The sequence below is a fragment of the Cyprinodon tularosa genome, unplaced genomic scaffold, assembly GCF_016077235.1.
Source record: "Cyprinodon tularosa strain WSP-4 unplaced genomic scaffold, ASM1607723v1 ctg773, whole genome shotgun sequence".
NCBI lineage: Eukaryota > Metazoa > Chordata > Actinopteri > Cyprinodontiformes > Cyprinodontidae > Cyprinodon > Cyprinodon tularosa.
This window is the reverse complement of record NW_024039533.1, coordinates 6,246-67,193: the sequence shown is the minus strand read 5'-3', so window position 1 is coordinate 67,193 and position 60,948 is coordinate 6,246. Positions and strand designations below refer to the sequence as shown.

Sequence of the window (60,948 nt, the reverse complement as noted above, 5' to 3'; positions counted from 1 at the left end):
ATTTTCACATTTCTATCTTGGTTACGACAATAATGGCACAAAATTCACTCCATATAAATCTTTTCTGTTGCAACAATAACTGCAAGCTTTCAGAAATCCATAAAAACTATTTAAAAAATTGTGGCTGCAGTTCAGTTTCAGATTTAAAAAATAATATAAGCCATAAATATATTTTCCTATTACAGGAAGAATCAGTCAGTGTTTATATCATGTCTGAAAGGCTGTTGAAATGAAGCTAAAAAGCTGTTTTTTTGTTTGGGTGACAGTGAAAACAGGCAGCAGTGAAACACAGAATAGGACATTTATTTCAGAATTTTAATGACAATATTTATCAGTTAATAGCATTATTTTACTTTATTTTCAGGGTTTTGAGGAGAATGACGTGACTGTACTGGGAAAACAGAAAAACAGAATTTCCAACTAAACTTCCATCACCTAGAAGCTTGAGATCTAATCTAGGTGTATAGCTCTAGCAGCCTACAGTCGGTTTTTGGGGGTAATGAAGCTAAATCGAAACCTTTGGCCTTAGAAGCAAAACAAAAACAGTCTTATTAACAGCTGGGTGTGAATGAATCAGAATACTGCAGCGTCAAAGATCACACATTCAGAAAATTAAAAAAATAAAACTTATGCTTGAACCTTTTGTATAAATAAGACAAAAGTCCACAGATGCTCCAGAGTCAGAGGTCATCAGCAGGAACGTCATGGATGTCTGCAGACTCACTACCGCGTGCATCTCATGAGGGAATGCGCGTGTCAGACTACGCAGCGGGAATCGCCACTGTTGGGTTTGGGGATGCTGATGGGAAAAGGTGAGCTATGGAGGCTTCCGTTGTTTCCTTCCTTTGTGGAGCATCAAGGCTTCGCCGGCTGGATGGACAGCAGGCTGCCGAATTTAAAATGCTGGATGACGGGGAACTTCTCCAAACACTGCAAACGGAACAAAGAGAGGAGAACGATCAACACCAGGGGTGGAGGACATGCTAAACCTGGAGAGATGGCGACATGCTACAGGCGGCAGCATTTTCCATAAGAACTTTGTTCCAGTGAAGTATTTCTCAGGAAAAGCCTAAAACTCATCCTGGGATTCTGGATCCCATGAAGGGTAGTAGCAGTTCTTCTATCCCCTTCTTCCCACCCAGATAATGCAGTTTTCCTGATCTACCAACCACTGAAAAAACGATATAGAAATAAGTATTTACCCTTAATTTGAGTAGGTAAATGAGTTAGTTTGCCAATGGAATGAGTATTTTTACTCTTAAAATAAGATAATTAGATAATATGCACTTGAAATAAGATGATGCAATTGTGTTTTTTTATTTTAAGTGTAAATGGTTTTGTTCCACTGGCAAAATGTCTCTTTTGCCTCCTCAATCCAATTTTAAGAACAAATGACTTATCTAGATTTCTATTTTTTCCAGTGTACCAGTTTCCCTCTGAGACATCTCAGCCTCCATCTCAATCCAAACTGGTTCCAAACCCAAAGTAAGGAACCACCAAGACAGCCAGACGCTTGTGCCAGACCCAACAGCCATCACAGTGACCATCCAACCGGAACATGGCCTGTCTGGGACTCTAAGGCCTCCCTTTCTGTTCCATCATGGTGGTTCTGGAGTTATAAGCTGATGGACCCTTCCCCTCCTCTCTGATGTTTATTCAGACGATATTTTTTGGATATACCTATGATGTCATAATCCTGCCAAAAGGACACACACATCATAAAAGATTCAAATGGGTAGTTTATTTTTAAACACAACCAGGTAAACTATTCTCCATGCTCATTTCGAACGGGATTCAATACCCTGTAACCCCTGAATATGTCACGAGCCTGAGTGTATGCCCCTTCTCTGGGCCCACGGCTAGCTTTCCTCTCGCCTGTAGCCACAGTCCTGCCTACCAGCTGAACTCCTTCTGGGCTCCTAAACGTTTGTGACTTTGATGGTGGAGCAAACTAGACTAGGAAACTGCTTGTTGGCTACTTTTTAGGAAATCCCACCTCTTGAGGCAGTTCTTTTTTCTTCCCATTTGGGAAGAAAAAGCACTGGCAAGAAGTGGTGGCCTAGTGGTTAGGGCATAGAGCTTGGATCCTGAGATTGTGAGTTCAAACCCCACTCCCATAGACTGCCACTTGGGGTCTCTGAGCAAGACCTTAACCCCACACTGCTCCCAGGAAACTGCTCCCCAAGGGGATCGGTTCAATGCAGATGTGAGATCAATTGATATTTGCAGATAACGTTAACAAAGCATCGTCAAGCTAACTGCCGTTCTCCTAAACAGTTCAAATTGGTTAAGTAGTGGTTTGGGTTATGGAGCATCTTTGCTTCTGACGATTGTTTATTCTCACTCCTGTTGACTCCATTCATTAGATATCTAGACAGTCTTTAACCCATTTCCAATACCCTTTCGAAACCGTGATTGTTCCAAGCACTGAGATAACTGTTGAGTGAAAATGGAACGCACAACTGAACTGGACCGCGCCAGACACAACCGAACCGCGCTAACATGGTACTAGTTCATCAATAGGGTTCAGCACTGTTCAGTTCTGTTTTAGTTCTCATAACTGAGAGCGCATGAGCCGACTGCGTTTCATTAAAATCCTACGTTGCCTACCGTGCCACACGACTTCCAGTGAGGATTCTGATTAGCAGTTAAGATTAATCACAACGTCTGTCGTATCCTGCGTCAGTAAACCCTGATTAGACGATCGTTATCGTATCCACTTCCCAAATGCCGACTCTGTCAAGTAAATTCACCAAAGGCTGCTTTCTTCCCCTGAATCTCCGCAAACTTCCAGAATATTAAAGGCACGGCCATGTTGGGTTTTCTTGTTTACCTCTATAGAGCAGTAGTACCGTAGTTTGCCACTAGGAGGAGAAGAATCGTGCTAGCTGGGTGTATAAATGGTCGTAAGGAACAGAGCTCGGCAAAGATCGGTTTTCAGATGGTCGTGTAAATGGGGCTTTTGTGTTATTATAAACGGATTTTTAATTATCTGGATCAGTTGCTCGTGGTAGTTTGTTAAATTTAACCCTTTCATCTTCCGCCTCGAATATTGCAAAGCCATATTAGCTTTTCTCCCAGCTTGTCTACGAAAATATTCTACCAAAGGTTTACGTCATGATTCAGTTTTTCTGGTAACAAAGGATTTGTCAGCACCTACACCATCAAGACAATCCAGACTCTTTTTTTGTTGTTTTTCAATGGTAGAGTGACCTACCTGGTACTGCTGGAATCAGAGCATCAGAGCTCTTCTGTCCCTTCCCTCCCTCTATGCCTGCTCTTTCTACACCTCCATTTCTGGCATAATAGAACCAGTTGTCTTCCTTGTAAGCAACTTTTTGTTAGCTTTGGTATGACCTACACTCTTTCCTCCATCTTTTTAATGCATGAACTGAAACAAAATTCAAAATTAAATGTTTCTTTTCCTGAGTTATCTAAAAAAAAAAAAAAGTCACAACCTTCGGAGAAAAAAAACAAACTAAACCACCAGATTCTTCCTTAACACTGTGATAAAGACATATCCAAGGAAGCTTATTTATCCCAAAGGCAGATTTTGAATAGAATTTGAGACTGATTAGTTTATGAGGTGGCCGTCCCATTTCCAGGCTTTAAACTCTTTAACATTCTGTGCTGGGAACAGGCCAGGATGGCAGCCGTAGCCCCTCCGTTCTCACTCAGGCCTTAGGAATGTGTTTGGAATGAGGTTTCAATTGTCTGCCTGAAAAAGGCATGGAGGTCCCAGGAAAAAATGTGGTCTTGTTGGCACCAAAATCCCTGCTAGAAATGACCTTTACCCAGAGAGCATGTAAAGGCCCATACCATGATAGAACCACTTACCATCACCGAGCCAGGTTACCATCACCGAGCAACTAAAATAAAAACATATGCTTAGTTGTCTTATTATGTAAATTTAAGTCATTTAGCTGGAATATATTAAAGATTAGGATTGGTTTCCTGTCGTCTACAATACAAGTTGAGATGTTCTTTGTCTACAAAAAAATAATAAATCACAAATTTATGAGCATAAAATCCTTAATCAAAACGATATAATGTGCATGTTGAAAACAAAAGTTCGGCAAAGACGCAACGACTGATCAATGATTCTGGTTTGCTTTTCATCCTCTTTTCTTGTTGACAAAAATTATTCTGGTGCAATACCGCCACCAAATGGTGTGGAGTGCAACAGCAACTTTAGGGGTTTAAGGTTCATACTCCTAATTTTTATTTTATTTTTTATTCATACCTGTTTTGCTGCAAAGTTGTAACTTCTAAAATGTTATTGTTAAATAAAACAGCCAAGGTCACATATATTTACTTTATTGGCTTAAAATTCCAAATTCAGTGTTTCAGGGCTGCAACTAATAATTATTAAGCAAACTGATTAATCTGTCGATAGTTTTTTTTTTATTAATCGATTAATAGTCTGAATGCCAAAGGTTCTTTATATAAGACTTTAACAAGGTGAAACTCAAACTTTTCTACTTGAGGAGTTCTGGATAGAGCATTTTTATCTTGAATGCAAAATCTTGCTATGATGGATCGCTCTGTCAGCTACAGGTACGGTTTAGATTGTCTATACTCCAGTTAGCGATTCATCGTTTACTAAATTATCTTGTAATTATTTAAATAATCAATTAATCACAATTATTCGGATTAATTGTTTAAACCCTAATGTATTCATGTCTGTCGATTGACTATGAACAGAAATACTTATTACATAAAAATCTACAACATATACATCTAACATGTATTTTTCTTTTAAACTGATCGGATCCACTTTTTTATATTTTAATCAACTGACTTTGGCTCTGCTTAAGATGAATGTGGATTTGGAGAAGTAAGCTGCAAAAATAGGACCGCTGGATTTTCACGGTACACGGCGTGGGACTGCTCTGACTGACTGGAGTTGCTGCCATTAGCACAGGCACGCCTACGTACGGCTTCCAATATGGTGGATCTGAGGGGTAAAGTCTGGGTCTTTAACTGTTCCATAGATCAGAGGAAAATTGGTTGGAAATATAAAGTCCGTTGATAATGTTTGTCTGCTTTTAGATCCATTAAGGCGGTTAAAGTCCAAAGAAAAACTTATAACTTCAGAAAGGTTAAAAAACTGTTATTTTACAAGATAAAAAGTCTACTTTAAAGAAGAAAAAAAAAGCAATGATGCCTAAATCAGGTGTTAACAAGACTGGATGGTGACAGGAAGCCTTCGGCCCCGAGTATCAACTCTGACCCGTGTCACTGGTCTCACTTGTCTTTCACATTGACCGTGTTCAAATGGTCTGCAGAGCAGCTCAGAGGAGACTCTTTGTGTGGACTGCCACAGACCCATTTTATTGGGGAGCCGCAGTGGGGGTCTGCGGTGCTGGGCGGCTGCAGTGGGGGCGGGGGAACACAGTCCAACTGAACAGTCTGTCGGTGAGGTGACGCTGTAGGTCATGATCATCGAGGCAGAACTGGGTGGAAAAGCACGCCTCAGAGACCCTCTGGCTGAGATGATATTAGATCAATGTTTGGAAATCAAAAGGTCAAAGGGTCACAGAGTAGGGAATAAATAATACCTTAAATGGTCAAATTGCCCATAATTTGTCATAACTATCAATTAATTAATCAAGTCACCCATAAAAAAATATATCTGCTAATACTCTTATCTAAAGAAAGAGTTACGACAAATATTAACCAAAGCTTTAATGTTTTGGCATCTGATACGGTTTAAGATCATTAATTTAAGCTAACTGCCAAGATTAATGACAAAAGTGAGTACAACTCAATAGAGAATGCTCGGTCTACCATAAACGGTGAATAAGTAAAAATGAAAATTAGTTCATCAATTAATTCTGGTTCCTATCAGGATTGTTTTTTAGATCTACTTTCAAAATAACTACATAATAACAAAAGGTCTAAACAACGGCTGATAAGATAACACGGCTAACCGCTACAATTCGGCTAGCTCCCCCTACTCGACAGCTTGAGCCGGGTGTACACTGCGATTTTTTTTTGCGTCAATTCTCCAGACGTCCGACAATTTTTTGATCGGGCGGAGTTTCAGCGTGATCGTGGTTCGAGCAGCGTGTTGTATAGAGGGGGTAAAGCCAGGCATACACTGTGCGATTTTTAAGCTACAGCTCACACTGTGCGGCCCGACGCTCTGATGCGATCTACCGGCTCACACTGTACGTCTAAAAACCACGTCGGACTCAGCTCCGCAGTGACATGGCGCTACTCGGACTCGTGTATCCAGAAGCCAAACGAGTAGAAGAAGAATGTGAAGCTCACTAGAGTGAAACGCGCTGCCTTGGCAATTTGTGCAATTTTGTGCTGAAAGCCCTAAAAAGAAAATGCGACGACGTATTTGGGGAAAAAAGACATGGCTGAGCAAACATGGCTACTACAGTCTGTCGATTTTACAGAAGATTTTTGTTTTCTTCTAAGAGGAAGAAGAGGAATCTTTGTTTGCGCACTGAGAGATTTGCCCACGACGGCCGACTGAAAATCAAACATGTTTGATTTTCTCCCGACCTCCCGATTCATGATGGGAAGGTGGTCGTGGAGGCCTATTGCCCCGCGTTACCCCCTGATAATATACCACGCAAGATCAGGCTAAAAGTTCTCGCACGACTGAAAAGGGCAAAAAAAAATTGCAGTGTATGCCTGACTTTAGCTTAATAATTTAGCTAACAGCTAATCCTAGATAGGGTAGGGCGAGTGTAGAATTGTTATACATCTTCTGCACTTTAAACCATTAATCTTGGTTGCGAGGTTATATAAATAATTCGCAAAGGCAAACAAGTTAAACAAAGTGAAGTTTATAGTAATTCTGACAATTACATTTTTAATTAGTGCTTTTTTCTAGCCTAGTTGTACTTAATTTGAAGCATTAGCTCCAAAAAAGTTTTTAAAAACTGTGTTTATAAATCAGAGACCTGCAGATCTTTAGATCTAGATGCTAATCACCATATTAAGCATCTATACTAGAGACTAACTGTTATCAGAGCTAAAAGCTCACTTCTTCTTAGCAGGTACAAAAAAATTAATGTTTTTGCCTTTTATTTTGGACCAATTAAACCCTCCCTCCATGTACGTTTAGGACACTTAGCACGGAACTAGCTTGTTTTGCTATAATCATTAGCATTTAAATGCAAAATATAAGGTTCAAACAGGCTTTTTTAGGATATATTTTTTCCCGAGCTTTTATGGTGATCACGCTGTCACAAGTACAGAGTAACAGAATGAACTCTCTACATTTAACCCATCCCCTTGGGGAGCAGTGGGCTGCCATTGTGCGGCACCCAGGGAGCAGTGAAGCGTTAAGGGTCTTTGCAAACAAGTTAATCAAAGTGAAGTTTATAGTAATTCTGACAATTACATTTTTAAGTAGTGCTTTTTTCTAGCCTAGTTGTACTTAATTTGAAGCATTAGCTCCAAAAAAGTTTTTTAAAACTGTGTTTATAAATCAGAGACCTGCAGATCTTTAGATCCAGATGCTAATCACCATATTAAGCATCTATACTAGAGCCTAACTGTTATCAGAGCTAAAAGCTCACTTCTTCTTAGCAGGTACAAAAAAATTAATGTTTTTGCCTTTTATTTTGGACCAATTAAACCCTCCCTCCATGTACGTTTAGCACACTTAGCACGGAACTAGCTTGTTTTGCTATAATCATTAGCATTTAAATGCAAAATATAAGGTTCAAACAGGCTTTTTTAGGATATATTTTTTCCCGAGCTTTTATGGTGATCACGCTGTCACAAGTACAGAGTAACGGAATGAACTCTCTACATTTAACCCATCCCCTTGGGGAGCAGTGGGCCGCCATTGTGCGGCACCATGGGAGCAGCGTGGGGTAAAGGGTCTTTGCAAACAAGTTAAACAAAGTGAAGTTTATAGTAATTCTGACAATTACATTTTTAAGTAGTGCTTTTTTCTAGCCTAGTTGTACTTAATTTGAAGCATTAGCTCCAAAAAAGTTTTTTAAAACTGTGTTTATAAATCAGAGACCTGCAGATCTTTAGATCCAGATGCTAATCACCATATTAAGCATCTATACTAGAGGCTAACTGTTATCAGAGCTAAAAGCTATAATCATTAGCATTTAAATGCAAAATATAAGGTTCAAATAGGCTTTTTTAAGATATCTTTTTTCCCAATCTTTTATTGTTATTACACTGTCACAAGTACAGAGTAACGGAATGAACTCTCTACATTTAACCCATCCACTTGGGGAGCAGTGGGCCGCCATTGTGCGGCACCCAGGGAGCAGTGAGGGGTTAAAGGTTTTTGCTCAGAGACCCAGAGTGGCAGTCTGTGGGAGTGGGGCTCAAACTCAGACCCTCAGGATTCCAAGCTCTATAACCTAAACACTAGGCCGCCACTCCCCTACAAAAAAAAAAAAAAAGATCTGCAGTGAACTAAAGCTGATTCAGCTCTGAATTACGATAAGCCTGCTGTAGATGTTGCTGCTGACTTTAGAGCTACCAGCTTACTTCATCTAACTAGCAACAAGAACAGATCTGTACTTGTCTATGATAGTCCTGCTCTGCTTCACTTTGAAAAGAGTTCAATAAGTGGCAACAATAGCAGCTGATCACATCAAGGCTTATCGTTGCCATTTACTTCTGGCTACTGATCAGTGAAGCTGCGAACCATCTAGGTAGCCAATAAGCAAGTTTGGTTTGCCATGTTGGGTTCAGTAATGTTATGTAGATATTATGTCTAAATAAACTTTAAAAAAAAGGAAAAAGAAAACGGTGAAGAAAGAAATGTTGACATAAACTGTTTCGTTTTCAGCCTAATTTCATTCAAAGTATGCAGGGTTGAGAAAAAAAACGCTGAAAACGATTTTGGTTTGATTAAAATATAAATACTTCGCTTAGCTTCCTAACCTCTTAGGAAACCATTAAACACCTCATCCATCAAGCTGAACACTGACCAAGGTGTAGCGGCCCGTTTCCACAAGCAGCACTTCCATCAGACTGGCTGTTTAAATTAGGTATAAACTCTTTGCTAGCTGTTTTTTTTATCTTAACCTTTATTTTTCATTTATAAATATAGAAATAAACTATTTGCTATGTTTTGGTTTTGAAGCTCTTCTTTGGTTAAAATGTGGCTTTTCTTAAAACTGAAAGACTAATTCATTTAGGTGATTTATAATTTTATACAATACAAAGAGAAACCGCTATATTGTTTTGTAACTTTAAGATTAGAAAAACAATTAAAAAAAAAAATAATCTTTCTACATCAGGACTTGGTCTGAACTCCAGTTAGACTGAGAACTTTGCTCTTGCTTGGTCTACAGCTCAGCCTGAAAACCTTGTGTGGGGCCAGGGAAAGGGAGAGAGGAATGCGAGTCTGCTGATGGTTGCTTCAGGCTGGGAGGAAGGTCGGGACAGAGGGAGGGAGGATTTAATGAAGGGAACGGGGGAGGGGGGAAGGGAAAGGCAGACAGCTTGGCCCCTCAGCTCTTTGGGAAGACTCACAGGCTGCTCTGGAAAACACAGGATGTGGGCATGCAGGCGGGGAGAACGGGTTTAGACATCCCCCCTATCCCACCCCCAACGCCCACACACACACACACACACACACACACACACACACACACACACACACACACACACACACACACACACACACACACACACACACACACACCATCCCATTCTCTCCATTCCTGCTTTAACCCTTTCCTGCCTCTCCCCTCCACAGCCAGAACCAGTCTGTCTGGGTGTTTCGCTTGCAGGGATCCTGCTCTCCGCCTGCTTTCAGGAACCTTTATGCTCAAACCTTTAATAATAAAGGATACAAAACAAACTTTTATTTTAAAAAAAGCAAATAATTTTTCCTTTTTGTTCTTAATTATTTGATCGGTTTACATTCATGTAAAAGAAAAAGAAGATTTTTTTAAAAAGTGGATATAAAAAAAGCAAACCAACATTTTTATCAGGTTATATAGGTTTTGAGTTATGAAACTTAATTTTACATACTTAAATTTAAAATAAAACAAATAAAAATTATATTAGAAAATTAAATTTAAGTAAAACTTGCCAAATATAAGAAATCGACTGTGCCTTGTTCACATATCTGGCTCCCTTCTCACAAACTATGAAAGATTTTATTCACATAATTTTACAAGCAAAACAAAATAACTTTTTCTGTTACTTATTTTTTTATTTAAATATAATCAACCTCATCTTTTAAAAAGTTTCCTCTACAGTTTTCCAAAATGCCGTCAGTAAATATATGATTGAAAGTTTCATTTAGACCAGGCTTAAAAACTTTGCAAAAGTCTAAAAAAATAAATAAAAGGTGTGGCCAGAGCCATAGAGATAGGAGAGTTCTACCAGTGGAAGACAAAGAAAGTTGGGTCGTTAGAGGATCCGATAAATAATTCAAAATACAGCCAGATCTGTGGAAAACAGCATACTTTTGGTAATTGGTTTACAAAATATACAAAGACAGGTAAAAAAACGTACCAAATGAGAGGTTGTACCCCATTTTATACTTATGTTGTAAGAAATTAGAAATATTTTCTTATTTATTTAGAGCCTGTTTTATTATCTTTAGTTGATTTATATGTAATTTTATAAAATTTTAACATTTTGTTTACATGATCAAAGGTGAGTAGAGAAACCTAAGTATAAGTTTCTACTAACATAATGGAGGTTAAAGAGGCCTTGTTTCTAATAATACTGCCACCTGTGGCCAAAACACAGAAGTGCAACACTCTTCTGCTGGCGCTCGTACTTTAAAAATTTTTTTATCTTTACTTTTTTCACCTTACTTGGAGCTGCTATTTATATCTGGATTCCAGTTATTTCTGAATATCTACAAAATCCAAGGTGAATATAAGGCTTTGATTGTTAGCTAGGCTGGACCAGTTTAACATGGACACGCTTGACATCACATCTGCAGAAACAAAGCTAGAACTTCCCAGCCTAAGTACATTTAGGGAAAATAGGCTACTGGCTTAAAGTTTGCTCATTAAACAATGTTTTAGTCATAAAGGGTTGAATACAACCCTTTTGTTTGATAAAAAGTAAAAAAAAAAAAAAAAAAGGTATCTAAGTACAAGTGGATGTAGTCTCACTAATATTTACCTCTTTATATTTGTATTTATTGTTTGCGTTGTACCACAACTGTACATGTAACAAATAGTTTTATGTTGCAAACATATTCTTTATTATTTTTAATTAAGTCTAGGTAGGATCAGAGAGCCTGATGTAATATTTAAGATCTGTTGTCCATTTTCTGTCGTTTATGATGGCCATGCTCTGCTAATGTCTATTAAAGTCGTAGGGAAATTATATTTAAATGTCAAATCATTCTGGCTTAAACGTGTATATAAATGTACTCTTTATTACATGATATTGTCCCAAAAGTTAGAAAATTTCTATTTAAAAAAACTCCTGTATTCAAAACTGTGTTTTTTTTTCTCGTTATCTTCTGCAGGCCAGTTAGTTCTACGTCAGCCTGAACACCTAAATTCAGCCAATTATATATCAATGTTCATCTGTCAATCACATTTTTTCGGTCATAGCATCTTGATTCATATGTCGCAGCTAATATACGCAACGGTTGAAATCAGAATCCTTTCCTTTCCCATTGAGTTCCGTCCCAGTGTTCACGGGGATGGACGTCTGTGTCTTCAGCAGGCGTAGAGCTAACAGAACTGGCAGCGTTGCGAGGCAAGGGCTCAAACATGTACGGCTGGAAGCCTTCTACACCAAACCAAGCTTCTGCCGCCCTGGCGTCCTCTTCCACAACATCTTCGTCCCCGCTTTCCTCCTCTAAATAAAAAATGGATGACGGAGGAGACTCAGCCACGACCTCCGACACTAAACTCTCCTCCTCTTGCATGTTTCCTCTGTCCATAGCGTTCCTTGACAGCGTCGTTTCTAAGTCACCAATTTAGTGCTACTTGGTCCCAATGGAATTTCCCATTGGGAACCTGCTAGCACTAAGTTGCTAACTGGTTAGCAAGATGCTTCCGACAAACCGGCCACAATCTAACTTACTTGCCCCCTTGATAAACGACCAATCACATTCACTTTATTCACTCGTGTAAAGTCGTGCACTCGGGAGAATTCGGAAATGCAAACGTTGGAACAGCCGTTTCCCTACGACTGTAAATGCTAGTGTGTGCAGCCAATTTTCCACGAACTATTTAAAATCTGTGCCTCGCCGTTGCTCTTTGACATGTTGTCCGTGAATTAAATTGTCAGAACTCACTCAGCGCTGAGCGTGGCCCATGTGACGCAGTAAAAATAAACCAGGCCAGAACACACAGAATCCGATTTTGCGTCCGATCCGACAGAAAAATCGTTTCGGATTAGGTTGTGGTGTCTAGAGCTCATTGAAAGTCAATGGGGCTGATCAGACCAGACACCATTTTACGTAAGAGGGCTGCGTAGCTCCGACTGAGATAGAGCACAGGTCTATTTTAGTCCAGCTACACAGGAAATCAGTGGAAATTTTATGGGTCTGACACGAAGAGAGACACAATTATAAAGTAAAACATATCCGCTTTGGGGGAAAATACAAAATAAAATCTGTTAATCTCATGGGGAAATAGTCTTTTTAGAGTTGCATATCGCATGTATAGTAAGCAGGGCAGGCTGGTGCAAAACAATGAATGTAACATAATAAAAAAAGAAAAATTTATCCGTCTTCTATCCTCCTGATCTTCTATAATAAATAAAGTAATGACCCTCTTTGAGCCTCACAAAAAAAACAAAAATAACGAGGGTCAGACAGAGCAGGTAAGCACGGCGTATCTCTCACCTTTTTATGGAAAAAAGAAAGAAAGACTTGGATAAACGTCCCAGATCTCTCTCTGAGAATCACATCTCTGCCTCAGTTAGCATAGAAACCGTCCTATGGCGTTTATTGCTGCGTTTTTCAGCAATCGTTAAGTGGAGCTTTGCTCTATAACACGTGTCGTGTTTATTTTTGAGTAACTTTTCATAATCTGTGCAAGTCAAATGTGGGAAATTGTTTTACGTTTTGTAGCACAGAGATAGAGGTAAAAGAATCTGCAGAGATCTGCTCACCCTGCCTAGTCGGAGCCTCTCTATACGCAGTCAGAGGGACATTGAAGGAGAAATCGGATCGGAGATTAAAAATTCATACGCAACTGATGGGTTCAAGCCTTTAAAGTCAAAATGAATCACAGCGCCACCTATTGGTGGACTCAGGTAATAAAAAAGAAAAATCGTGAGGCACCAACTAAGACGATATTTGAAAGTTTTTACACCTTGGGTAAAAGAAAGATTGCTGTATTTTAAGACAACTTAAAAAAACTGATTAAAACTAGCCTGTTTCAGTGACAGAGGCTAAATGAGAGGACTCGGAGCCTAAGTAGAAAAAAGAAAGAAACCCTGTAAACAACTTTTATGGACCTTCTCAGGTTATTGACTCATAGCTCACTTTTACTTTGAAGTTTAAAATAAAATTGAACAACTTTGAAGAAGAGAAATGAAATCTATTTCACCACAAGTTAGTCAGAAATACTTAGGAACCATAATTTCTTCTGTCACAAAACAAATTCTTGATATTTACCCTCCTGGAATACATTCCAGCATATTTCTATATTTTATAAACATTCATGTAATTTTTTCCCCTTTCATTCCTAATCAGTTTGGAGGAAAGGTTGAAGCGATGCACTTTTCCAGACTTTTCTCCCCGGTCGGAGCTGGAAGCTGGGCGTTTGCTTCAGAGCACTGCTTGTTGGTGGGTTGAGCAATTTCACCAAAAATAACCTTTTTTTTTGTGCTAAAGCTAAACTAACAGCCAAAACATTTCTGAGAAATCAGAGGACCAATGCAGAAAGCTTGGAGGTGTCTCGCAACAACTGGAATGTTGGATCGTTTGGGTCCTGATTTCCGTGGCGAAAACCTGCTCCAGCGTGAATTCCAGGTAATCCATCAGAACAGGATCTATGTGTATTAGATGTTAGGTCTTCACTCAACAACTTTCTGTCATGTTCTTTCGTAGTGATGCTTGTGTTAACAGGCCACTGCTTGCTGCAGCAGCAGCTTCTGGTGTGGCTATTATGTTAAGGCCCACTGCTAAATAATTATGTTTATTTATGCAGTGCAACACTTACATCTAAAGTAGACTCTGCATCCAGCAGACAGCAGGAAGCAGAGCTATTGCAATCCAGCGTTTTAACAGACAGAACCTTTTTTCAGTGTTCGAAGCTGATTTTTTTCTCCCCACTGGACCTTTTGTCAGCCCGATGAATCATTAAAGGCTCATCAGCATCAGTGGAAGTAAAAAAAAAAATGGAGATGGTTTATTTTACCTCTGCTTTGTACATCCTGATCAAGCCTTGGTTGACTTTGGACCAAGAAGGAACGGCACTGATGTTCCACAGCTGGTTGGAGTGCTCAGCAAATGGACCCGTCTTCATCTGCAGACCAAAGAGATGAAGATGAGCTGATAAAACATTGAAGACACGCAGCCGCTATAACTAATTCATACTGTAAAGATCCAAACGGCCATTAACGACGTTAGAAAATGAAAGTTTAAATGGAGAAATGACATAAGCACTGCTCAGTGGAGTGTATTAAAATTCAGTATATGTAACAAACCCATAGACATGATTAATTTAAAGCTTAAGTAAACATATCTATCTTCAGATAAATAACCTATAAGGATCTTATATGACAGAGTTAAAGAGATTTAAGTTGGAACAAACAAATAGGAAATATTTATATCATTTGACCTAAAATTCTTCATAATGAATTAAACGAATAGTCAAGTATTCTATAAGGAAATAATAGCCCAGGTGAACATTAGCATTCCCTCATTAACTTCTCATTAATTTCAGTCTGTTCTTCAAAGCGACACAGAACCATCTCTATATGTTTGCTCTATAATGGTTCTCTTATCCGATTCAGAAAAATACATTTTTCAAAGAGACAAAATGAAAACAGAAGCAGCTAGGCAGGATAGCATGTTGTTGCCAACTTAGCATGCTATATTAGCTCCAGCTACAGAGCCTTTTATTCTGACATACAGGTGCTGGTCATAAAATTAGAATATCATGAAAAAGTAGATTGATTTCAGTAATTCCATTTAAAAAGTGAAACTTGTATATTATATTCATACATTACATACAAACTCATATATTTCAGATGTTTATTTTGTTTAATTTTGATGATTACAAATGACAACAAATGAAAATCTCAAATTCATCATATCAGAAAATTAGAATATTACTGAAGACCAATAAAAACAAAGGATTTATAGAAATGTTGGCCAACTGAAAAGTATGAACATGAAAAGTATGAGCATGTACAGCACTCAGTATTTAGTTGGGCCTCCTTTGGCCTGTATTACTGCAGCAATGCGGCGTGGCATGGAGTCGATCAGTCTGTGGCACTGCTCAGGTGTTATGATAGCCCAGGTTGCTCTAATAGTGGCTTTTAGCTCTTCTGAATTGTTGGGTCTGGTGTATTGCATCTTCTTCTTCACAATACCCCATAGATTTTCTATGGGGTTAAGGTCAGGAGAGTTTGCTGGCCAATTAAGAACAGGGATACCATGGTCCTTCAACCAGGTACTGGTAGCTTTGGCACTGTGTGCAGGTGCCAAGTCCTGTTGGAAAATGAAATCTGCATCTCCAAAAAGTTGGTCAGCTGCAGGAAGCATGAAGTGCTCTAAAACTTCCTGGTATGTGGCTGCGTTGACCCTGGACCTCAGAAAACACAATGGACCAACACCAGCAGATGACATGGCACCCCAAACCATCACTGACTGTGGAAACTTTACACTGGACTTCAAGCAACGTGGATGAAGTGCCTCTCTTCTTTTCCTCCAGACTCTGGGACCTTGATTTCCAAAGGAAATGCAAAATTTACTTTCATCAGAGAACATGACTTTGGACCACTCACCAGCAGTCCAGTCCTGTTTCTCTTTAGCCCAGGCAAGACGCTTCTGACGCTGTCTGTGGTTCAAGAGTGGCTTGACACAAGGAATGCGACAGCAGAAACCCATGTCTTTCATACGTCTGTGTGTGGTGGTTCTTGAAGCACTCACTCCAGCTGCAGTCCACTCTTTGTGAATCTCCCCCACATTTTTGAATGGGTTTTGTTTCACAATCCTCTCCAGGGTGCGGTTATCTCTCTTGCTTGTACACTTTTTTCGACCACATCTTTTCCTTCCCTTCGCCTCTCTATTAATGTGCTTGGACACTGAGCTCTGTGAACAGCCAGCCTCTGACCTTTTGTGTCTTGCCCTCCTTGTGCAAGGTGTCGATGGTCGTCTTTTGGACAACTGTCAAGTCAGCAGTCTTCCCCATGATTGTGTAGCCTATAGAACTAGACTGAAAGACCATTTAAAGGCTTTTGCAGGTGGTTTGAGTTAATTAGCTGATTAGAGTGTGGCACCAGGGGCCATCAATTTTGAACCTTTTCACAATATTCTAATTTTCTGATATGATGAATTTGAGATTTTCATTTGTTGTCATTTGTAATCATCAAAATTAAACAAAATAAACATCTGAAATATATGAGTTTGTATGTAATGTATGAATATAATATACAAGTTTCACTTTTTAAATGGAATTACTGAAATCAATCTACTTTTTCATGATATTCTAATTTTATGACCAGCACCTGTAAGCACAATAGTTAGCTGTAGAATGAGGTTTACCTCCTCAGTTTTATACAAATTAGATTTTGTAAAATAATTGTTTTCTGAAATATAACAGAAAATCTTTTTAAAAAATGCTAATGGTTAGCATGTTAGCATTATCATGCTAATCTTAGTTTTTGCCCACTGAAGGCTGATTTGGGCAAAGTGTATTTTAGTTTAATAAAGTCCCTCCATTTAACTATGCATGTTTACACCGGCTCTATAGATCTGTATTTTATCACATTTAATCTCTTTCTTTGTTTTAGCTTTAGCATCCTTGATCAACTCAGCTGTTCTGTTTGATAAGCTGCATTAAAAATATATATTTTTTTTAAAGTCAGGGCTTGGATCTGGGAACCTGATTCTCCTGCAAAGTCAAAGAACCAGAGAAAATTTCAAATTAAAATATATTCTTCCCTGTGCTTTTTACATCTTTAAGCTAATTTTGATAGATTAAATTACGTAGCCTTAGCTCAGGTAAAATATTACTGAATGCTTAAAATTAGGGCTGAAACTATTTATCAGATTGATTCTGATTAATCAATTATTGAAATAATCGTTTACTTATTTAGTAATTGATTAATCGTTAAATGGAGTATAGACTCTAAAACACGCCTTTAAGCCTGGCAGAGACTGTACCATTTTTTTGCCCTTTTCGGGCAGATTCTCCAGTCGTGCGAGAATTTTTCGATCAGGCATATTGATTTTTTCGAAATTAAAGCAGATAAAAATCTTTTCCACTTAAACAGTTCTGGATAGATCATATTGACAAACAAAAAAGTTTGTGTTGATCTTAAATGCAAAATGTTTATACATTTTTTGTCTTAAAAAGATTACAGCTTTCAGTCGTAAAATTACTGCTCTAAGTGGGTCGCTCTGTCCGTACACTGTACGATATTTTCAATCGTTGCACGCAGCTACAGCTGAAACTGTACGAAGAAACCGTATGGTTTAAGGTTAACAGCTCATGATGCATGTTCTCACACCGTGCGACCCGACGCTCTGATGCAATCTACCTGCTCACACCGCACGTCTAAAAACCAGGTGGGACTCAGCTCTGCAGTGAGATGGCGCTACTGGGACTCGTCTATCCGCAAGACAAACGAGTAGAAGAGTATTTGGACAAAGACATGGCTGAGCAATCAAGGCTACTACGGTCTGTCAGTTTTACAGAAAGAACTCCATTTCACTCATTGCACCCCCTCGCCATGCTTCTGTGTTTTATCTGACAGGAAGATGAATCCTTGTTTGCGCACTGAGGGATTCACCCAAAACCACCTTACGACGGCCGACAGGCCTGAGCGACATTTTTCAATCTTGATAAGTTTATTTATCGTTGCGTTGTGTAGTATAGAGGGGGTAATGAGGGGAGATTAGCTTCTTACGACCACCTCCCATCGTATGAACAGATGAAAATCAAAGATGTTGAAATGTACAGATCAAGCTGTAGCTGATAGCATACGGCATATTCCCGCCATAACTTATTAAGTGTGCTATATTTGAAAATCGCTCTTTGCTCTTATTGTTCAGTCATCTATGGCTTTTTTTCATCTTTGTTTATATTATATTTAAAGCCTAACCAACCTGCAGGCTGTTTACTATCACTGTATTCCTGCTTACAGGGCTTTTCTGTCTTAAGAAACATATTAAATGTCCGTTTAGTCAAGTTAAATAAAGTTACATTTTAAAACACTGCCACAAATCAGCTGAAAGAGAGGAATATTAACTTAGTAGGTTATTTCGTAGTCAGCTTTGGTTTTAATAACACCTTTTTTCCATTACAAACTGCACTTCCATAGAATCATTTTGTTTATTTTTTTCCTTGTAATATTTTATTCACATGATGGACATTATATATGTTAAAATTTCTGAAACAAATCAGATTTTCTAGTTATATTTTTTTATGAAGCTATTGTCTGCTGGGAAGAGGAAAGATACATTAGAAACACGTCTGCCTGGAAAGTTTAAAACCGTTATTTCTATCAAAACTGTGTCAAACTAGATCACTCAGTCTAAAATGTACTGAAATATTGTTTTAATTTTTTTCTTTTGTTAAACTAATAAATCTTTACCTGCTGCTCTGTTATTCAGGACAGCTGTGATCTTCCAATAAACTTTAGAAAATCAACATATTAGAAAATAAATCACAGCTAAGAGGAACAGTTTCATATAAAGGCGCCAAAGTCTGAAGAAAAACTACATGATGGCGAAAATTTAAAAAAGCTGACCTCTTTATCAACATACATACAAGAACAAAGAACGACCTCAAGTTAACAGAACAATCCCTTTAAAGTAAGAGACAGATGGACAAATAAATGTTGAATTTATGAATGTCTGAATGAAGAACTGAGGACCGAGCTTGGTTTTCCCAGCAGATTCCCCGGAGAGGCTGAGCAACCCGAATCCAGACCCTGGGGCATCAATCTTACAAAAAAAAAAAACAAAAAACCTCCTTTTTCCATCCCGCCCCGGCTGAACGCTGCTGCAGACACTTTCCAGGGCCTCGCATCAGAAGACAGGGGGGAAGGGCAGGGAGGAGGGAGGAAAGCGAGGGGGAGGAGACAGCCCGTATTCCCTGGAGGAAGGAGTGATTCACAGCAGCATGTGGGGAAGGAAGTGACTCATGTTTGGGGCTCGCGCTCGCACACAAGCCCTGTGTCTGACGTTCAAAAAAAAAAAAAAAGAAATAAGAAATAAGAGCATGAGTTTAAAACGTCCACATGTGTGGATGGCAGGAAAGAAATCCTGGGCGTGCACGCAGAAAGGACGGCGTGTTTATGCTTCCCAAGGCCCGTCAGCACAACAGTAAACAAAGGACGGCAAACAAGCTGGAAGTCAGGTCCAAACAGGACCAGAAAAAGATCTGAGCAAAGAAAAAAAAAAAATACCGCTTTACGTGGGCTGCTTCCCGGCAAAACGGGCTTTTAAATTCTTTCAGCAGACAGCCTCACTTAAACAACAAACTCTGATGTTGCTATGGTAACCAGGGGTTTAATCAAAAAGGATAAATAGAGCAGAAGCTGAGAAGTAAAGTTCCAAGCAAAAGGCTACAAGAAGGGATATCAGTGATTAGTGAAAGTCTGAAACCAGAACTTATTTCCTTCTTTCCTCACTGAAACAGAAATTTAAATATCTATTTTTAAGTTTATTATCGGATTAGATGATGGAGATAAAAAAAAAAAAAAAAAAAACGCTTTACTAAAATACTACAAGAGAACAGTTAGATACTTTAGAAAAACTTGATTATCTTTAAACCTTTAGCAGATACTTCCATCCAAAGACAAACATGACATTTTAATAATATAGATACTATTAAAAGCAAAGCTCAACATTAGCATGTCTGTAGAGATGGAGGTATAAAGTACAGTACAGTAGAAGCGGGCTTCTGTCAAGTCAAGGTAAATCCTGGATGAAGGGAGTTTTTCCTCTCCACTGTCGCTACAAGCATGCTTAGTGTGAGGGATTGCTGAAGAGTCAATGAGTCGATTTAATCAACTGGTTTTCCTTATAGAGAAAACTTTAAATCAATCTGACTGAATGATCTGTTGAACTGGAAAGTGACCTGAGATGACATGATGTGAATTGGCGCTATGCAAAAAATATAAGATAACATGAATTTTCCCTTGATTTAGGGAGGTTAGACCATCACAGATTAAATAAAATGATTTATATTTAAAATAAGAAAAACCAACAAGTCCATTTATTATCTTATTGCAACGCCATAATATCTTGTATTTTCAGAAAATAAATATTCTTTCCATTGGTGGACCATTTTTTAATGGCTGCCGTTCAATCTTTCCATGAAAAGGAGGAACATTTAGTACAATAAATGAAGCTGATTGGGTGACATGCCAGCTAGTACCCGGCTTCCATGATGCGCTTTCAGCCAATCGTAGCAGCAGAGTAAGCTGAAAAATCTAACTTTTTAATAATCCTGTCAGAAGAAAATTACAGACATCTTTCCCCATCTATGAATTCACAAAGTGCTTCTCTTTGCTTCTTTTTTAGATGAGAAATTTTCGCAATTTAGCTAGACCGAGTCATTTGCGGTAGCCATGTTTGTAATGCCTCAGCAAGGCAAACTTTGGGCAAGTGACTTTCACATTTCATTTGCCCAGACACAATTTTTACTTGCCCAGTATAATGTTTGATAAATATAGTTCCTAATATTCATTTTTGTATATATATATATATCAATAAAACGTGTTTGTTTTTTTAAATGTTTTTTGTAATCCAGTGTTTTTTAAGTTTCTAGGTTCCTGGTGTGTATCTGCATGCGTCAGATAATGAACTCAAGCCTACATTACCGTGTTAACATGCTTTTCAATCCTTCCTGCACATTCTTTTCAAACTAAACTTTGCTATAAACTGTTGTGTGCTTGGAAAAATATAAATTGTAATGTTAAAAATCTAAAAGAAACAGGTTTAAAACTTACATTACTACTACTCACCAATTTAACATGTTTAGCTCTAAAACATTTAAATGCACCACTCCAATGTCTAAGAGAAAAAAATTCAATGAATATTGTTTAATGTATGACCACTGTACAGAAGACTGCCATATGATAGAAATACAAATACAAAAATGGCGCCGGCAACGCTTGTGGGTCGTTTTCAACGAATGTCGGTTTTAAAGTAATTTTGAGTGATAAATAATTTTTTTTTTGCGATCATTGCACTTGCCCGGCGGGCAAATGCAATGGAATTTGCACTCTCCCGACAATAAAAACTACTAGCCCCGGGTGATTGGGCAATGGTTGACATCGAGCCCTGAAGGCCCTTCTGATCATCATCATTCCTACATGCCCCGCCCCAAAAACACTGCCGGCATGTCATTGGTTCGACCCACTGGAGGTTACGGGACGGGCGTAGTAGCGGAAGTCTTTCATGATGAATTTGAAAACTCTGATCTTACGGTAATCCAGCTTGCAGCGCAAGGTTAGATCATCTTATCAACCTGCTGAAATTAAGGAGAAATCCACTTATCGAAATAAATTGGTAATTATTTTTAGTCCGTTTTTTTTTGGTGTAATAGTTGGACTTGAAGGTACATATTCGTACTTTTTTCAGATCCTGAGAGCTACATCCATGTTCCCCAGTAGTAAATGGCCTAAATGTGTAATCTTTAAAGACACGTTTAGTGTTTATTATTAAAAAAAAACAAACAACAAAGAGGGAAAACATTGTCAGAATATCAGTTGAAGCCAAGTTTAGCTGCAGCTGAAGATTTTAGAGCAAAACATTGTTTTGTGTCTAAGGTAAGGTAAGGTAAGGTAAGATAAGATCGACCTTATTGATCTCAAGGTGGAGAGAATAATCTTTAAGGTTAGTTTGATGTTGCATCGACCAAAGGAAGTTCCTCACTGACCCTGTGGTGTGAGGCTGGGTTATCATTGGACTGGTTTTCTTTTTATTCTGCCATTCATTTCCCGTCTGTTTAATGCAGAATTGGTGCTGGAGAGTCGGAGTCAGATCTGGACTCGGTTTATCCTGCCCGAGTCCAGAAACGGGTCAGACGCATCACTAGAGATGCTGCCCACAGGGACAATGCACGGTTTGACCCACTTCCATCAGGAAAAAGGCTTCAGCTGCTTTAAATCAGAACAAACAGGCTTACAGGCTGTTTGTTTCCCAGAGCTGTGAAGGCAATCGCCCCTGTAGTCAGACACACAGGATCCACACCGGCTGACAAGCTAACGGAGCAGCATTAGCTAACCAGCAGTCCATTTCAGAGACGCTCAGGAACAAGCTGCACTTTATTATCCTTCTTCCCAGTTTCTCTTCAAATGTTTCTTAAAGGCTGTTTTATGTTTCATGTTTCTTCTACTGAATTGTTTTCATCTTTTCCCTACCTTTTTCCCACTGGCAGAAAAACCTGTTTTAACGCAGGAATAATCGTATTTTAGTGGCAGTGGGAACACCTGGGTCAAATGACCCGGCAAGCGACCCGTGTTAAAATCTCCTCGGCTCTGATAGGCATGCGGTTGGACCAGAGCCGGGTCGACCCGCTAATTTACGTGAAGCCATTGAATGCATCGTACGGACGTCAACACATTGCTGCAGTCGCTTCTGATCTAACAAGCAGAAACAACCTGTTTACATTCGATAAACATGGAGCACCCCAGATGAGAGGGATTCAGACAGATAATAGAGCGAAACAATAAATCCTCCCTTGTTGACTTTCCTGATTTCTGTGGCACTGGTTACAGCATTGATGCTAACCCAGCGAGATGGCGTCACCAAACATGCAGTTGCGGGGGGACAGAGGCCAGACGACTAGGCTTTTTTTTTTTTTTTTTTTTTACCAGTGGGAAGGGAGCTAAATGCTAATTGTAGCGGCTAGACACATGTTTGAAAAACCGGCATTAACCTGCTATTTTCAGTGGGAAAGAGGCTATAAAGAGCTCTGTGCGCCGTGATCCCAGAGTCGGTTCTGTTTAGTCAGATCATCAGTTTGTTTGCTGCTACTGATAATAAATCTGTCTTCCAGCAGCTTCATCTAAAGCAGCAGAACTCCAATCAAAGTGCAAATAATTTCCTTCCATTTCACCACATGGATCCTAAAATACCTAAATATATTTCATCACATTATGAAAGAAATTCCTGACCTCTGATTTGTTTTTACAAGTTTAACTAATTAATGAGTGAAATGATGGATGAAGATCATCTGGACTGAGATCTCACCCCCCTGATCCTGGTTCTCAGCAGAACTGAGTCACGTAGCTGTCGGAACTGAACCTCAGAATCCAACAGATGATTCATCAGGAGGAATAAAACTGTGGTTGATTCCCTCCATGAACATGTTGGTCTGAGCCCGGTGTCATCTCAGGACAGGTAAGACAAATTGTTCCAGGACTCCTGTAGATCCTCACTACCCCCATCTATAGTCATTGCTGGAGCCCTTTGTTGTTTCTTTCCTCAATGTTTCTGTCTTGTTTATCTCAGTGGGTGACAGTAAAGAGGAACACTGGGTATGTTAAACCGCAGCCACAGGTGAAGCAGGTCTTAATTAGCCTGGGTGCCGCAGGACGCACAGCTTCTACCGCTTTTATTCATTCGTTCTTTGCACTTGTTTTGATTTTGTTATTTATACAAACATTTTATACAAGCAGCTTAAATACCAACTTTGAAAATAAGCGGGAACATCACTAAGACTGGACAAAGATGTTTTAGACTTTAAAAAGCGCGTTATAAACAGATCTTCCCCTAATCAGAGTATTAAGTTAAAAGTTCTATTTTCTGTTGCTCAATAAAAGTACGTTTTAAGATCATTTGAGGCGAGAATATTATACTTTAAGCGTCACTATATGGTCTGTTTACTGATTTAGTGCGTTTAAAAAGAAAAGTTCCGATGTTGAGAGGACCGTGGCAACCAGCGGGGCTCTGAGGATAACCGCAGCCAGGGCCAACGTTAGCCCGTCTGCGGCGGCCAGGGCCAACGCTAGCCCCTCTGCGGCGGCCAGGGCCAACGCTAGCCCCTCTGCGGCGGCCAGGGCCAACGCTAGCCCGTTTGCGGCCGCCAGGGCAAACGTCAGCGCGTCTGCAGCAGCCCTCTCTCTGCATAGCCGTGTGTGAAGGACCGCTGGCTCTGATGGCGATATTTCTGTTTTATTTGGTAAAATGTTCATTTGATTTATGTTTATCTGACTGTGTTCATTATTATTCCCCCACTAAATGAAAAAAGTCAGAATTTATTATTATCTAGAAACTGTTAATAACAGGAGTTGAAACGCAGCTCCAGATGAGCCGAGCGTGTGATGATGTCATCAGTACACTTCTGTTCTAACTGACCCAGATTTATGCTGCGTGCTCCCATTCTCCCACACTTTCCAATGTTTTTCTCAAGAACAAACTTGGAAAGGACACAAGTTAAAATGTTTGTTTTTTTTTTTTTTACATATTGAGAACCGGTGATTTATTTTTTCTAAAGCTAAAAACCACCACAAAATAATGTAAAAACATTTTTACAACATATAATACTTTTGTTTTTTCCTGTTTCCATTAAGCTCTTCTAACTCGATAATTAAAAATGTACATAGAGGAACGGTGATGGACTGTTCTGACTGTTGGATGCTACAGTTACTGCCTGACGAAAAACCTGCTCTGATCCCAACGTCAACAATCAGTCCCATCTCTGAGCTGAATGTTGAACAGATTTCATCCAGATCAGGTTACAAAAAGATCTAAAATGATCAGAACTGCAAATCTGTCCAACATGATTTTTTTATCTCTACCGTAGGGATGTCCCGATACAACATATTTAGTTCTGATACAATAACGGCAATCCTGAATATCAACCAATATCATACATACTTTTATCACTGAGTTAAGAGATAAAACTGTTTAGTTTATCATTGCTTCTTTAAATTAAACTCTATTGCAGCCGGAATTAAATCGGCATGTGAGAGAAAAGAAAATCACATATTTTCATGGCCATGACTAGGGGAGAGGTCAGGTTAAAGCAGGAGGAGGAAAAAAGGTGAAGGAGGAGGTCCGTGTATGATGGGAAAAAGGAAAAAGGATGTAGCCGCTCCACTGACGCCCACTTCGACTTCCCTCCCCTCCTTTTTCCTCCAAAATTCCCAAAACAAAGCTCACAGTTCCTGCTCTGGCAAACGACCAACTCAGTCCATCTGCCCACACAACGGCCACACACACACACACACATGTTATGCTATCCTTATGGGGACTTTCACTGATTTACAGCTGAACCCAGACCCTCACCCTGCACCTACCCACCACCAGTACATACCCAACTCTAACCTAAACGCAGCTCACTGCTTAGTTCCTGTTGGTCCTCTCAAAGTAGCACGTTCCTGGGAGCTCAAACGGTCCTCACAAGGTAACAAACACACACACACTCCTCTGGGACCAAACCTCGTTCAGCTGCGGCCCGACAATTGATTTCATCATCAGAATCTGTAGAAAGTTCATAAATTGAACAAAATTTCGTTTCGTATAAACTCTGTGTATACAAAATGACAATAAAAGTTATCAAAACTTTTTTGTCTTAGAAATTAAACTAATTATTAAGAAACATTAAACTCACAATAAAACAATGTAGAAATACACAATTATAAAAATATAGTTTCGCTTTGAGATTAATTAGGAACTCATATCCGAGTAAAACAAGTCCTTTATGTACTATAACATCAGCTTTTTAACGCAAATTGTAACTTTTGAGTAACACTACAAACTTTTGACCCAAATATTAGCTTAACTTGAAATATAAGAAATTATTTTTATAGGTCAGCAACACTTAATGCTCTACTGAAAAACTCTCCTCTGTACCTTCAGAGGGACGGAGCCACAGCTGTCTAAGCCTAAAACACCAGAGCTAACTAAGCTAACAGTTGTTAGCCAGCCTAACTCTGATTCTAGGGGTGTAAATCACACCCATCATGGCGATTCCATTCACTATCGATATCCTGACCCAACGATTCGATTATTTTCGATACTCAAGAATACACCACGATTTGATTCAATTAATTGGTTAATTTTTTTTAACACCTTACATGCTAGAAAATGTTTCAAATTTGAAATAAATCAATGAAAGCTTTAATATCGTTATGCTTTTTTTTTTTTTGAGAAACTACAGCAAATAACAGTTAAAGTAGAAAAGTTGTACTCCACCTATTCCTATTAACACCTCATTCACTGAAAAATAATAATCCCCTTGTGTTATAGATTCTGAAAGGCCTTGCATCAAAAAATACGGTTGAAAATCAGTGCAATGAGTGCAATGCAATACCTCGGCTCCAGACGCCCCGCCCCCTTCACAGACGCTCCGCTGCTCCTCTCCCAGATTGTAGCTGACCGCAGACAGGAGGCCGGCTTGTTTTGTTTTTATGACCGAAATTGCGGAAAACAACTCGTGAAGTTTGACCCGCTAAAAGAGTGAGGTGAGTGAGAACGCTGGGACCCTTTTTCCACCTGGATCTCCGCTCTTTTTGGCCCTCATGTCCCTCAGTCGTCGGACTAAACTCACCCCCACTTCCTCACCGCCTCGGCCGTATCTAGACCCACAGCGTGTAGCACAGACCACGCTTCAATATTACGCATAAATCAAAAATGTCTGCATCACTGCGACACACTGCTGTAAGAGTATAACCAGGAAGCGAGGTAGGAGGGCAAAATAGGTTTAGTGCCACCCCAGCACGGGAGGGAGAATTACGCCCAGGAGCAAATGGATAAAAACAGACCAGAGAAGGAAAACAAATCAATACTCCTGGGGCGGAGTGCTGACGGAGGAGTCAGCGCTCCGCTCCGCTCCGCCCCGCTGCGCTCCAGACCGCCTGCACAAAGCAAAGCCTACAGCCTCCAGTGTGGCTCTCGTCCACTCCGCTCCGAGTTCCTTGGAGATGGTAGAGGGCATTCGCCAGATGATTAAATTCAAAGCAGCAAAAGATGCGGAAATGATCCAGGGTTTCCGCCGATCATTAAAAATAATTACAATTCATTAATTTTTTGGGATTTTTTCATTAATTTTTATGGGATTTCGGGGTAACAATCAACATATACCGAACCGAAAATCGTGACCACGAAACCGTGAACCGAACCGTGGATTTTGTGAACCGTTCCAGCCCTACTGTGCACCTAGGAAAATTTGTAACTATGCGGACGGCGTAGGTACCAGATCTGCTCAGGGACCTCCCCTTTTTTATGTGGTCATCATACGCCAACTCCACTCGGACAAACTGCATTGCACCCGTTTCTTAAGAATAAAATCTCTCCTGGTAGTAAGTAGAAGGCAGTTGTTCATATATACACACACATACATTTCAAACAGATGGTATCAGTATCGGCTGATACTACACAGCCAGGTATCGGGGCCAAAAATGGCATCGGTGTAACACTAGTAACGTCTCAGGCATGCACAGGGTCCAAGCAGATTTGGTACCTACAACGGAACCACACGGAAAACATGGCGAGCGGGCAGCTGCACCTGCTAGCGCAGGTTTGCAAACATAAACATCTTAAAGGAATAGTACACCCAAAACATGATTAGCCTTCATTTTCTACTCACCCCCATGCTGAACAACACTCTGGAGTACGTTTTTGATATCTCAAATGCATCTGGAGATCTGGGAGGCTTCTTGCTGTCTGCTGACATTCAAATAATGGAGGTCTATGGTGACCGAGGCAGAAAGGTCCATAAAAGTCCACAAAAAACATTTCAATATTCCTCCATACTGCTCGTCCAATGTATTCCAAGTGTCCTGAGTGGGTAGCATCCATAATTTACTCGAAACGAAGTCATTTAGAATGTTTTTAGAGCATAAACAGTAGTGTATAGGATTTCCTGAAAGCGCGCACATGCGCGATCCCGACGCTACGGAAGCCGGCAGACCAAGCCAGTGCATTCAGCTCGGCAAAGAACTCATGCTCTTCCTCAACACTGAAGTCCTCAGACATTTTTCTTTCGTTGTTTCTTTCTTTGAACAGGTAAACAGCACATTTCTTCTTCTACGCTTGCATTATTGGAAGAGCAGACGATGAATGCGCACTTTCATCTGGTTTGGTCTGCCGCGGTTTCCGTAAGGTCGTGATCGCACTTTCAGGAAATCCTATACACTACTGTTTATGCTCTAAAAACATTCTAAATGACTTAGTTTCGAGTAAATTCTGGACGCTACCCACTCAGGACACTTGGAATACATTGGACGAGCAGTATGGAGGAATATTGACACGTTTTTTGTGGACTTTTATGGACCTTTCTGCCTCGGGCGCCATAGACCTCCATTATTTGAATGTCAGCAGACAGCAAGAAGCCTCCCAGATCTCCAGATGCATTTGAGATATCAAAAAAGTACTCCAGAGTGTTGTTCAGCATGGGGGTGAGTAGAAAATGAAGGCTAATCATGTTTTGGGTGTACTATTCCTTTAAGACATCCTGTCATTTAGCTCATAAATATCACAACTATCAACACATTAGGGAAAAACTCCAGGAATTAAATGACTGTTGCACTAGGACGGCATCAAGAGGGTTTGATAAAGTTGTAATCGGTTGTGCTTTCTACTTCCTCGTGTTGTTTGGAGCCGTTAGCCTGATGTTTGTGCTGAACTCAGCCAGAACGGGGGAAAGCAGCATAGAGTATGAATGCTGCAGAAGCTGTGAGGCTCATTTTCCACGCAGAATGTCTGTGCACCAAGCATAAGGAGCCCTTTAGAGCCATACTAACAGGTATATACTGTATATTTTATACTAAAAAGCTATAAAAAAAACACAATCCACTGGACTTTGTTTCCAATTTTGAAGACGTTTTTAGCTTCCCATCCAGGAAGCTTTTTGAATTGAAGTCATTCCTCTTCTGGAATGACTATAACCTGGATGACTGACAATCTTCACCAGCATGTATTTAAATGAATAAAATAAAGTCATAATATTAACTCAACAGGATTAAGGTTGTTAAATTACCAGAATACATTTGTAATAATAAGGTGAGTAGTGTTATATTAGCAGGTTAAAATCTTTAAAAGCTTTTTACTTATTAAAATGACTTTTCTTGTCTCATAGTGTTACAACTTTACTCTGAAATAATTACCGTTTCTATTCTTTTAACATTTGGACTTTATTCTCTTACTAAATATGAAAACTAAAGTCTCATTATGGTGCTAATCTTAGGGGGAATGTTTATAAACCATGCAACAGGAACTGCATCATTTTTTATCTCTATAGTTAAACAGAAACATTCGTCTTATTTTGAAGTCATACAAACTTTTCTGTCTCTGCAGACATTATATACAAACAGAGCTTCTAATAGCTTTGAGGCCGAGCGTGTATATAAATATGGAGGCCCGGTCGGATCCCTGATCACACAGATGACTGACGGACGAGTCGCGTTTTAAGGAGCCGACCTGGACCCAGTGTGATCTCCCACCTCGTTGATGAACTTGATGCAGTCCAGGAACATGTAGTCCTGATGGTACTCGTTAACCACGCTCTCTTCGATGAAGTGCCGAGGCTCCAGCGTCGGATGGTCTGAGGAGAGATCAGCGCGTTAGTCTCCACGTTCACCACCAGGTGTCGCCATTCAGCACTTCTAGAATCTACCATCAGCTTTGATTGGTTCGTTAGATTTAGATACGTTTTAGCTTTTAGAGACTAAAACTTTTAAGATTGGATAGTTTAAAATGTTTTCTTTGAAATCAGGTTCAACATTGAAAATGTTTGGAAGCGGAAGCGGAAGCGGCTGTTCCAATCGTTGCATTTCCGATTTCTGAGTGGTGCACGACTTTACACGAGTGAATAAAGTGAATGTGATTGGTCGATTATCAAGGGGGAGGGATTATTGTGCTGGAAGGTTTGCAAGCAAGTTTGGTTGTGGCCAGTTTGTCGGAAGCATCTTGCTAACCAGTTAGCAACTTAGTGCTAGTAGGTTCCCAATGGGAAGTTCCATTGGGACCAAGTAGCACTAAATTGGTGACTTAGAAACGACGCTGTCAAGGAACGCTATGGACAGCGGAAACATGCAAGAGGAGGAGAGTTTAGTGTCGGAGGTCGTGGATGAGTCTCCTCCGTCATCCATTTTTTATTTAGAGGAGGAAAGCGGGGACAAAGATGTTGTGGAAGAGGACGCCAGGGCGGCAGAAGCTTGGTTTGGTGTAGAAGGCTTCCAGCCGTACATGTTCGAGCCCTTGCCTCGCAACGCTGCCAGTTCTGTTAGCTCTACGCCTGCTGAAGACACAGACGTCCATCCCCGTGAACACTGGGACGCAACTCAATGGGAAAAGAAAGGATTCGGATTTCTTATTTCAACCGTTGCGTATATTAGATGCGACACAAGAATCAAGATGCTATTGCTGAAAAAAATGTGATTGACAGATGACCGTTGATATACGATTGGTCGAATTTAGGTGTTCAAGCTGACGTAGAACTAACTGGCCTGCAGAAGATAACGAAAAAAATTATTTGACATTTAAAAATCCTTTACCTACAACTTTATAGAGGCAGAAGCAAAAATAAAGCAACATTTTTTATAATTGCAATAATGAAAGATTGTAGAGAAAACGCTGTGTTCCAAGTGCAGCACAGCAATAGAGGGGGCATGGTTTGGGCTGGCAGAACAATTAGCTTGTTTTCTAAGCCAAAACAAAGCAAGGTTCACTCTATAAAGCCTCAATTTTAATTTATTTCTCACATTTGGATTTAAAAAAACTTCCTGGATTGGAACCGAAACGTCTTCAAATTTGGAAACAAAGTGGATTGTTTCTTCAACTCTTTTGGAATTAAGAGTTAATGTTTGGTCCAAACTGGGTAATCAAAAGAACAATCCTAAAAAAAAAAGGCTGAAGGAGAAAAGAACCTTGGTACCACAATGGTCTAGTCCAGGCATCCTCAAAGTCGGCCCTCTAGGGCCGCTGTCCTGCTGGTTTTCCACAGCTGATTCTAATTGAAAGCTCATTAACATCCTTTTGCTGAACTGCAATCATCATAATCAGCTGTGCTAAAACAGGGAAACCTCTAAAACCTGCAGGACAGCGACCCTCAAGGGCCGACATGGGGGGGATGCCTGGTCTAGTCAAAGTCCCAGACCTCAACTTGAAAGACATTCTGTGGTTGGATCCTCAAAGAGCAGAAATGGAAAGCTTAAAGGAGAAATGAGCAACAGTGACACCTAGTGTTTTAACTTGGAACAACACTCTGAGCCTACATTAGCCTTTCAAGCAGTCCTTTTTAGAATATAGAATTAATTCAGCAGTAAATTATACACCTTAATGCAGGGGGACGCCGTTCTGATGAGGTTTTTAAGGCAAGGAACTCTTATATGATTGGCTCAAAAAGCAGGAAATAAAGATGGGCTTCATACTGCAGCTAAGCAGTTCCAGACCATCCCTCTGGTTGTTGATAGAGAGGACTGATTGTTTACATGGATGAAAAATAAGGAAGATTTTGGTTAATTTCATAGCAAATTTCTTATTTCTCCTTATTTTTTCCTTGTTTGGGGAAATTTGGTATTCATTTACATTTAATAATTCAATGTTTGGGACAAAAACTGGACTAAAACTGACTCCCCCAGACTGATGGAGCTCTGTGAGGCTGGAGGCTGATGGAGATGGAGCCGCTGATGGAGCTGCTGGGGTGTATTACGGTAAGTTAATGGTAGAGCTAACTTTGGGTGTTGACCCACTGATATATAAAGCTCTAACAGCTGCAGAGATGCTGGTGGCAGAGCCTGGATGGTGTGAGACTGGTGCCCCCTACTGTACAGACACAGTTACTACATCAGGTTTCCTCTTGCTAGTCCAACAAAAGAGCCGCTCGTTACTGTTTATTTCAGTCTGATTGAACCTCAGCTTTAAGAGGTGTATCCTTTTCAAACTGTCCAATCAGGAGCCAGATGAAGGTAAATATGGGGTCATTTTTCATAAAGCTGGTTACTGGTTTCTTTGCTCCTCAATCAGGCTCGGTTTGACTCTGATGTCCTTAAATAAAACCTGTTCTAATGTCATTTCCTCCTCTCATGCAGAGACCCCCCCCCTCAGCATCCTATGCCTGATGATGATGATGATGATGCTCTCACCTAGAAGCTGGGAGCTGCCCCAGATGAAGGGCAGGAACTGGAAGTCATCCAGCCCCCACACCCCTTGGCTCCCAGCGGGCTCCATTCTGTAGGTCCTCTGCAGCTTCCGCATCACCTGGAGATACCTGCAGAAAACAATTCAGGCTTTTAAGGCGGTTCCATCTACAGAGAGAAAAATAAGCAGTCAAGCTAACCTGAACCTGTGTGAGAAAATAATCACACCCCCTTCATCCATCGTTCTGAAATCTGCAGGTGAGTTTCTAACTTGAGTGTGGAGGAATGTGGACCAGCTCCGCTCTACAGGTGTGGGGGGATTCTGGCATGAACGTCCTGTGTAACTTATTGAAACATCTTCTTAATCAGGTTAAAGTCCAGACTTAGACTAGGCCACTCTAGAACTTTTGTTTTAAGTTGTTAAACCCATTTGGTTGACCAAAGCCCTGGAGCATGAAGCCAGGACCACTGGGTTGGAGAGACAACTTCAGGTTTAACTCTGGCACCACAAAGCTGGGTTAATTCTTAGCGAGGCTGGTTACCAAGGTAACGTCCTCTGAACTGGGTAGGCTAGCTTTCAGAGTTGACCTGAGTTCTAGAAAACGCTCCACGCTCGGAAAACTGTCCTTTTCATTGAAGGCCCGGTTTAACTCAGAGGGAAAAAGAGATTAAACAAAACATGACAATAAAACAATTTGAAAACCAAATAGCATTTAAAACAAAAGAAGTTCTTTAAAAAATGAATTAGTTTACAGTGTATTTATTTCTTTTTATTTTTCCTCCTTTTAGACATACTGATATTTCACTATTATGTATCAGTGTTCTCCTGAATAAAAGGGTTTATACAGGAATGAGTAACTCTTATTTAATGCTTTTTAATGTTCTTTTAATGCTCTTAGAAAAAATTTTAATGTCATCAACAAGTACCCATGACTCTCTCATATATGTATGTATGTATGTATGTATAAATATATATATATGAGACATGGCAAAATCCTTCATAATCTTTATCGTCGACCGGATGCAGCCATGTGCCGAATTCCTCGTTTTCCAGCCACTTTTAGTTGAATTTGCATTTTCCCCATTCTTTAGCTTTTTCTCCACCTCAAGCTTCTTTTCCGAACATATGGCTTTACGATCGCGATATAATATATCACACGAAATTGTTTTTATAAACTTTTTTTTTTAAATATATAAAGCATTTTAAATGCCACAATAATCACATTTAATGAATTTTATTGCCAATTAAGGCTTTAATTCGAAAAATAATAATTTAATGAGTTTTAATGATTTATAATGACCCGCGGAAACCCTGTATAATGTCACTATAGATCGCTGGAATTCACTTCTTTCTTGTATAACAGATAAATGAAGCTAAATAGAAAAAAAATGTATTTGAAAAATTCAGAGCACAAATTGCGAGAAGATCCCTTGGATACTTATAAGAGTGAAACAGATTTTCACTGGCCGGACGGGTAGATTTATACCAGATCCTGGAACGGTGCGTTGTCCATGCGACCCGTAGGACGGCGGATCTAACTACCACAGACTGCATATATGGCCACCAGATATTACGCAACCAGCAGCTTCATGTCCACCGTGGGGGATATGTCCAGTGCCCTGATGTATGCATGTCTATTCTATTAAAATTTCTCTATCTGTAGAATGGGTCTGTTTTATGTGTTTTCTTCTCAATTCAGAGGGCTTCATGTCTTTGCCTAGGGCCCCAAATTTCATAAATCCGCCCCTGAGCCTGGGAGTAATCCCGCTGTACTGAGTTTGCTTGGTGCTACAGACCTCAGGGAGTTAAAGGGTTACGCTTCTCTGAGCTGGACTGGTTGGGTTTATTTAGATCATTTTTCTGATACAGAACCAGCATGAGGTCATAATCTAATGGTTGGATCTTCTCTTTTAGTGAATTTCAATGGTGAAGTCCTCTGGAAATCTTCAATAATTGTTGTTGATTGCAGATGTGTCTAGTAGTTCCCATTGATTTAGCTTGTAAAGCGGGGAGAATGGCGCTAGGCTTACCGCACCGTGACGTCACTGCTGGAAGATGGCAGGAGGGAGGGGCAACTATGTTTGGGCAAAAATGGCCGCTCCCAGACTCAGATATTGCAACGAAAAATGTTTTTTTTTTTTTTTTACTAATTAATGCTAAATTTGTCAAATCAGCACAAACGTATTACTTTTTGGTATAAAAAATTATCCATCGATTATTCCTTAATGACCGGACTTCTTTAAATTCGGGGGATCGTCTCCTTTTTGTGTTTGCAGACCTTTTAGAATTTGCTGACGAATTCTGTTTTCACGCAACGTTTGGCCCTCCTCAGCCACTGTAGTTTGATCAACTGAAACGTTTCAGTTTGTCGTCTGTAGGATTTTTGGATGATATTCGGTCCAATTGGACCTTTGTGGTTCATTGGCAGAACTTCTCACCTGTTGAAAACCTTGAAGACGATGGCCAGCTGGTCGGATATTCTCAGAGCTCCGACTTTACAGAGGCAGCAGAGGAATGCTGCGAAGGCCGCCTCGTGACCTGAGGAGACAGAAGAAGGTTCTGGTAACATCTACTTTGGCTTAAAACAAAGAGGAATATAAAAATCAATAAGCAAAGGAACTTCTGAGCAGCAAAGCAGAACCAGGGTTCAGACCCAGACCCCTACCGGTTCCGTAGTCGATCCGGGTCGAGTTCCCCACAGATTCCTTCAGGTAGACGGCTATCTCTGGAGCCGCCGCGGCTCTCTCTGCAGGAATGACTGTCGACACCAGCGCCTCGGCCTCCTGGAACACAAACAAGCACGGTCCAGAACCTTTGAGGTAAAAACATGGGGATGTGTGAGGCGGTTTGGACCCGACCTGCTCCAGTTTGGAGAACCAGGTTCTGTAGGCCTTGTTGCCGAAGCGGGACGGCTGGTCCACCGGAGGGGTTTCCTTTATCCATCGGTCCAGAGTGTCCAGAAGTTCTAGCAGCTTCTCCACCGTCTGTAAAACCAACAGGTCGACTTACAGGACATCAAAACCGGTTCAGTTCTGACCCAAACTGCGTTCCTCCTAAAAACCTAAAGCTCTTCATGGGTTCCTGTCCGGCGTGTTTGGAGGAGGAGTTAGTAGTTTAGGAAGATTCATCAGAACCAACTGGTTCCGGAGGATGGAGTCGGACCCGTCATTGAACCTCCATGAAGAGCATCAGATACCAGCAGAACCAAAGGAAGCTCACCTCAGAGACGGGGTATTCACAGGTCAGCTTCTTCCCCTTCACGCCTTCATTCAGGGTCAGGATGAAGCCCATGTAGTCGGCATAGGCCTGCAGAAACCAGAACCAGAACCTGCATCCGTTAAACCCTCAATCTGTCTGAGAGCTTTGGGTTCTGAATGGTTCTGGTTGGGATCCTACCTGAGACCTTTTCCACTTGCCCATATCCGGCACCATGCTGATCTCCTTCTTGGGGATGATGAAGGTGCTTCCAGCCTCATCTTCAGGAGAAGATGCTAAAAGGTCCAAATCAGTTTCCATTATTAGCAAATAAACTGATCCAAACTGGATTCAATCAGAACTTGTATCTCATAAACAGGCTGAAACCAACAGAAACAGGGAAGAAAACGCTTCCTGGTTTCCCTTAATCTGGACCAACAGAACCGTTTCTGGTCCAGAACATCAGAAGAATCAGAGAATAACTTTATTCTGGTAATAAGTTTATTAACTTATCTCTGGTTTTAGGCGGAATCAGCCTTTAAAGTGCCTGAATGGGTCCGATATTTTTGGTTTTCCTCTAACAAACCTGGGGTTGTGGCCCGTTCCTCCTAACAGAATGGCTGAAATTGGGTCAGATTTGTCTTCAATCGGAACTGAAACCTCTGCTTTATTCTCCCTGAATCCCTGCAGAGCTTATTAATGCTCTCTGAGGGCCCCTGTCACATCTTGCCGATTTAGCCAGCATAAGCCCGACGTCCCAGAATCTTGCTGGCATACGCTGGATTTTCTATGCATTTTTTCTGTTTTGGGCTTATACAAGAGTCCAGAACTTATGTCCAATGACAGCCTAACTTATGCATAACGAACGGCAGCATAATGCCCATGAAATGATACATAAATCAGTGTCCTGAGGGGGGCAGCAATCCGCCTGGAAGCGCCCGGCCTGCATAAAAACATTTCTTTGATCGCGGTAATAACCTAGCTGGTGTTTACAGTTCTCGCCCCCCCAAAAAAAGAATAAAAAGAAAAAAAGAAAGAAAGAAGGTTTGCAGTCGCAGCAGATTCAGTGTCATGTCTTCTAGGAAGGTTGTTGGTGGTGGGCGTGAACGCAGGGAAGATCCATCACCCTCACCTTCTGGCTCACCCTATGATGGGAGGGAAGTCTGGAGGAGAACTGACGGTTTCCTAGCTACGTGAGACCATCCTGATCTTGCGAGCTTTCAAGGTTTCACTCTCAGATCAGTCTGGAGACTCTCCGTTAAAGAAAATTTGGAGCCGTTCACCAAACGAACGTCCAATCAGCGTTGGCTTTGAGGCGGGTTGAGGTGTGACGCAACGAGAAGCGCGACAGTTCAGTCTAAAGAACATGGCGGCTTCAGCCGATGAAACTAGCGTTAGCGTGGCTATCGAGCAAGTTTTATGGGAATTACAGAGTATTTCTTCACTGAAAGAAGAGCAAAACACTGCTCTGGAGGCTTTTCTCAGAGGAAAAGATGTTTTTGATCTTCTCCCAACTGGTTTCAGCAAGAGTAGCCTGGCTTGTGGTTGTGTTTTCGTCATTGCTCTGTTAGTACGTCATATGCTTCGTTGATCTGATTGGTTTATTTGGCCCGTCTATCACCAACATAGGCCAAGCAGCTAACCAGTATTTTCACCCCTTCCCAAAATTACTTCAACGGAAGGTTTCCAGATGGATATGCGGAGCAAATCCAGCAAATCCATCTGGCGGAATCAGGTTAACGGTTTCCTCCTGTGAACCCCCTTTATACCAAAACGCTGCCAATACGCCATTATACAGTAGCTGGAAGGTAGAAACACGTTCAGCGCTCGTCTGGAACACCTCAGATACGTTGATATGTGTTGGAGAGAAGCTCTTGATAAGTTATGCTGTTATCAGTTATGCACACGTTACTCAGAGGTTTAGGATAAGCTAGACGCCACGACTTATGAATAACTGACACTGAACGTCTGTCAACCATCAGATAACTGACCTGGAACTTATGGCGCACGTATTGCATCGTCAATCATGATCAAAATTTCTGGACGTACTTGCTGTAAAACCGTGCGAACCGTTCGGTTCGCGTGTGTTGCGTTCGGTTCATGCGCTGCTCCTTTTTCTCATAGGCGAAGCGTTTACACTCCAGAGCAGAAGGTGGCGGTACTGCGACCAAAGCCAACCACCAGTAGTAAACAAGAAGAAGAAGAAGCGAAGCAGCGTAGCCGGGTGTAGCAGAAAAAAATCTGTTGTTGTGGAGAATTGTGTGGGTATGGCGAGTGGGAAAGAACAGGAGTTGGAAGACGCGCCAGCAGCACTTTATAGGTCTGCTGTATGGGACCACTTTGCATTTAGAGTAACCTACGATGACGGCGGAAAGAAAGCTGTGGATAAAAGTGCAACAAGCATTGTGCAACACGTTTTGTTTATGCTAACAGCAACACGACCAACATGTCAGGCTAACAATCAACATATAACGAACCGAAAACCGTGAACCGAACCAAACCGTGGCTTTTGTGAACCGTTCCACCCCATGCTGTATGTCGACGTGTTTCAGCGAACTTCGTCGTGCTCATAACTTATGCAACGTATGCCAGCGTTTTTTCCAGATTTTTCGTACATCAGGAATACGCTGGTCTAAACCATCAAGATGTGACCGGGGTTGTAGGGACGTTGTCCACCCAGACCCGTCTGTCTCCAGGGTTAGCCTCCTGGTGAGCTTCACCAGTCAGAATGATGCTGCCGCCTCTGTACCCCGTAGTCAGGATGATGCTCTTAGTTTTGAGAGTTGACTTGCTGATCATGTCCAAACATTTAGTTCCATTGGAGGAAGGACACGTCTTCAACATGAAGGTAACCTAAAATATAGTCTTTCTATTTTGGTTCTTGAGTCTCGGCTTCTCCTCTCTGAGCGGCCCTACAGCCAGTGTTGGTCCAGAACCTGTTCCACTGTGGATCCTGACGCTCTACCAGGTTTGGATCGTCTCTAGATTTATTTCTGAAATTCATTCCCACCTTTTCTTCTAGAAGCTGTCTGATGGCTGGGCGTTCCCATGATGATCCTGCTGGTATAGATCTGTTAGAACCAGTGAACATGGAACCTTCTGACATCTAGAGATCAGAACCAAGGATGAACCGCTCAGGTGGACGCCTATCGTTTCTCTACATCCTGGCCTGGATGTGCCCAAATTAGTGCGTAAACATTTTTTCTGATCAATTAAACTGGACTGAACCAGAAACAGTTGATCAGAACCCTGCATGTAAACATCTGGATCTTACAGTGGAGGAAAGATCAGACACCAGTAGCTGGATGTTTGGATCTATTGTAATACTGACCTATTCCTCTATAGAGAGGAAAATACTTTCCAAAGGTCCAGATTAGACATGACCCATTCTCCTTCTGGTCCTAGGGATCCTAACTTTATTTATGATTCTGGTCTGGATTCCTAGGAACGGGTTCCGCAGACCCAGGATGGGCTTAGTTTGGTTCCTGATCCTCTAAATAAATCATCCTCTGCTGCTGCTGACCTTCACCAACTGCTTTGTCATTACCTCTGTTACTGAACCTCTACTGCCCCCTGCTGGAATTTTAGACATCACATTTCCCTCTAAAACAAATTAATTCCAGAAACATCTCAGATTTCCATCTAGATCAGATGTTTTCTTCTAATTTCTGTTCAGGTTTTACTAAATGACATTTAGATCTTTTATTAATGTCTGTAAATCTGATCTAAATACACTTAGATTAAGGAAACGATCTGATTGGATCAGATGGTCCATCTGAGACAAAAACATCTGTCTAACCCAGGGGTCTACAACCTTTCATATCCAAAGAGCCATTTTGCTTCGAGTACGACCAAGTCAAAGTTTTTAAGAGCTGCAAAATATAACATGTCTTTAAAAAAAAAAAAAAAATATATATATATATATATATAATTTTTTTTTTTTTTTTTTTTTTTTATTCGCTGGTAAAGGAAATTTATGTATTTTTAGCTTTTAAAATAATATTAAAACACATAATTTCCACGCTAATTCGAAGAAAGATGGCTCTTAAAACATATTTCTGGTTCTATTAATATCATTCTTTTCCATCTTATAAAAAAAACACAAAGGCTTTTAATACTGGTATTTATTAGAGTACATTATTTAGCTTTTTATATACATTTTAAGAGCCGCTGGAGAGGATCCAAGGAGCCACATGTGGCTCTGGAGCCGCAGGTTGCAGACCCCTGGTCTAACCCAAATCAAAGAGTTTTACTCTCCAAAAAACAACTACTGATATTGGATTCTGTGCTGGAATATACTTTCATTTTTTTTTCTGATCATTTAGTGAAAAAAACTTCCATGAATTAGAGTTTGGCTGTTAAACAGGTTTCCTGTAAGAACCAAGAGGTTCAGTTTGAGACTTTTTAACTCAATTTTTTTGATCATAACTATTTAAATTCAAGAAAAACATAAGTTTAAAAAAATATATATTTTATCTTATTTTTCACTCCTAACTTATGTGCACAATTGAAATCCTCCGTCGACCATTTCTACAGCATATAATCTCAGGGATTAAACACCCTGGCTGCCTTCAGATCCTGCAGGATGCATCGAGTTTCACAGCAAATGCTGATAAATAGTTTATAAAACTATTTACATCCCTGTTTTTAAGCCACGTCTGGTTAAAAATGTGTTTTACTTTCCATTTAGTCTCAGCTTCTAGTGATTAAGTGGAGAATGATTGCAGATTATTTATTAATAAACATTGTTATTAATAAAAGATGCAGAAAGTACGTTTTAGAAGCTGATTCTTCTACAGGAAGATGATTTTCTGATCAAGCGTCTGGTTTCCCTGCATTATAGTTTCATTTATTTATTTACAGCATAATTAGGTCTGAATTCATCGTCTATAAATAATAAAGCAATAATATACCGATGATACTAAACTATTTCTATAAAATAATTTAAATAAAATTGATATGTTAGGGTTGGTTAAATAAAGGAACATATTAACTTTATTATTATTGATATTTTAGACATTCTCCTTCAGTAGTGACCAAATATAGATGGAGACCTGACATTATTTAAGACTTCACGATCTAAGATAAGGACATTTATTTTCATATGTTTCCTAAATTCTGATTAAAGATTAAATAAAAGTTTTCAAACATTACTGAGAAGCATTAAAAATAAAATCTGAAATACACAAGATCAAATTATTTTATGGTTAATGATATTTCAAACATTTAGAGAAACTTTATGGGTTTAAAAAGAGATATTTTTCTCTAAGGATTAGTTTAGAAATGGATGAAATTCTTAAGGTTTTATTAATATATCTATATATATCTATCTATCTATCTATCTATCTAGAGAGAGAGAGAGAGAGAGAGAGAGAGAGAGAGAGAGAGAGAGAGAGAGAGAGAGAGAGAGAGAGAGAGAGAGACCATTTAGTCCTGGCACCTATACATTTTTTATTTTTTGGTTCTTTTTTCCATTTTTTCACTTCTCTTTTCTTTTTTAGAGAAGGTTTAAAATATAAAATAAAATATTCGTATAAAACAAAGTGAGCAGCAAGATTAAAAGCCGATTAAATTAAGTAGACAGAAAAAAATTAAAATCCCGCAGGCATCCAGAATACATCTTGATCAAAACATTTGCAGTTACTTAAAATTTAAAAACAAACCCTTAAAATTCTTAACAAAATACCAGAACTGTCCCCTAAATAAATCAGAAACAGATTTAACTTCTGATTATAAACGATCCTGTTCAGTCAGGATGAATCAGAAACATTCAGAATCAGCTACAGTTTTCAGGCCTGACTGATAATAGAAGCCAATAGAAAGCAGCTCATTACTGGTAACAGTTTTCTACCTGAGGAAACCCTCCTGATGACGTCTAACAAGTTAAACCAGATCATCTACATCAATATTTAGCATTTTAAACATGCAATTACCTAAACCCTGAAAATCTACAAAAAGACACACAAACAAAATTCAAAACATCATTATTATTTCTCATTTTGATGAAAGGATGTTTAATATTTGCCTTTTCTACCCAGAGGAACCCTAATCAACCAATTTAAAACAAGATGTTAGATGTTTGAGATCGGCCTGTTTTCCAGTGTAGTCCTGTTTCTCTGACTGTGACTAACTGGATCTGCTCTCTTCATCCTCTGACATGGGAGCTGGCTCCTTTTACAGCTGCTTTTTGTATCTCTTCTTCTGTCTCCTTGAACCCCAGTGGGCCTCAGCAGATGGCCGCTCACACTGAGCCTGGTTCTGCTGGAGGTTTCTTCCTGTTAAAAGGGAGTTTTTCTAGGCTAGTAAACTATCTCCACCTGCCAGCGGACAAAATCATTATTGCCAGCGAGTGATCTAACCTCGATCAATGCTCCAGGCCCTAGAACTGGCGGGCCAATCACAACGCAGAGATGTGCTTTGAATTTCTGAATGAAAAAGCAAGCGGGGTTAGGGTGTGACGACAAAGCTGCGCAACTCTGGAGAAAGCACAACAAGGAAGATGGCAACTATTGAACAGTTCTCCTTTGTCTCAGCTTTGAAATCAGTTTGGAAGCATTAGACTTTGGGTTTTTGTTGAAATGTGAGCACGAAGCGGCTCTACGCTCATTCATTTTTAAGAAGGACGTATTCGCAGTTTTACCAACAGGCTGTTTATTTACACTCCCTCACCAGCTTTCTGTTGCGCTTCCTATGTCACAGTCAGTGGCGCTCATTGGTCAGAGCGTTGGCCAATAGCCACAGACATGGTTTGAAAAACGACGGGTTGTTCTCATCAACAATCTTCAGATCATCTCATTAATCAGGGCCAGACTAAATAACACATTTAATCTGGTTTATCAGGCTAGTTTTTCCTCTCCACTGTCGCTACAAGCATGCTTAGTGTGAGGGATTGCTGAAGAGTCAACGAGTCGATGCAATCAGCTGGTTTTCTTTAGATAGAAAACTTTGAATCAATCTGACTGGATGATCTGGTGAACTGGAAAGATGACATGTGTTGTGAATTGGTGCTTTAGAAATAAACTGAATTGAAATAATAAATTAAATAAATATGCAATAAAGTATGTTATCAAATTTAAACACTAATAGCTTCGTATTTTTTGTAATGTTTTAAAACTGCTGCAGAATTAAAGCTGAAATATTTTCTCTTACATAAACAAAACAGATATTCTTCTTCAGCCGCTCGGTCTGCAGCAAATAAAGGCTTTAAATCGCATAGATGTTAAAATTACAAAGTATTAAACAAATAAAAAGGGTGAAATAACCTGAAATAGTTATTAATGCTCTGCTAGAGAGGTCAAAAACTAACATATTTACAGAACAAGTCTGAAACTCTGAAATATGAAAACAGATTCAGCTTCAAATAAACCAGTAATAACCTTCAGCGGACAAACATCACCGATATAATTCAGAAAAGCAGCTTAATTACAGGGAGAGGAACCAGTGCTCCCAGTTTAACCCATAAACTAGTGACAGAGAGCAGAAACATCATTAGATATTTACCTGCCTGCTGCCCGGTTTCCGCCATGGCGAACCGCGCTCTTCTTCTACGGTCTGATCACGAGGTTTAATACAGTCACAGCTCCGCCCCGCCCTCTGGTGGCGGGTAGGCGCCACTGAATCTGAGGAAGATTTAACCTTTTATAGGGCACTCAGTGAAATCCTTTAAAAATCAACATTTCAAGCCAGTAGTATTATTGGATTCCAGGACAAGAACTTATTACCTTTGTAACATTAAAAAAATATGGATATTTTGATGGCAAAAGTAATGTCAGTGTAATAACAGGAAACGCAAACCTGCCCGAATATTTTAAGAAAAATAACAAAAGTGCTTCAATAAGAAATTCATGAAAAACACTGAGAGTGAAAGAAACAAATTTTTTTGGTACAACATAACCTTAGAGGCATTAATGCTGATACTGGCACTTAAATTTTTTTGTTTATAATCCTAAATATAATTGTTAATTAGGCTTATTAACTTTTTAACTTTACTTTTTAACTTTTTAATTAACTTTTTACCTTCTTTTCTTGGCTTTTTTTGTTTCCAACTTAATTTGCAGTAGGTCATATAAAGGGTTAAATATGAACTGCCAATTTTTTTTTTTATTCCTTCTTTTCTTCTGACCTTATATACTTATTTATTGTGGCATAACCCGATGTATATATGTTATTTGTATATTGTTGTAGTAATTATGTATTCTTTAACTACAATAAAGATTTAAAAAACTGCAAAACGTGTTCAATAATTTGAAAGGATTCTAACAATAATATTGGATAATTTAAATTTTGATAAACCTACTGTAATCAATAGGCTAAGAGATTTAAAAAAAATAAAACCTTCACAAAGATAGAGTGAAAACTTTATTAACCGGGCTTTTATTATGAGAGCATCTAAACAGCACTGTTATGAAATGTTACAAACCATAAGAGAATTAAATATGGCATTTTTTTTTTAATTGGAAAGAGTTCCTGAAAATTAAATTTGACAGTGAATGAATCTTTGAAATCCATTACTAATCAATAAATTAATCAATGAATCATCTTATAATGTTTCAGAAAGTCTTGGGTTCGATAGGTTTGATGCTTTTGTTTACTCCTGTTTCCTCCCAGAGCCAAAAACATGACAGCAGGTAAAGTTATGCAGGTTAAGGTTCATGGCTGAGTGTCTGTGTTGGTCTGTAATGATGGCTGCGCTCTGCCTTTCAGCCATAGAGAAGCAGGACCAGCACCATGACCCTGACACATAGGCAGGAAGATATGAAAGGATGTTAACAAAAGAAAAATATAAATGACATGCATTGCTTTCAAAAACAAGCTTTCTTTCAGTCCTCCTCTCTGACCTTAATTTAAAGGTCAATAAAATTCAAGCTGTGAAACTTGCTGTAAAATAATGTTTCACAACAAAAAATGAAAATACAACAAACTAAATATTTACAGCTATTAGTTTTACACAGTCAGCTAGTTTATCAGTAACAAACAAACACGTCTAAGAATAGAAAGTGAAGAACTGATGTCACTTTGAGAAAAGGAATGAAAAGAGGGAGATTGGTGGAAAAGAAATCCAGATTTTTTTGAAAGATTACATCTACATAATAGAAGATTTTTGTGTATGCTACTTTCTATTATTTAAATGAAAATCATCTATCTATATAAACAGATATTATTTCAGAGATCTTTGCTGGGGTCAGAGAGTCGAGGTGGTTTGATGTGCTATCTATCTATCTATCTATCTATCTATCTATCTATCTATCTATCTATCTATCTATCTATCTATCTATCTATCTATCTATCTATCTATCTATCTATCTTATGTAATCTTATAAATAGATAAACCAGTTGTTACTCTTGAATTGATGCATTTTAAGTAAATAAAATAAGATTGGTGGAAATGTTTATTGAGTTTAAGTACAGTACAGAGTAAACACTGCAAAAATTAAACAACTAATTTAGTAAATATATTTAGCTTTTATTTTGAGTTTTCCAATAAGACAAAAAAAAAAAAAAGGCGTGTAGCCTGGAGAATGATCGCTCTGAGAGCGGCTCGAGGATTGCATGTGGATGGTCGTTTGGTGCATGGCGCGTGTTTTGAAGCTGCTTATGGAGAAATGTCTTGGGCCGTGAGTAGTGAGGAAACAGGAAGCGATTCTTGTGGGATGGAAGAGGGAAATAGTGACAATGAAGGTTGGAAGATAGCAACATCAAAAAATGAGAAAAAGCGGAAAAAACAGAGATCAGTTCAAGGGGAATCTAGTTCAGAACAATCCAGTGATGATCATTCCATACATTCCACAGCACAACAAAATGAATTCAAAGTCATATTCAAAGTCGTTAATCAGGCAGACTCTTTTACAAATTGGAATCCGGTTCACTTAACAAAAACCATCAATAAACTTGTCGGAGAAGTCAGAGGTGCCAGAATTCTGTACAGTGGAGACCTGCTAATTAACTGCAGAGACAGCGCCCAGCAAGGCAAAGCAATACGGATCAACAAAATTGACGGGATAAGAGTTCAGTGCAGCCTAATGGAGAACAAAAAGATCAGCAGGGGAGTCATTGGAGGAGTTCCTCTAAAAATTTCTGAAAAAGAGATTCTGGAAAACATAAGCGGTGCAAAAGTAAAAGAAGTAAAACGGTTAAAAACAACAAGAAACGGAGAAAGATCTGACAGTTTATCAGTGCTAATTAAATTTGAGGAAGAGCAATTACCAAGCAAAGTATTCATCGGTTACATAAGCTATAATGTCAAAATCTACAATCCTCCACCATTGAGATGTTTCAAATGCCAAAAATTCGGTCACATTGCAGCAGTTTGTAAAGGGAAACAGAGGTGTGGAAGGTGTGCAGGAGAACATGAGTACGGAAAATGTGGAAAAGAAGCTATAATAAAATGCTGTAATTGTGGTGGAGAACATACTGCTGCCTATCGCGGCTGTGAAGCAAGCAAAAGGTCTGAGGAAATTAAAAAAATGAAATTTGAGCTCGGAATAACCTACGCTGAAGCTGCAAAAAGGATCCCATCTCAGTCAGAAAAACCCAAACCTACAGTTCAACACACGGCAAATTCCAAACCTCTAGAGAATCAAAAAATTGATGAAGACTCACTTATTGTTAAAAAGACAAATTTTGTTCTTTTCATGGTAGAAGTAATTAATTGTACTGCACAGACAACAAAAAAAACGGAAAAAATCAAAATAATAGTGAAGGCTGCAGAAAAATACCTGGACATTAAAGATTTGAACTGGGAGATGGTTGGAAGTATGATGGGAGGACCGATGGGACCATCAGAAACTGGCAGAGTTAAGATGACCTAGAGTAAATTAAAATTATATGGGCAAATGTGATTTAGTATTATGTTGGTTTAAGTTACACAGGTTTTTTTTTTTTTTTTTTTTTTTTTTTTTTTTTTTTTTTTTTTTTTTTTTTTTTTTTTTTTTTTTGGGTGAATCGTTTTCTGTTTTCTTGCTTTACTCCATATCAGTTGGTGGCGGTAATGCACAATTCACAAGCCTGCCAACCGCCATAAAACCCCATAAGAAGAAGAAGAAGAAGAATGATCGCTCTGCCTCCTTCATTCCTCTGCAGCTTTCTGCACAGCTGATCCTAAAGTTCAGCTGAGATAAACACCGAGCAGAGGAGCTGATCCTCCCCGGATTCAGACTTCGGTTTGTGGGGTTAAACACCGAGCAGAGGAGCTGATCCTCCCCGGATTCAGACTTCGGTTTGTGGGGTTAAACACCGAGCAGAGGAGCTGATCCTCCCCGGATTCAGTCCGCGGTTTGTGGGGTTAAACACCGAGCAGAGGAGCTGATCCTCCCCGGATTCAGACTTCGGTTTGTGGGCGTTTCCTGGTCAGAATGTTGACTTTCTGCAGCAGATCTGTGGTGAGTAAAAACAAAAGCAGCTAAGTAGCAAAGAAACGTTTATATCGGTTTAAATATGTTTGCTGAAGCCATTTAACAGCATCTGGAACATTTATAAATTAAGACGGACATTTTTCAGCAGCTCAGTTATTCTGACAGATGTTTGTTTTGAATGTTTTTGACTAAAACTGAGCTGTTAGCTTAGTTTACATTGAAGTGAATGGAGCTAGTTAGCGGAGTTGGCTAATGCTAACCCATGCTAACTCATGCTAACAGTCCAACTGGGTTAAAGGTCGGTTTAAGTGGGAATAAAAACAGGTGCAACGCCGATAGAACTTTATGTTCATCTGACTGTTGGTCCTAAATGTTTCTAATATGAAGAACGTTGATGTGGAACAACTTTAAAACTTTATAATTTTACATATTAGTCTGGTTATAAGTGATCATCTGAGTTTTTTTGATTGATTGATTTTTATTGCTTTTTTCCCTTAAGTTAGTTTAAACTTTAATTTAGTTTCTGTTGGAAAGCTTAAAGCTAATTGCTGTACAGTCTGCAGCAAACAGGAAGCTACAGGTTAATATCTGCAGTTTTCACTGTGACCTTTATTAGCAGAACATCCTGAAAGGTTAAAGGTCACAGTGGATCCTGTAGGGCAGGGGTCACCAATTAAAAATCAGCAGGGTCCGAATAAAGAAAATCATCAACCAGTAAAGGTCAGGAGACATTTTTATTTATAATCGGTTACTTTATACAGCATTTAACATCGAAATAAAATGCAGGTTTTTATGCATCCATGTTTTATATGGAATTTTTAAATAAAAAATATAAATATTAGAATATTTTTCCATTTTAAAATCCAAATTGTTTTTTAAATTTCCTGACTCACTTTTTTTTTTTTTTTTTATAAACCCCTGAACTGATCGTTTGTTATTTTCTTTCTTTTTTCTGTCTTAATGTTGGCAGTGGGCTTTATGCTGCCCTGCAAGGTTTAAACCTGGGTTTAACCGGAGACTAAGCCATTCTCAAGCACATATCAAGGAGCTCATTTTGAGCCTGGATCCAGATTTATTGTTGATTCTGTTCATGGTGGAGAATCCTGCTTCACAGCAGCAGGTTGAGCCAAACATCCTCTAAATGTGCAGGGTCATCTTTGAGCACGCCATTTCACTTTTCTTTCACCAGTTCACCGCAGTTCTTCCAGCAGTCCACACTTTCTCTGCTCTCTTGTTCTCATGGTCTTCTCCTTCTTTCCCATCGCCCGGCTTGCCACAGGTTTGCCTGCTGTGTCTAAAAGTAGCAGCAGCAGCAACCCAGACTGACAGCTCATTGGCTCATTTGGATCACGTGCAGCCTGGAGCCGGACGCTCCCCAGGGCTTTACCGTATTAACAGGAGAAGCGGCGCAAGTGAAAATAGACCCTGCCGTCGGACGACATGCAGTAATTTATAAACGTTTTAAATCAGGTTGGGTCCAGATTAGCCAGCAGGTGGCTCTGGATCTGGACCGCAGTCCACTAATCCATGACCTTTGCTCCAGGGAATGTTTTATGAATACAGTGGCTAATATTAATGTTATGGGACAGAAAAGACCATAAAGCTTCAATTTTCTGCTGCACATTTATTCAGCTTTGAATGAAAATGTAGGCTTCCTTTGAAGCTGCACATTAAAGAACAGATTTGACTTTTTCAGCCTCACTGAATCTTTCTGCAGCAACTTAAAGTTTCCGTCTGATCTCAGCATCAGGGATAGTTCCTGTTCCTCCTCCAACCACTGAGGTAGAACTTTCTGTTTTCTCTCTGAAAGGTGGGAATGGCCAAAAAATGCGCCTTCGGAAGGCCCCGCCACCTGGTGAAGCCCGTCTCAGCGACCCGGGTGGCAGGCAGGTACCTGACCCATCAGAAGGGGCTGCCCAGTCTGCCTGTGCCCCCCCTGCAGCAGACCTGTGAGCGTTACATCACGGCCCTGGAGCCCATCGTGGAGGCCGAGGAGCTGAGCCTCACCAGGCGGCTAGTCCAGGACTTCCAGGAGGCCGGAGGAGTCGGAGAGCGTCTGCAGAGAGGCCTGGAGAAGCGGGCGAGCCGGACGGAGAACTGGGTAACATGTCTGGGTGTTTCATTCCTTTCTCATCGGTTCCTCCTTGAACATTAATGTGGTTTCTCTCCTTGACCTGCTGCTGAATTAGTCTGTTTCTTTCCTGACTTTCAAACATCTCCTGGTTTATGAAGCTAAACTGATGAAAAAAACGTTCACCGATTTAACCAGGAGGATTTTACTCCTTAAAATAGAAACTATGATTTTAAGATTTAAAGCAGGCTTTTAGCTCAGAATCAGAATCAGGTTTATTGCCATTGTTAGTGAAGGAGTTCACAAACTAGGAATTTTTTGTGGTACAATCGTGCAACATGAAACATATGATATGGAATAGGTAAATAAAATTATAAAAATATCTAAAACACTGTGGGCATAAGGCATGCAATAAAATAGACTAATATATACACTTAAGATAGAAATATGGATACAAAATATAAAAAGTAAAGTAGCATCTTACAAGAAGTGCAAATAGAGCAGTGTAAATGGCATGGGCAGGTTATAGAGTCTGACATATAGTTAGGTGTTCATGAGTCTTATGGCAGAGGGGAAGAAGCTGTTTTTATGGCGGGAGGTTCTGGTCCGTATGGACCGTAGCCTTCTCCCTGAGGGGAGAGGCTCAAACAGTCTGTGTCCAGGGTGAGAAGGGTCGACTGTGATGCGACCTGCAGTACGCACGACTAGCAGTGTCAACGGGCGCACATTGTACTGGCTTTACTCAAAAAAATTACAAATTGTACGCCCTGTTTTTGGAACGTTAACTCATGGAAACTTCACTCAAATGTTCAAAATGTCACAAGCAGCAGCTGCTGGAGATGAAAAAATTAAACTTTAGCTGCTGGATGCGCCTCATCAACCAATCAGAGAAGCTGATCTGGGAGCTGGCAGGGAGTCAGACGCAGCGCTGCTGATGCAGAGCGCTATGATCACTCCTCTGAAACAGTTTATTAACGCCTAAATTAACTTAAAATAAAGAAACCTGCCAGCAGAATATGTTTGCATTTATTATCCTGCTGCCTGCAGTTTGTAGCACAGACCTGAAAAACGCTAACATCTATTTCCAGCCGCCACCAACAGGAGGGGAAAACCCCCAAGAGGCGAGCGGGCCTGAGGCAGCTGCTGCTGGGGATTCCCACATAATAAAATATTATTTATATTCCATATAAATAATATTTTACGGCAGGATGGTAATCTGGATGAACTGACTGCTCAAAACCTAAAGATGTGAGACAGCAAGGATATTCAGGGATAAAAGTCTGATTTAAAAACATAAATAATCTGGTCTGATTCAAGCGTTTGTATAGTAACCTGATCCATCAAATGAACTTCCAGAAATGTTTAATACTTTTGCTAAACTTTTTTAACTTTAATTAGTTGCAACTTTTTTGCAGAAGATGTTGGAATATTCAATGATGTACATGTTCATCCTGAAACATGTAGAAATTGACCTCCTGTGACTCAGGCCTTAAACTCTTTCTGCGTGTATCTGCAGCTCTCCCAGTGGTGGGTTCAGGTGGCCTACCTGGAGTACCGGCTGCCTGTGGTGGTCCATTCCAGTCCGGGTCTGGTTCTGCCCAGGATGGACTTCAGGGATAAAGACGGACAGATCAGGTGACGACTACGCCCTGCCTGCGCTCAGATCCTATCAACATATAAAAATATGGCAACATTTCGTGAATTTTCGGGGGATTTCGTAGCATAACGATGACATATAGCAATATTTCATTAGTAAAAGAGATTGATATGGTGTTTTTAAATGGTAATATATCAGCATATGAAGATATTTTAATGTATCAATATTTTTTCCCTCGTCTTTAGAAGTTTTTAAGTCTGTAAAAAAGAAGTTTTTGAGGAAGAAGAAGAAGTAGTATTTTTTTATTTTAGACTTTAGAAACTCAGAAGCTGATCAAATATGGGGTTAAATATCGGTGGGGTGGCCGATGTCCGATATTCAGTTTTAAGGCCGATACCGATAGGGGGCCGATTATATCGTGCATCCCTACATAAAATAGTTTATAGATCTAAGGTGGAAAGAAGAAAGAACTTTCACTCTGATTCACTGGAAATAATCCCTAGAAAAAACAGCCCAGAAATCTTCTATAGAACCAGAGTCCAGCTGGATGTGGTTTAATCTGAGCTCAACAGAAACTGTTTCTGTTGAGCTTCTGTTGGCCAGTGAAGGAAGTTCTGCTTCATTTTAAAGCTGAGTTTGGTCCTAGATTAATACCTAAAGGTTTGAACGTCTCCCAGAGTTCTGATCAGTCATTCAATAAAGATGAACAAGAAGACATGGAGGAGGAGTTCTGACCCGTCCTGTACACAACATCCCTACAGAGAAACACGGTGGTGGCAGCATCATGGAGAAAATAAAATAATAACCTACCATTATTTGTCAATGTAATGGTTTATCAGATTAAGTTTGTTTAATCCTTAGTAATTGATGATTGTGTAATTTTATCATTGTTTCAATTTTACCTTCATCCACTAGAGGGAGCCAATATTCAGTCTTTATCAGAGCCTCTAAGTTATTTAGAATAGAATAGAAAACATCTTTATTGTCCCACAATGGGGACATTCTGGTGTTTACAGCAGCAAAAATGGTCACAAACATGTGGAGCTTAGAAAAATGTATAAGAATAAGATAATAGTGAAGAGTTAAGAGATAAATAATAAAATCCTGTACTGTAAAGTGTTTTAACAATATCAAACTGAGCACATGGTTCCGATAGCGGAACCATTAAAAGCGTTGTTGCGGCTGGGACATTTGGGAGATGCGCCATTAACTTTTTGTCTGGAAAATATGAGCAAGTGTAAATGTAACCAAAATTGTCTCCAGCCAAGAGTTTTCTCCATGGCTAAAACCAGGGAACATACATGAGGCTCAGTGGATTTAGTGCAAGAAGTCATTCAAGCTCAGAACGATGGGAATTAAGGCAGTGGAGTCGCACATGTGAAGCACGAAACACAAAGCGTCAAAATGGAGTTACAGAGAAACAGCCGGTATTTCTCAGTTTAGTTCCACCCTTGTCTCTGCAACGCCTCCACTTATCACCAAATCAAACATACTAAGAAAACCATACAAAGAAAAATAGCTGCAAAAAAGACTTAGCACTGGTTATGTTGGGGCTTTAAAACTGATTTGTTCTGTTTCCTGCTAAAACAAAGTTTGTGAATTCAGTTAAATAATTGTTCAAATATATCTGTCATTTGTGTGTTTTTAGCTTTCTTCCTGTATGGGAAGCTTTTCAAAATTTGAAACATTAGTGCAGTGGTTTATGTTAAAATAAACCTTTGGGTTGAGTTGAAGCAAGCTGGTTTTTCTTGTGTTTCTTGTGAATTTGGTCTTAAATTTTAATTTCAAGTGGCATTAAAAAGTCTTGAATTTAACTTGCCTCATGCTGTAGGAACCCTGTGACCCCAGGCTCACACCGACTCCGGTCTTACCGTTGCGGTGCGGTGGGTGCGGTGCCGCAGTGATTCCAAGTCATTAAAAAGACGTAAACCTCTCTCACCGGCTGCTGAGCTGTCCGGCTGCGGTTACCGAGACACTCCGGCGCTGCAGAAAATTCCGCAAGAAAGCTATCCTTGCGGCGTGCCGGAGCCCTCCGCAACAAGCTCTCGCAAAAATCCTTTATTTGGGCCGTGTTATCGCGTGAAGTTACGTGAACTCAAGTGAACTCCGGACCTGTTGCCGGAGCCGCACCGCACCGTAGTCAAAGGGGCGGTGTGAGAGGGGGTGTGCGGGAGTTGCGGTCTACGTCGGCTCGGTAACTGCACCGGAGCCAGTGTGAGCAAGGGGTAACAGTCTTACAGTATCTCAGAGCCTGTCTGTTAATGATAGTTCTACGTCTCTCTACATTGGAAAATCTAAACGATTCACATATTATTTATTTCTTTTTTTCAGTTACCTAAATTCTTCTGCTTCTTCTCCCTCTGAGTTTAAAATATGATTTAAGTCTGAATTGAATTGTGTTTAAATGAGGAAATAGACTCTTAACTGTTTCTACCTGTAAGCTAACGTTAGCTTTTAGAAGCCATCAAAATAAATAACTCGGTTGTTTCTTCGTAGGTTCGCTTCCAAACTGATCGCAGGAGTTTTAGACTTTAAGACGATGATCGACAAGTAAGTCAGGAAGCCAGTTGTCTGATAACAAAGCATCATTATCTGTGTGTAAATCTGATTGGTTGGCGACTGAAAGTTTTCCTCCTCCTGTTCCCTCCGTCACAGTGAAACACTTCCAGTGGAGTACCTGGGAGGGAAGCCTCTGTGTATGAACCAGTACTACGAGGTGCTGTCGTCCTGCAGAATCCCCGGGTTGAAGAGAGACTCTGTGGTGAACCACGCCAAGAGCCCCCAGCCCCCCAGACACATCACTGTGGTCCACAACTTCCAGGTGAGGATCGCTGCTGGAATGTTGTCTTAAAAAAAAGATTAAACTGGACAAATTTAGAAGATATGATGAAGACAGGAACCTGTTGGGTTACTGAATAAAAAGAAATCAATAAAACATGGCGGCTAAATTGGCCTATTTAAGTGAGAACTGAAGGAGTTTATTCAGGCCGTTTCTCAATCTGTGTTCTTGTGCGTTCTCGTGTCCTCGTGAAAGATCATCGTCAGCCTCAGTACTGTGCCAATTCACAAGAACAGCAGACAGCGAGTGGACAAAGCCCCTGGATGTTGTTCTCCCTCTTTACCCAGCATGCATCAGAGCAGACTTGTCCCTTTTGGAGATTGACAGCTTTCCCAGCATGCACTGCGACAGCAGCGCATTTCAATGGAGCGCTCACTGAGCTTAGAGTATTAAGTTAAAAATTCTCTTTTCTGTTGCCGTGGTTCTATAAAAGTACAGTTTAAGATAAGTTAAGAGTGAGAATATTATACTTTAAGCTTTACTATGTTACTGATTTATTGCATAATTTAAAAATTCTTTTTTCTAAAGTTAAGAGGATTGCGGCAACCAGCGGAGCTCCAAAGGTAACCGCAGCCAGGGCTAACGTTAGCATGTCTGCAGCGGCCAGGGCTAACGTTAGCCCGTCTGCAGCGGCCAGGGCTAACGTTAGCATGTCTGCAGCGGCCAGGGCTAACGTTAGCCCGTCTGCAGCGGCCATGGCTAACGTTAGCCCGTCTGCAGCGGCCAGGGCTAACGTTAGCCCGTCTGCAGCGGCCATGGCTAACGTTAGCCCGTCTGCAGCGGCCAGGGCTAACGTTAGCCTGTCTGCAGCAGCCAGGGCTAACAGCCCGTCTGCAGCGGCCATGGCTAACGTTAGCCTGTCTGCAGCGGCCATGGCTAACGTTAGCCCGTCTGCAGCGGCCATGGCTAACGTTAGCCCGTCTGCAGCAGCCAGGGCTAACAGCCCGTCTGCAGCGGCCATGGCTAACGTTAGCCTGTCTGCAGCGGCCATGGCTAACGTTAGCCCGTCTGCAGCGGCCATGGCTAACGTTAGCCCGTCTGCAGCAGCCAGGGCTAACAGCCCGTCTGCAGCGGCCATGGCTAACGTTGGCCTGTCTGCAGCGGCCAGGGCTAACGTTAGCCTGTCTGCAGCGGCCATGGCTAACGTTAGCCCGTCTGCAGCGGCCATGGCTAACGTTAGCCCGTCTGCAGCAGCCAGGGCTAACAGCCCGTCTGCAGCGGCCATGGCTAACGTTAGCCTGTCTGCAGCGGCCATGGCTAACGTTAGCCCGTCTGCAGCGGCCATGGCTAACGTTAGCCCGTCTGCAGCAGCCAGGGCTAACAGCCCGTCTGCAGCGGCCATGGCTAACGTTAGCCTGTCTGCAGCGGCCAGGGCTAACGTTAGCCTGTCTGCAGCGGCCATGGCTAACGTTAGCCCGTCTGCAGCGGCCATGGCTAACGTTAGCCCGTCTGCAGCAGCCAGGGCTAACAGCCCGTCTGCAGCGGCCATGGCTAACGTTAGCCCGTCTGCAGCGGCCAGGGCTAACGTTAGCCTGTCTGCAGCGGCCATGGCTAACGTTAGCCCGTCTGCAGCGGCCATGGCTAACGTTAGCCCGTCTGCAGCAGCCAGGGCTAACGTTAGCCCGTCTGCAGCGGCCATGGCTAACGTTAGCCCTGGCTGCAGCAGCCCTCTCTCTGCATAGCCGTGTGTGAAGGACTGCTGGCTCTGATTGAGGTTTTCTTGTTTTATTTGGCAAAATGCTCATTTGATTTGTGTTTATCTGACTGTGTTCAATACTATTCCCCCAATAAATTAAACAAGTAAGAATTCATTATCATCTAGAGACTTTTAATAACAGAAGGTGAAATGCAGCTCCAGATTAGCTTTGAATGTGGTGATGTCATCAGTACGCTTCTGCTCCAATCAAGCCATATTTAGGCTGTTTGCTCGTTCTCCACACTTTCCTGTGTTCTTCTCAAGAACAGACTTGGCGGGGACACGAGTCCGTACTCACGTTCTTGTGAATTGAGAAACGACCTCGGAGTTTAGATTTACTAACACAACCTCAGAAAGTTCATTGTGGATCCTTGGACCCATTAAACAGTGGAGATAATCTGGACCGGACTCTGGATCCATTCATGGTTCTGCTCTTGGCTCCACTCCGACATTCCTTCTCTTGCAAACAAAAGTGAGGCTCTGTTTAAGAATGAACTGCTCCCTCTAGTGGACATTCATCATTTTTAAGCAAATGGTATCCATTAACCGGATTAAACAAATGTTTATCTACCGATAATTGACAAATAAACCTAAAATAATTATTCGTTTGCATCCCTAGTTTCAGAAATAGTTTCTAATCTGGTTCAGCTCTGGATTGGTTTACTTCTAATCTGTCATTCAGAGATATTTCTATAACTCTGTTTACTTTGAACCAAGGAGTTCCTCAGGGTTCTGTTGTTGGACCCATTTTCCTTTAACATCAATTTTATTATAACGTTTCCCTGCTAAAAACCCATCAGAATGTTGTTTATGCTTTAATCCAACTAGATATGTTTTATTTTCTTTTTAATTCTCTTTGAAGCGCCATGGGATTTTTCTCTATCTTGATTTGCTGAGTTATCTACTTTATGATGATGTTAAAATAATGTCAAATCTCTGAGGCCCAAAGCAAATAACAAATTACAGGAACTCTAAATATAGCTGCTTCCACTTTATTTCATTTTATAGCGTCATATTGAGGGGCTTTCAGTAAATCTGCATTCCAGAATTTCTTAGAAAGGCAACATACTCTATGCTCCTGTAGAATAAACAACCTGATCAGTGTTTAAATCAGTGCTTCCACTCCTCCCAGTTCTTCCAGTTGGACGTGTACCAGAGGGACGGGACTCCACTGACTGTAGATCAGCTCTGTGTTCAGCTGGAGAAGATCTGCAGAGCCTCACAGCAGACCGACAGCGAACCTGTGGGCATCCTCACCACCCAGCATCGAGACGTCTGGGGAAAAGCTTACGTCAACCTCATCAAAGGTTCGTCACAGACCGACGTCTGCGGGTCAGAACCGAGCCTAAAGCCTGGATTACTGTGGCTCAGAAAATTAAGGATAAAATCCTCTCCACCTTTTTATTACTGAGGTTTATTTCCTCACTATTATGTAATTCACCCCTTCTACCACTAGATGTCAGTCATGGAGCAGAGAATTAGAGTTTCAGATGGTAAAAGATGGTTTTCATCAGAATAAATGTCACAAAAACCAGAGAAACCATGAACATCTGAACCGTATGACTGGTTTCTAATATTATCTAATCTATTTAATGAGTTTATCCTGGTCTGAAATGAAAACTGTCCAGATATTCAACTAATAAAGCATCTTTTAATAACAGATAAAGATTTAAGGCCTCAGTTACTGAACAAATGTTAGCAGGAGGGATAATTCATGTAAAAACATCCAGAACATCTTAATATCTGATTCCTCTGTCCTCTGGGTCCAGATAAGACCAACAAAGATTCGGTCTCGGCGATCCAGAGGAGCATCTTCACGCTGTGTCTGGATGGAGTTACGTCCGAGGCGGCCGGTGAGCTTTACCGCAGCTCTGCCGCCGTCCAGATGCTGCATGGAGGAGGCAGCCGGGGCTACAGTGGAAACCGCTGGTTCGACAAGACGCTGCAGGTAACCGGACCGGACCGGCTGGTCCAATTTAAGCTCAGGTCGTTATAGAAAGGCTGAAGCACAGAGAGCTGTTTGCTTCACTGACCAGTACATGTTTCTGGTTCCTTTAGTTCATTGTTGGAGAAGATGGAACCTGTGGAGTGAACTATGAGCACGCTCCTGCTGAGGGCCCCCCCATCGTGGCGCTGATCGACCATGTGGTGGAGTTCACGTCAGTGACATAGAAACCCAAACCAACCAGACGAAGCTCAGAAATAAAGATTTTATCCAAAAAACTATTGTTCTAACAGAACGTTAAATATATGGAAGCCTGTTTCCGCCACATTAAAATAAAAAAATGCCAAATAAAAATTCATAATTCTGAGTTACAACGTTTTAAAGTCGAATATCTCATAATTCTGACTTTTTATTAGGTTATCTTTACCTTCCTGTAAATTAAATCCTTTCCATTTGGTGTTTTTTCTCCCGTTACCATGGAAACAGGAGGAAGCCTGAGGCACCCGGAGCTCCTGCTGGGTCTCTTCCCGTCCCGCAAAGACTTCCCTTCAACGTCACGGCTGAGATCAAGCAGGACATCGAGGAGGCAAAGCTCAGCATGAACAGGTGACAGCGGCAGGATGAGCCGCCTGGTGGACGTCCTTCTGTCCGTCCTTCTGTCCGTCCATCTGTCCGTCCTTCTGTCCGTCCTTCTGTCCGTCCATCTGTCCGTCCATCTGTCCGTCCTGCCACTCAGCGTCTGTCCCTCCACAGGCTGGCCCAGGACCTGGACATGAGGGTGACGGTGTTCGGACACTTTGGGAAGAACGTCCCTAAAGCTCACAAGATGAGTCCAGATGCTTTTATACAGATCGCCCTGCAGCTGGCCTACTACAGGTGAGAACAGGACCGGTTCAGGGATGTTCGGCTCCAGTCGGTCGAACTTTGATCATTTTTGAAGCAGAACTGTTGCTAAAAATTGTTTCAAGTGCACCTCGGTCACATGACCCCTGCAAACGAAGCCTCGTTATGTATATATATATATACTACCGTTAAAGTTTGGGGTCACATTGAAATGTCCTTATTTTTGAAGGAAAAACACTGTACTTTTCAATAAAGATAACTGTAAACTAATCTTAACTTTAAAGAAATACACTCTATACATCGCTAATGTGGTAAATGACTATTCTAGCTGCAAATGTCTGGTTTTTGGTGCAATATCTACATAGGTGTATAGAGGCCCATTTCCAGCAACTATCACTAGTTTAGGTCTAGTTTAGAATTTATTCTGAATATTTTGCTTCATGCACATAGATCTAAAATATACAGAGACACACACCTACACACCCTAGGGCTACAATTAACGATTATTTTTGCTAATTGATTCATCTGTCGATTATTTTTTCGATTAATAAGCAAACACCCAAAGGATCCTTAAAGAAGATATTTTACCAAATGAAAGCAGGTAAAACTACAACTTTTCCACTTGAGGAGTTCTTGATAGAGCATATTGACTGACAAAGTTTTTGTAGACGAGACATACTTCTTCCCATAACAAGCCAGATTCTGTCAACCCAAACATATAAGAAAAATGTACTTTTTGGTTGATAAAAGCTTGTTTAATTTTTTTATTTGGTCCTCACAAAGTAGAACAGATCCCAGCCCTATTTTACCTGCAATGCAATGCACTCACTGGCCACTAGGGGTAGAATTAATCAGTTGGGAATTGCAGATTAAAGGATAATTTGTTAATGTGTTTATATAGCTGTAGGTGCAGCCCACTCTAATATTAGGCTGCACAGGCGTGAAGTGTCCTAATTAACATAAAGTAGCCAAAAACGAAATACAGATATGCAACAGAGATGGATTTGATCACAGAATCTCTCAGCTGCGATGCGTGCGGGTTAATCTGTACGCCAATCGAATACATATGCAGTTTGGAAACCAGGATGGATTAGAATTGGGAGCCATAGTTAAAGGATCACACCGTCACATAGCTGTTATGCATTAGAAGGTCTGTTTATCATATTGCAATTTCACAGGTCAGACAATTTTTTCATAATTATTTATGTATATAATCCTTATTAATACTATTATTATGGAGCAAACCATTTCAGCCGTGAAAAAATTTGTAGTTGTAGTTCTCATAGCTACCCAGCAGATGCCGCCATTCTAAACTGTAGCAAATGTGTGGAGTTTTTGCAGATTGTGTTAAATTGGTTCATTGGTTCATGAGGCTTTGAAACTGTCATCACTAGACCGCTTCTGGTACCTTTAGTGCTGCTATCATCTCTCAGTTTGTCCTGTTCTTGGTTCCCAGGAAATACCGGCGCTGCTGCGCTACGTATGAAAGCGCCTCTCTGAGAATGTTCCGACTGGGTCGCACCGATACGATCCGATCCGCCTCAAACGCCTCGGCCGCCTTCGTTAAGGCCTTCGATGATCCCAGCAAACAGGTCAGCAGCTGCTGATAAAGTCCGTCTTTGTAACGAATAAAACCTGAAGATGGATAAATTCAGATATTTTTAGGATTTAATGACGTGAATGTTCTGAACATGAAGCTTTATTCCAACATCTTCTTCTGTTTGACACCAGAACCAGGAGAAACTGGACCTAATGGAGAAAGCTGTGAAGGCGCACCGATCCTACACCAGCATGGTGAGTATTCACAGCAGACCTTTACGTTTGGTTTAAAAACAATAAATTCACAACCTGCTGGACGCCTTTAACGAGTCGCTGCATGGAGATAAATGATGTCAGTGAACATAAAGACTAAAGCTGGGCTCACATCGGGAAAATTTTCTGTAGTGTTGTCTATGGGAGAAGGCGTGAAGAGGTCCAGCGGCGCGTTTAAGCGTTCAATGCTGGAGCTTGACGATGGGTCCAGCAACACTGGATGCGTCACCGTTTGTGTCGAGCTCTAAAAGCAAAATACTGCGTCGGTGCACATATAGTTTCAAGAAAGTCACGTGACCGATACAGGAGCTGTTTGGCACTGACTGAAGCACTAAATTGTATTTATATGCGCATCTGTCAACTATGGAGAACCAACTATGCCATATGGCCCATTCACAGATTTAAAGCGTAATTTAAAAGAAAATGTTCCGAACTTGAGAGGACCGCGGCACCAGCGGAGCTCTGAAGCTAACAGCAGCCCATCTGCAGCGGCCCTCTCTGGGCATAGATTTGACCGATGTAGTAAAATGCTAACCAACACGCTTCACACATGGCCATGCCGAGAGAGGGCCGCTGCAGGCGGGCTGCCGTTAGCTTCGGAGCTCTGCTGGTTGAATCTGTGAATGGGCCATATGGCGATGTTTAAAATATAATGTTCTCACCTCAAATAATCTTAAAACGTACTTTTATTGAACAACAGCAACAGAAAAGAGAACATTTAACTTAGATGGACCGCCAACCAATGAGCAGAAGTTGACTCTCTAGGACACGCCCCCTCCTCATTTGCATAATGAGACAAAAATGCACAGAGAAATGTAAAAAGGGCAGAGAGAAATGTAAAAAGGGCAGAGAGAAATGTAAAAAGGGCAGAGAGAAATGTAAAAAGGGCAGAGAGAAATGTAAAAAAATATATAAAGGACAAAAAAATAAATAAGGTAAATATTACAAAGGCAAATAAATAAAGAAGCTAATTAAAAGAGTTATATACATTTATGTCTCACTGTATAATTTAATTTCTACTTATATTTATTTGTTGATTGTATTTTTGTTGGCAATTAATTGTATGCCTATATATTTATTGAACATTATTTATTTCTGTATTTATTTTTAAATATGGCATAGTTGGTCCTCCATAGTCAACATGATGCTGCCAAAAAAAAAAAAAAAAATTAACACTTTTGCGGTTTGTCATCAAATTAATCAAGAAAAATGGATCATCCTAAAGAGAAAAGAGCGGGACGATTCTGATCTCATATTTGATCTTTGTTATAACAGTTATGACTCTTAGTTTCCTGTTCTGTTATCTTAAATAAATAAATAAATCCTAGTCCCAAATGCTCTCTTAAATTTTAATGCTTTGTTAAAACTGATGGATTATCTAAAAATCTATGTGAACATAATAAATATATTTTCCATTTATACCAAAATATGAAATAATACATCA

General features: G+C 40.4%; 2 protein-coding genes across 3 annotated transcripts in view; one reads left to right on the top strand and one right to left on the bottom strand.

Moving 5' to 3' along the window:
• Positions 1-282: 282 nt before the first annotated feature.
• Positions 283-42,920, bottom strand: ptpa (protein phosphatase 2 phosphatase activator). Its single transcript, XM_038270694.1, has 10 exons — positions 42,851-42,920; positions 35,552-35,646; positions 35,375-35,461; positions 35,014-35,139; positions 34,821-34,938; positions 34,594-34,693; positions 32,161-32,285; positions 29,518-29,618; positions 14,301-14,408; positions 283-930 (listed from the first exon to the last, which is right to left on the bottom strand). Exons 1-10 carry the CDS (start codon positions 42,873-42,875, stop codon positions 856-858), a joined length of 960 nt encoding a protein of 319 aa, XP_038126622.1. The 5' UTR covers positions 42,876-42,920; the 3' UTR covers positions 283-855.
• A 3,500-nt stretch (positions 42,921-46,420) lies between these two features.
• The window catches only part of crata (carnitine O-acetyltransferase a), a 19,349-nt gene continuing 4,821 nt past the window's right edge, over positions 46,421-60,948 (top strand). Inside the window, exons 1-13 of one of the 2 annotated variants that reach the window (XM_038270708.1) lie at positions 46,424-46,518; positions 46,687-46,728; positions 48,512-48,802; positions 50,289-50,407; positions 52,866-52,919; positions 53,025-53,190; positions 56,037-56,211; positions 56,674-56,852; positions 56,963-57,063; positions 57,336-57,455; positions 57,603-57,725; positions 59,149-59,284; positions 59,424-59,486. In XM_038270708.1, coding sequence (XP_038126636.1) covers positions 46,702-46,728; positions 48,512-48,802; positions 50,289-50,407; positions 52,866-52,919; positions 53,025-53,190; positions 56,037-56,211; positions 56,674-56,852; positions 56,963-57,063; positions 57,336-57,455; positions 57,603-57,725; positions 59,149-59,284; positions 59,424-59,486 — 1,554 coding nt within the window. In that variant the 5' untranslated portion in view covers positions 46,424-46,518; positions 46,687-46,701. Of the gene's footprint in view, positions 46,729-48,511; positions 48,803-50,288; positions 50,408-52,865; positions 52,920-53,024; positions 53,191-56,036; positions 56,212-56,673; positions 56,853-56,962; positions 57,064-57,335; positions 57,456-57,602; positions 57,726-59,148; positions 59,285-59,423; positions 59,487-60,948 lie in introns of both variants that reach the window. The other variant, XM_038270707.1, reaches the window with a different exon arrangement.

Excerpts from the sequence above, each read along its gene's own strand:
- ptpa (XM_038270694.1), bottom strand. The coding sequence starts at position 42,875 with ATGGCGGAAACCGGGCAGCAGGCAG. Across the intron at positions 35,462-35,551 it reads GCAAGTGGAAAAGGTCTCAG|GCCTATGCCGACTACATGGG; the intron begins GTAGGATCCCAA and ends TGGTTTCTGCAG. Across the intron at positions 14,409-29,517 it reads GCATCAAGTTCATCAACGAG|ATGAAGACGGGTCCATTTGC; the intron begins GTGGGAGATCAC and ends TTTGGTCTGCAG.